Source organism: Symsagittifera roscoffensis, chromosome 2 (assembly GCF_963678635.1).
Source record: "Symsagittifera roscoffensis chromosome 2, txSymRosc1.1, whole genome shotgun sequence".
In the NCBI taxonomy this organism is placed as follows: Eukaryota; Metazoa; Xenacoelomorpha; order Acoela; family Convolutidae; genus Symsagittifera; species Symsagittifera roscoffensis.
In genome coordinates this window covers 41172537-41244625 of record NC_087063.1, presented here as the reverse complement: position 1 = coordinate 41244625, position 72089 = coordinate 41172537, and the positions used below count along the sequence as shown (strand labels likewise).

Genomic DNA, 72089 nt, shown 5'->3' with positions numbered 1-72089 from the left:
ATGTTGACCATTCAGTATATCGTGTGTCAGTTCCGTTAATCATACATCTAAGATATTCTTGTAATGAACGGTTCATGCCTTCGACTAATCCATTAGTCCATGGTGCATGAGATGTACGTGGTTTGTGTTTAATATTATATAGGTGGCATAGTGTAATGATTTCGTTATTTATAAATTCAGTGCCATTATCTGTGACAAGGATTTGGGGTAAACCGAATTTTGCTATCCAGTGTTCATAAAGAGTTGTATATGCTGATAAGCTTTACAATGAGGTACTGGTTTAAGTGCTACGTAGTGTGTGAATGCATCGACTATGACCATTATATATGAGTTTTCTTCTGAAGATGGTGATATTGGTCCTTTTGTATCGAGTGAAATTCTGTGATTGAAGTATAGACTTTGTCCTTTAAAATCTTGTTTTTCTGCGATTTGTTTTTGGTTTGGGTATGGTTTGTTTTATTGACATTGCATATTACTTTTATCCAAATTGGTGCATTTGGGAAATAAAAATTTAGCTTAAAGTTTGAGTATGTTTTCTCTGCTCCTGAGTGTCTTTTAGTGTGTAAAGGGCGATAGGTATGAAAAGCTATAAGCATCATACTTAAAGATAGGCAGGGTACTTTGATATCAGATGTTTGGTATTCTAGAATATGTGTGTTTTCGATGATAGAGGTATTGTTATATTTTATGAAATACCTGAGAAGGGTTTTATTTCCTAGAATGGTGGTATCGGCTTTAATTGGCTTGGTTTTATATTTGTGCCAAGATTTTAATTGTCTAATAATTGGATCAAGTTTTTGATATTTCTGTAATAATTCGAGTGTTTTTTTTTCTGTTGTAGGGAGAAAACTGTTTTCAATTTCAATTTTTGATGGATGTATTGTATCTAGTGGGTCATGAAGGTTAAAAACATAATTTATTGTATATTTTGAATCATTTTCTGGTGGTCCTGATAAATTTATATTATTGGCGAGGTTTTCTTTTCTATTAAAGGGAATAGATCTTTTTTGTATAATTTTAGATAAACATCTCTCCATGTTATTTTATATGGAGAGTTGTTATTTATATGAAAAGAAATCATATCTGAAATTGAGTCTTTCATGTATTTGATAGATGAAATTGTTACTCGGAAAAATTTATGAATTGGTCTGAATTCAAGGTCAGACATAAAGAGATGTTGTTTATTTTGTTCTTTATCATATTGAGGAACTTGTTTGATTGAGAAGTTATACATATTTCCTGATAGTGGTTTCAGGTGTTTCCAATCCTGATTGTATATGAGGTAAAATTTAGAGAAAAATGGTGGTTGTTTGTTTGTTCTTTGGAAAAATGTCAAAGCTGTGTTTTTCATTCTTGTGTATTTATCTTTTATATGAATTCTACTATTTCATATAGTGTAATAATTTTGGGTGTAGAATTTTTATTTCATTCCAAGTGGGAATGTTGATAACAATTGATTCTGCTACGGAATCTATTAAAAAGTCTATTTCAAGGTCTGGTGTTTGTAATTGTTTGGATTTTGGACTTTCTAAAAGAAGTGGAATTGTCCATAAGTTTTTTTTGTAACTGCGGTTTTTAGAAATGTTTTGATAAATGTTATTTGTGCTTGAGCATTCTGTGGGTTTTTCTTCTGTTATTTCTTCTTCTATTTTTTCTATTTTTTCTATTTTTTCCTTTGTTTTGTTACTAGTTGTAGGTCTTTTATAAAAGTTTAAAAGAAATGGATCATGATTTTGATAGATATACGAATATATCGGTTGGTCGTATATAATAGGTTCGTAATCATTTTCAACGTGTATCATGTTAATTGAAATTGTGTTTTCTGTGTCACTTTCACTGTCTGTAGATTCGCAATTAATGTGAGAAATGGCAGTTCTGTGCTTTCCTTATTATCAATACCAGGGGGGTCTGGTTGAGTTTCTTCAGTTGCTTAAACCTGATTTATTTGTCTTTGATGTTTAGGTGTACTACTCCTGAAATTTTGTTGTGAATTTTGATAACGTGTGTTATTCCTATATGGTGACTGAGAGTAGTTTTGTTGTCTGTTGTAATAACTTGTATTTCTATTCATTGAATTATCGCGTGATCTATTTTGATAATTGTTATATTTTGATCTGTGATAGTTTGATCTGTTGTTATAATAATCGCGTGAGCTGTTATTTTGATATCTAGGATTTCGATCATATGAATAGCGTCTATTCCTATCGTTGGAATATTTCTATTTCTATTCTTTGAAGAGTTTCAGGATCGATTTGTTGAAAAAAAAATATATTTCTAGAATTTGAATGGGAACTGACATCAAACAAAAATCAGGTTGGTTTGAGTTTGATCTTGAATAGTTAGTTCAATATTGACTATTTCGATTATTTGATCGACTATATCTGTTTTGTGAGAAATGTCTTTGGTATGGTGATCTTCCTCTATATGAGTATTCAGGATCTGTGCCTGTGAATACCATCAGTGGTTTATTTGATGATATTGATGATCCACCCATTGTGTATGGATTCTTAGTCATTTGTAGTGATTCTGCGGCATGTGGAATTTGAGAAAATACTGTAAGTTGCCTTTTTGTTATTTCATGTTGCTGTAAACAATATGGCAGTGGAGTTTTGTTATGCATTTGAGTTGGTTGGTATGATTGTGTGTTAACTGAGTTTAGTTGTTGAAAATTATTGTTGTAAGTTGTTGAACTATTTCTAGATTGTCGTATTTGTTCATTTCGTGTGTATGGTTCGAAAATATCTGGTTGGTCAATACTGTAAAAACGAGGTCTTTGTCTTGAATAAAGTCGCTGATGATTTTGAATATAGAATTCTCCATTATCTGATGGAAAACAATTTGGCGTATAATAAAGAGGTTGATTCCTGGTATGGTATCTATTTGTATTATTTTTATTTTGTTGAAAAAATTGGTAATTTTCACTGTATTCCTGTAAAAATTTTGGTTGATCATGAAAATTTACTGAAATTGAATTCGTTTGTGGTATATTTTTACTCTGTGAAAAGTAGTTTTGAGTATTTGTCTTAGAAGGTTTTGTTGTTTTTGGTCCATTTACTTAGCTAAAATTATGTTCTGCAAAATTATTTTGGTGTGATGTTTGTTGTTTGTATGATGGTTTTGTTACTGATCGGAACGTTGGAAATTCCGTTTGCGAATATTTTTGTGCAACAGAGGGTTTTTTTGTGGATTGTATAATTGTTTGTTGTAGCGTTGGGTTTTTTCGTTTTGGAGTTTTAAAATTGGGTTGAATAGGTGAAATACTCCGTGCTGCTTCTGTTGTTGTTATTGTTTCAATAATTTCTTCGCTTACAAAATGTGATGGAGTTTGTATATCTTGTTTTGTAAAATTTATTCAGATTTTGTTCCATTCAAGTTGTCATTATTTATAAATGTAGAATTTAAGCTGTTATTTCCTGTTCTTTCAGGGAAGAATGAATTATAGTTTAAAGGTGTTGCGTCAATTGTAAGTGGGTATACTCTAACATAATCTTTTTCAATAGATATTATGCTAATTGCTTGACTTGATATATCTGTTGGTATATTAATAAATGATTCATGAGACCATTCAGGGCCCAAACATAATCTGATTGTTCTGCTAATACGGTTTCGTCGTCTGTATTTTGTGGTCTACAATTTTTTCTTGCTTGTACAATAAGATCAATATTATGACTAAAATATTCGATTATGAACGATGCTAGGATTTTTTGTAAATCGGGTTTAACATATTGTGTTATGTCATTATTTGTTAGGTCTTCTCTGATTGCATTTAAAATTTATGAAAATATGTGTATTTCTTGTAGTACAATTGTATTTCGAGATGTTTGAGTTGGTGAACCGCTTTGAGGTTCTTCAATTCTAATAAATATTTATAGATAAGTGAGAATACATCATTTGTCATTTTTGAATTTGCTCTTATTGAGTTTTGGTGTTGTATGCTTTTGATGTATTGTGTAAAAACTTTTGAGAATTCAATATCTACGTCATCAGTTTGAATGAGATATCTGTCATGAAATGCTTTTGGTGATTTGATTTCTATTGTGTAGATTCCATATTGCGATTTGAGACTACATATACCTTTAAGATAGTGGTCAAGAAGTTTTCTTTTGATTTTTACATCGGGAAATTCTCTTGTGCACAAACTTTTTCCTTTTTCGAATAAATTTGCGATTAATTTTTGGCTAAATTGAACCTGACCTCGAGCTTCAGTTAATGGAGATATTGAGAATGGAAGTACTGAATTTTCTGGGTTAATTTTGAATCATTTTTGTGTTGTATGACTGTTAGAGTGTAATTTTCAATGTGTCTTATTGGTTGATTCCAATTGTACAAACGTATTGGTTTGTTTGTGTAGCAATTTTTTATTCGAGGTTTCCCTTTTTTTTGATGCTGGTGACGTGGTTTCCAAGTCAGTGAAATATATTTGACCGTCGATTTGTTGGTTTTTGTTTATTGAGTCTTTTAATTGTGAAGTTCTTGTATTGCGGTTGTTTTTCATTCTGAGATTGCGTTTCTTCGTTTTTAAAATCGTTTCCTAATAATTTGTTTTTGTTTGTTAATAATTTTCTTTCTTAGTGTTTGTCTTTTGGTTCTTATAAATCCTACTGATTGTTTGTGTGGAGTAATTACGAGGTCGTATCCGTCGTCGTTAATTAAACAATTAGGTATTATGATTGTTTGTTTATTTCCTAAATTGTCTCTTGACATAAGGTTTAGGATGGTGGGTGCAAAATCTGGATTAGTTATTCTAATGTCTTAAACTGTTAAGTCTTACAATTTTTTGTGGTTAACTTAACTTGGCTCGTAATGTTGGGTTGGAGAGAAAAGCGTATATCGATTCCTGAGAATGATTTTTACTTTCTCGTGACTAATTCTAAGCTAAGATAGACCTACCTAATCTTACTTAGGGGTTGTGTTTTGTGATCAAGGGTTGGAGAATAGTACATCGATCCACAACGTTCAGGTATAATAAGAACGCATTAGTTCGTTAGATACTATTTTATGACGTACTAAGTTTAAGTGTTTTAGCCTGGGTCATCAAAGAGGAAGTAGATGAAGTGAAGGATGAGTAACCGAGATTCTTCACTGTCTATCCTAATTAAAATGGTTAGTTTTTGTGAAAAATTTCTGTTAATTCTGGGTCTTTGATAAGGGTTGGGTAGAGAATTGACGTTTGAGGTCGTTAGACAATAATTAAATTGGGAGGGGGAGAACAAAACTGTTCTATTTGATCCAAGGATAGGCCTTGACGATCAGAAATTTAGATTTTGAGAAATTTATAAATTTAGATATAGCTTAACTTAATTTAAAGATACAAGGGAAGCCTTGATGATCTGTTATTTAGAAGGAAATTACTTAAGTGAAAACAAGGATAAGCCTTGATAGTTTATTGATAAAAGGTTAAGGTTGAGTTTTAGTTTTGATGATTGTTAGTTTTTAAGAAATGCTGTTATGTTTTAGGTGATGAAGCTGGGCTGAAGAGATGAATCATATATATTAACGATGTATGATTTATACTAACTAATTTTTGTATTTTATATTCAATAAATATTTTTTCAAGATGTGATTTAATTTACAGCTGATTTACGGAAAACGACAAGTGTTGTTTTTATGTTTTTATCAGTCTCAATAGATCTAGTGCACACAATAGGTCTAAATAGATCTAGTGTACACCGGTTTATGCGAGTTAGTTGTTGGTGGGGACTGATGTGGTGGTTGTTGATTATCAATTTTGGAAAGTTTTGGAAAAATTAGTATTTATGAGGAAATTTTGTGTTTTTTGTGAAATTCTGGAATGAAAATTATTAAAAGTACTGTTGCTAATGCGAAGATTAGAATAACCTTTTTTTATAAATTTGCATTTTGTCATTATGGGGGATGTCAAAAACGTGAGAAATTATATAAAAAGAAGAAAAACATTTGTTCTACTGAATTGATGTTGGAACATTTAGATAGTTATTTGAAGTATCGTACCTGAGAAGGTGGTCAATGATTTTGGAAACATTTTTGTAGGTTTGGGCTAGGGAATAAAAAATGATAAAAAAAGTTGCAAAAAATGATCCGGGAGAGGAGGAATATTTCTAAAATATCGGATATTAAGATTATACCAAGTTTGAAAAAATTTGAACGTATTGAAAAAAGGTTTGAAAGATTATTTTGAAATTTGTTGACTGTTCGAGAAAGAAGCATTTGAAGAAATGATTCGTTTCGTCGAATTGGGGTTTTTTTTCAAGGCTAAAGTCGAGTGTGGTTGGTTTATTTATTAATTTTTTGACAAGTGGGTTGGATTTCGGCAATTTTTGTTGAAGGAAAGTTTGGAGGGATTTCAAGGGTCTTCCTGGTTTTGTTGTTTTTTATTGGATGATTGGGGGTATCTAAGAGATATTCGTACTTTAGGCTAAATGATCATGTCCATTTTGTTCTTTAGGCTAATTTAATTTTTTGCCTGAGGCGTTTTTGAGGTCTAAGTTGGGACAAAATTGTTAATCTTTGTACTGCTTGATAGGGGAGGGTTGTAATATTGAAACCTGCATTTTTCAGAAGTCACTATTTAGCGGTTTGCTTGTTTTTGACCTGGAAGTCCTTTAGTTATAGTTATATATTGGTTTGGAGGTGATTGTTTGTCGGCTAAAGAAGTCGTGTCAAAAGTGAAGTGATGTTCGGAAAGGTTTCTGATTGGCTGAATTCGCACTAATTTGTTCAATTGCTTTTCAGCATGAATTTTGAGAAAATGTTTGGTTTATGAATATAATTTCAAGAGGTGAAACTGTTAATTAATTTTAAAGTGGTTTCTGAAATTCAACATTCTTTAATATTTTAGATTGTTGGATGAATGAATCGTAAGCTTTGCGTGGCTGATTTCGAAGTCGCGATGATTGTCTATGTGGAGATTTTTCTGTTTGATCTTGTGCTAGAATTTTTTCTTCTAATTTTGATTTTTCCTTCCTGTTCGAATTATCTTTTTGTCGTCTACGTTTTTTGATGTTTGTTTGGGAAGTTCTTTTTCATTTTAATTTATTGATTTTTTGGATAGGGTTCATATCAGTGTTTTGATTTTGTTTGTGATCTGAATTTTTTTGAATAACTTTAAGTCCTGTAAAAAGGTATAATTGAGTCAGTTCGCGAAGAGCGTACTCTTTCGGATAATAAGGTAAAAGACTGTTTCGGTGTTGAACGATTTTTTTGTTTAGGTCTGTATGTTACATCAGTGGATTTATCAATTATTTGATATGGTCCTTTTCGGAGTGGTTGTAGTTTTTTAGAAATTCCTTTTTGTGTTGTAAAATTTGGAATTAAAACGTATGTTCCGATTTTAAATTTGTAGCTGGGGTAAATGGAGAATTTATTTGGGAATTGATATTTTGTCTTTGTAACAATTTTTTTTGTTACCTTCTGGTAAAATTCGTTGTGTTTTTTATCTCTGTTTAAATTCCATTCGATGTGTGTACTGGAAGCTAATTTTAAAATTTGTGGATGATGAAAGTGATCTTCATCGTGGGTATGTAGTGGTAGATTATAACATATTGATTCTCTAGTGGGTTAGCAATAACCTTGTGTATTTTTTGAAGAATTGGCTGTGAACATTATCGGTTTTCTTGATTTTTGGTTAAAAACCATTTCATAGGGTGATAGTCCCAAAGTTGTTGTTATTTGTGAGTTATAAGATAATGGCAATACTTTTACATATGTTGACCATTCAGTATATCGTGTGTCAGTTCCGTTAATCATACATCTAAGATATTCTTGTAATGAACGGTTCATGCCTTCGACTAATCCATTAGTCCATGGTGCATGAGATGTACGTGGTTTGTGTTTAATATTATATAGGTGGCATAGTGTAATGATTTCGTTATTTATAAATTCAGTGCCATTATCTGTGACAAGGATTTGGGGTAAACCGAATTTTGCTATCCAGTGTTCATAAAGAGTTGTATATGCTGATAAGCTTTACAATGAGGTACTGGTTTAAGTGCTACGTAGTGTGTGAATGCATCGACTATGACCATTATATATGAGTTTTCTTCTGAAGATGGTGATATTGGTCCTTTTGTATCGAGTGAAATTCTGTGATTGAAGTATAGACTTTGTCGTTTAAAATCTTGTTTTTCTGCGATTTGTTTTTGGTTTGGGTATGGTTTGTTTTATTGACATTGCATATTACTTTTATCCAAATTGGTGCATTTGGGAAATAAAAATTTTGCTTAAAGTTTGAGTATGTTTTCTCTGCTCCTGAGTGTCTTTTAGTGTGTAAAGGGCGATAGGTATGAAAAGCTATAAGCATCATACTTAAAGATAGGCAGGGTACTTTGATATCAGATGTTTGGTATTCTAGAATATGTGTGTTTTCGATGATAGAGGTATTGTTATATTTTATGAAATACCTGAGAAGGGTTTTATTTCCTAGAATGGTGGTATCGGCTTTAATTGGCTTGGTTTTATATTTGTGCCAAGATTTTAATTGTCTAATAATTGGATCAAGTTTTTGATATTTCTGTAATAATTCGAGTGTTTTTTTTTCTGTTGTAGGGAGAAAACTGTTTTCAATTTCAATTTTTGATGGATGTATTGTATCTAGTGGGTCATGAAGGTTAAAAACATAATTTATTGTATATTTTGAATCATTTTCTGGTGGTCCTGATAAATTTATATTATTGGCGAGGTTTTCTTTTCTATTAAAGGGAATAGATCTTTTTTGTATAATTTTAGATAAACATCTCTCCATGTTATTTTATATGGAGAGTTGTTATTTATATGAAAAGAAATCATATCTGAAATTGAGTCTTTCATGTATTTGATAGATGAAATTGTTACTCGGAAAAATTTATGAATTGGTCTGAATTCAAGGTCAGACATAAAGAGATGTTGTTTATTTTGTTCTTTATCATATTGAGGAACTTGTTTGATTGAGAAGTTATACATATTTCCTGATAGTGGTTTCAGGTGTTTCCAATCCTGATTGTATATGAGGTAAAATTTAGAGAAAAATGGTGGTTGTTTGTTTGTTCTTTGGAAAAATGTCAAAGCTGTGTTTTTCATTCTTGTGTATTTATCTTTTATATGAATTCTACTATTTCATATAGTGTAATAATTTTGGGTGTAGAATTTTTATTTCATTCCAAGTGGGAATGTTGATAACAATTGATTCTGCTACGGAATCTATTAAAAAGTCTATTTCAAGGTCTGGTGTTTGTAATTGTTTGGATTTTGGACTTTCTAAAAGAAGTGGAATTGTCCATAAGTTTTTTTTGTAACTGCGGTTTTTAGAAATGTTTTGATAAATGTTATTTGTGCTTGAGCATTCTGTGGGTTTTTCTTCTGTTATTTCTTCTTCTATTTTTTCTATTTTTTCTATTTTTTCCTTTGTTTTGTTACTAGTTGTAGGTCTTTTATAAAAGTTTAAAAGAAATGGATCATGATTTTGATAGATATACGAATATATCGGTTGGTCGTATATAATAGGTTCGTAATCATTTTCAACGTGTATCATGTTAATTGAAATTGTGTTTTCTGTGTCACTTTCACTGTCTGTAGATTCGCAATTAATGTGAGAAATGGCAGTTCTGTGCTTTCCTTATTATCAATACCAGGGGGGTCTGGTTGAGTTTCTTCAGTTGCTTAAACCTGATTTATTTGTCTTTGATGTTTAGGTGTACTACTCCTGAAATTTTGTTGTGAATTTTGATAACGTGTGTTATTCCTATATGGTGACTGAGAGTAGTTTTGTTGTCTGTTGTAATAACTTGTATTTCTATTCATTGAATTATCGCGTGATCTATTTTGATAATTGTTATATTTTGATCTGTGATAGTTTGATCTGTTGTTATAATAATCGCGTGAGCTGTTATTTTGATATCTAGGATTTCGATCATATGAATAGCGTCTATTCCTATCGTTGGAATATTTCTATTTCTATTCTTTGAAGAGTTTCAGGATCGATTTGTTGAAAAAAAAATATATTTCTAGAATTTGAATGGGAACTGACATCAAACAAAAATCAGGTTGGTTTGAGTTTGATCTTGAATAGTTAGTTCAATATTGACTATTTCGATTATTTGATCGACTATATCTGTTTTGTGAGAAATGTCTTTGGTATGGTGATCTTCCTCTATAAGAGTATTCAGGATCTGTGCCTGTGAATACCATCAGTGGTTTATTTGATGATATGATGATCCACCCATTATGTATGGATTCTTAGTCATTTGTAGTGATTCTGCGGCATGTGGAATTTGAGAAAATACTGTAAGTTGCCTTTTTGTTATTTCATGTTGCTGTAAACAATATGGCAGTGGAGTTTTGTTATGCATTTGAGTTGGTTGGTATGATTGTGTGTTAACTGAGTTTAGTTGTTGAAAATTATTGTTGTAAGTTGTTGAACTATTTCTAGATTGTCGTATTTGGTCGTATTTCGTGTGTATGGTTCGAAAATATCTGGTTGGTCAATACTGTAAAAACGAGGTCTTTGTCTTGAATAAAGTCGCTGATGATTTTGAATATAGAATTCTCCATTATCTGATGGAAAACAATTTGGCGTATAATAAAGAGGTTGATTCCTGGTATGGTATCTATTTGTATTATTTTTATTTTGTTGAAAAAATTGGTAATTTTCACTGTATTCCTGTAAAAATTTTGGTTGATCATGAAAATTTACTGAAATTGAATTCGTTTGTGGTATATTTTTACTCTGTGAAAAGTAGTTTTGAGTATTTGTCTTAGAAGGTTTTGTTGTTTTTGGTCCATTTACTTAGCTAAAATTATGTTCTGCAAAATTATTTTGGTGTGATGTTTGTTGTTTGTATGATGGTTTTGTTACTGATCGGAACGTTGGAAATTCCGTTTGCGAATATTTTTGTGCAACAGAGGGTTTTTTTGTGGATTGTATAATTGTTTGTTGTAGCGTTGGGTTTTTTCGTTTTGGAGTTTTAAAATTGGGTTGAATAGGTGAAATACTCCGTGCTGCTTCTGTTGTTGTTATTGTTTCAATAATTTCTTCGCTTACAAAATGTGATGGAGTTTGTATATCTTGTTTTGTAAAATTTATTCAGATTTTGTTCCATTCAAGTTGTCATTATTTATAAATGTAGAATTTAAGCTGTTATTTCCTGTTCTTTCAGGGAAGAATGAATTATAGTTTAAAGGTGTTGCGTCAATTGTAAGTGGGTATACTCTAACATAATCTTTTTCAATAGAGATTATGCTAATTGCTTGACTTGATATATCTGTTGGTATATTAATAAATGATTCATGAGACCATTCAGGGCCCAAACATAATCTGATTGTTCTGCTAATACGGTTTCGTCGTCTGTATTTTGTGGTCTACAATTTTTTCTTGCTTGTACAATAAGATCAATATTATGACTAAAATATTCGATTATGAACGATGCTAGGATTTTTTGTAAATCGGGTTTAACATATTGTGTTATGTCATTATTTGTTAGGTCTTCTCTGATTGCATTTAAAATTTATGAAAATATGTGTATTTCTTGTAGTACAATTGTATTTCGAGATGTTTGAGTTGGTGAACCGCTTTGAGGTTCTTCAATTCTAATAAATATTTATAGATAAGTGAGAATACATCATTTGTCATTTTTGAGTTTGCTCTTATTGAGTTTTGGTGTTGTATGCTTTTGATGTATTGTGTAAAAACTTTTGAGAATTCAATATCTACGTCATCAGTTTGAATGAGATATCTGTCATGAAATGCTTTTGGTGATTTGATTTCTATTGTGTAGATTCCATATTGCGATTTGAGACTACATATACCTTTAAGATAGTGGTCAAGAAGTTTTCTTTTGATTTTTACATCGGGAAATTCTCTTGTGCACAAACTTTTTCCTTTTTCGAATAAATTTGCGATTAATTTTTGGCTAAATTGAACCTGACCTCGAGCTTCAGTTAATGGAGATATTGAGAATGGAAGTACTGAATTTTCTGGGTTAATTTTGAATCATTTTTGTGTTGTATGACTGTTAGAGTGTAATTTTCAATGTGTCTTATTGGTTGATTCCAATTGTACAAACGTATTGGTTTGTTTGTGTAGCAATTTTTTATTCGAGGTTTCCCTTTTTTTTGATGCTGGTGACGTGGTTTCCAAGTCAGTGAAATATATTTGACCGTCGATTTGTTGGTTTTTGTTTATTGAGTCTTTTAATTGTGAAGTTCTTGTATTGCGGTTGTTTTTCATTCTGAGATTGCGTTTCTTCGTTTTTAAAATCGTTTCCTAATAATTTGTTTTTGTTTGTTAATAATTTTCTTTCTTAGTGTTTGTCTTTTGGTTCTTATAAATCCTACTGATTGTTTGTGTGGAGTAATTACGAGGTCGTATCCGTCGTCGTTAATTAAACAATTAGGTATTATGATTGTTTGTTTATTTCCTAAATTGTCTCTTGACATAAGGTTTAGGATGGTGGGTGCAAAATCTGGATTAGTTATTCTAATGTCTTAAACTGTTAAGTCTTACAATTTTTTGTGGTTAACTTAACTTGGCTCGTAATGTTGGGTTGGAGAGAAAAGCGTATATCGATTCCTGAGAATGATTTTTACTTTCTCGTGACTAATTCTAAGCTAAGATAGACCTACCTAATCTTACTTAGGGGTTGTGTTTTGTGATCAAGGGTTGGAGAATAGTACATCGATCCACAACGTTCAGGTATAATAAGAACGCATTAGTTCGTTAGATACTATTTTATGACGTACTAAGTTTAAGTGTTTTAGCCTGGGTCATCAAAGAGGAAGTAGATCAAGTGAAGGATGAGTAACCGAGATTCTTCACTGTCTATCCTAATTAAAATGGTTAGTTTTTGTGAAAAATTTCTGTTAATTCTGGGTCTTTGATAAGGGTTGGGTAGAGAATTGACGTTTGAGGTCGTTAGACAATAATTAAATTGGGAGGGGGAGAACAAAACTGTTCTATTTGATCCAAGGATAGGCCTTGACGATCAGAAATTTAGATTTTGAGAAATTTATAAATTTAGATATAGCTTAACTTAATTTAAAGATACAAGGGAAGCCTTGATGATCTGTTATTTAGAAGGAAATTACTTAAGTGAAAACAAGGATAAGCCTTGATAGTTTATTGATAAAAGGTTAAGGTTGAGTTTTAGTTTTGATGATTGTTAGTTTTTAAGAAATGCTGTTATGTTTTAGGTGATGAAGCTGGGCTGAAGAGATGAATCATATATATTAACGATGTATGATTTATACTAACTAATTTTTGTATTTTATATTCAATAAATATTTTTTCAAGATGTGATTTAATTTACAGCTGATTTACGGAAAACGACAAGTGTTGTTTTTATGTTTTTATCAGTCTCAATAGATCTAGTGCACACAATAGGTCTAAATAGATCTAGTGTACACCGGTTTATGCGAGTTAGTTCCAGAATGAGAACAACTGTATTCTAAGCTTAATTCAAATTGTTCTGGTGTTGAAACTACAAGTAGTTTCAACACTTACAAATAAGTGGGTTGTTAGTTTGATGGAGTAAGATTGGTTAGTATTTAATATTTTATAGAGATAAAATATCATAATATTAACCAATGAAAAATAATAGTTTAGATCTGGTTCCATTTATTACAACTTTCCTCAGAAGTTTTAATTAAAAAATTGTAATTGTCTGGAGAAAAAAACAAACCCGATCATAATATTCCTTCAAATTAGGCCACAAAAGACGTTGAGTAGGTTGCTGCTCGTAAAAGTATCGGTTCTGTAGGTTCAAAAATTTTTTCATTTGTCATGTCAGCAAAATTTTTCAGACCGAGAGAAAAGCCGACAGTCAAAAAAATTTCCTCAGATAAGTTTACGGACAAATTTTAACTATGGCTGACATATTGTAAAGAAGCATTCAGCAATTCTCAAATTCTCAAAACAAAAGTAAATTATAACAGATGATTTGTGGAAGTGAAGGCGCATTTAAACCCGTAGGGCTCATTAGAATTTTGAAGGCTACCAAAAAAAACAGACATTTTGATGTTGACTACTGAGATCAAGACTACCTTAAAAAATTTGATTGTGTGATTACATATTTCAAGTTTTTTTGGCACGAAACAGATAGGAAAACTAAAAAATGGAAAATTAATTGTTTTTAAAAGTTTTCCTACCTTTAGCATTCAATTTGAACCATTTAGTTCACTCACGTCAATTCAAATTAATTGTTTGGCCGGAGCAATTTAGTTCACCAGCACATTAAAACATAATTAGTTACAAAGTCATTGGACGGCTTCTTGATTTTTGAAATACCCCTGCATTTGAGACTATACACCTGCCTTGAAGTTGAAGCCAAGTTTTTGAAATTGTTGTTTGGTGTTCAAAACAGTTTAAATAAGACGATTGCTCTTTTTTGGAGATGTAAAAGTTTTGACTCACTTCAAGGCAGTTTGAGGAAGATTTTTGAGTTTACTAAAATTTGCATTGTGTTAAGGCCAGATCGAAAACTCCTACAAAGAAAGCTATTGCACAAAACATTTAGACGTTTGACCAAAAACGCCTTTATTTATTTTAAATCGAAAATTTATTTTAAACCGAAATTGGTTCTCGTGACAAAAAACAGCGCATATAGCGATTTGAGAATTCTCAATCTTCAGCAGAACAAAATTCCGAAGTTCAAAAGAATTTTTTCGATCACTGAAGATTAAAGTCTTGACAATTCAGTTTTAATTTTTTAAATCATATTATTTCTAACCCGTACTGTCTACATTAGTAGGTTGGTGGCAAATTCTTTTCTCTCTGGCTGTGAAATATGGTTAGAAACTTGATCTAATAAAAAAAACACACTTATTGAACCACATTAAAAATAGGTGCGATGAGTGTGGATGACTGAGTACTTATAAGAGACACTATTAAGTTACGTTAAAAAGAAAAACACAAAAGACATCCCTGTAGCCTAAAAATACACTCACTTTTTTGAATTTCTTCAAAATGAAATCTCGCACTCTCAAAAAGAATCTGTAAAAACAGTTTAAAAAATTTTCTGCTCGTGAAAGAAACTGAAAGATTTTTTTGCTTAGCTTCTATCATGAATTGTTTAGCAGGCATTTGTGTGACCATTATTGAACACCTAATCGATCCAGTCAACTGAAAATGGATGTAGAAATTTGAGTTGGTGTTGAGCCTGAAACATTGGCTGCCTCCCCGTTGAAACGACTTGCAGTTTGTCACAATGAGCGAAAAGGGTGATTCATAAAAACATTCAAGTTTTATGGCCGTTGAAATAGATTTTTTTTGAATGGTCTGTATAAAATCAATAAGGTGATAATTTTCGAAAACATAACTTGCGCATGGATTAGCAAATGATACTTCAACTATTTTCCAGCGAACTACAGTCACAAAACAACCAGAACTTGAAGTTCTCAGGCCAGCTTTTTTTCTTCTGTTTTCATATATCTAAACGCATTTTAACTAAGCTAATCAAAATTAAGTCCGGTAAGTGTTGTTCGCAGATTCAACATTAAAATGGTATGAACACAAAAAACGGTTAAAGTTTTTATATAGAACTTTTTTCGGCGACCAAACATGTTAGAACAAAATTAGCTGCAATAAGCCAGATGAAAACAGAAAACAAATCTGAAAGCGTAGTACACGAGTTAAACTTGATTGAGGCGCAGTTTATAAATTAATATACAATGGTGCGAAGAAACACTCAATTGGCAATATTAGCGTTCATTCTTTTTGTATGGGCTTATATTTTCTTATTTTCCAAAGGCAGTGAAAACAATTTGGATACCAATGAGCGGGAAACTTTTGACCGATTCGGCACACCTCGTGATAATCAAAATGAACTTGATGAAGAAGGCCAACCTCATGATTATCAAAATGAACTTGACGAAGAAGGCGAAGATGAAGACGAAGACGATGAAGAAGACTATTCGTTCCAGTACCCAGCTGACAAGAAGAGAAAGAAACGCTACCCCACCGTTCTAATTATAGGTTCCCAAAAGAGCGGAACTACTTCTCTTCGGCAGTTTCTCAAATTCCACCCTGACATTGTCGGACCCGAACGCGAGTTACACTACTTTGACAAAACAGCCAACGGCAGAAACTACGAAAAGTACTTGAAAAAAATGCCCAAATCATACAGCAACCAGATTACAATTGAAAAAACGCCCAACTATTTCACAGTACAAAAGTCACCAGGGCTAGTTCTGGAATACCAGAAGTTCCTGGTTGTCGAACTGAAACTAATTCTGATAGTGCGAGACCCAATTCGTAGATCGATTTCACACGCTTTTCATTCAAAAGCACACGGTCGGACTGAGCTTAAAAATCTGACCACGGAAATTCTTGCTGAAAAGTCCAAATATATATATAGCTCGCTTTTTGGCCAACATTTCGAAAGATGGCTGAAATACTTCAGACGAGATCAGTTTTTGGTTTTAGACGGAGAAAAGTTTGCAAAGGAAAATCCTACAAGTGCTTTGAAAGAAGTTGAAAATTTTCTGGGAATTAAACACGCGTTTAAAGAAGAAGATTTTGGTTTCAACGATGACAAAGGGTTCTATTGTTACAACCCCACAAAATTCTGCTTTCCCAGCAATAGAGGTCACGCTGCGTACCCTCAACAGTTGACACCCGCCGCTAAAACGATCCTCAAAGGCATATTTGAGAAGGATCTCGAAACATTCTGGAGACTAGCAGGTGTAAATTATAACTGGACTTTGGGAGCCGATGTTTAATGCAAATAAACAGCCCTGTGTTGTCCATAATATTGTAATTTTTGTTTTCAAAAGATCATAGCTTGGAATTTATTTTTAAATGAGCTTTGAATTAAATTTCTGAGTTCTCAAATAATCAGTTTTAACAAGAGTTTATGGCATGTCAACACTAAGATTGACCAAGCACTTTGAAAAATAAATAGCAAAGATTATTATGATTAGAACATACTTTGTTAAACCGAACTTGTATCAAACTTACATTTAATCATCCATTGTATCAAATTTAAGACACGTAAATCTTTTGAAAAAGGGTGGTTTTTTTTCTGAGTGATGTGATAAAAGGATCTGAATATAACGGCCTTTTAGACATTCATAGTAAAGTAGGCAAATTTGACAACAGTTTTTTCAAAAAAAGACTTAAAAATCAGAATTTTTTTTAATGTAAAAAAATATTGTTTGAGTTGAGTTTTTTTGAATATTTTGATTAGGGTCATTATTAACTACCACATGAATCCTCATAAATCCTCATCCGCATAAATCTATGAAGTACAAAAAATTGGTAGTTTTGAAGCCAAAATTTGATCTCAACTGTATCGAAAGATACACTTTTCCTAAAAAATTCTGTTTCTTCTAACCCTCTTAAAAATTTAAAACACCAGATTTCGCCAAAAACTAGAAAATAGCTACAAAAAAGTCGTGGAGTTGAACTTAGCGTAAAAATTATACGGAATCTTTTGTTTTCCATATTTACGTATACCCTAAATGTTTCGACTAACTTTATTAACAATGGAGTAGTAATTTTGCGAGAAAAAAAAACAAAAAAAAGAGATAATTTTGCATCTCCTCGCACACTACCTAAACTAAAAAAAATTGCCTCGTTTCAAACTTGAGTGAATTCGGAGCCTTTTATAAACCTTTTAGTCTTTTAAGCTTCATGTTGAGCAAGAAATCAAACGTTATTTGAACAAAATCAAGGTAACCGGCTGTTCTGAGTGAAACTCAAGCTCTAAAAAACTTGTAAAACATCTGTAGAATCCATTCTTATTTTTATGCAAAAAGACTTTCTAGAAAACAAGACTACTCGTATCAGGGCGAAGTCATGAATGTTCGGACTGCCTTTTGGGGTCTATGGAGCAGTTATAATAACATTTAAAAATTATATGTAATAAGAAAAAGATTTTTTTTCAGAATTTGAGATTTTTTGTGAAAATTATCCGGCACACGCTATATGAAGTACAAAGTGATAAATTTCGTTCCTAGTAACAAACCAATTATGGCAAATAAGCTGCCTTCAACCAATATGGAACGGTTTCTAGAAGATACTAATTCTCTGCTTACGCTTTAATAGCGCGAAATCTATCTCGCGTTAAATATCCCATATTGGCCAAAATGGCAATCTTTGAACCCCCATAACTTAACGAAAAAATGATCAAAGGTGAAAGATTTTTTTTTCAAATTTTAGTTCAAAACAACAAAACTTTATTAATGATATAAACAAAATTCGTTTTGTCAAAATTGGCTAGTCAAAAAACCGAAATTTGTCAGAAGAAAAAAAACAACCAGAGCACAATTAATTTGTCACTTTCGTTACGAAAGTCGGAACAAAAAATCATGGGTTGACTTCGCTATAAAACTGAAAAAAAAACTAACTAGTTCAATGATTAGGCATTAAAAAACTTAGTGTGACTTTATTTTCTATGAATTTGCGAAATCATTCAGTTTCATTTCACAGAACATCGTTTTGAACAAATTGCATTAATAACTTAATTAATTTTTCCATCTTCTACCCGATTGATTTTTAGAACAATGAAAAGCATTTTTCCAGCCGTTCGTGGCGTGATTGTTCGGCTATAAAACTGTGGTGAGCATCTTTAAAACAAGACTGCTTTGAATGTTCTGACTGCCTTTAAAGGTCTATAAAGCTGTAATAACACTCAAAAAAATTAAATGTAATAAAATAAAATGAAAAACTTTTTTTTTTAATTTGAAATTTTTCTCCACACGCCATTTAAATCATTCTCCACACGCCATTCAAAGTACAAAGTGAGGAATTGCGCTCCTAGTAACAAATCAATTATGGCAAACAAGCTTTCTTCAACCAATTTGGAACGATTTATAAGACGAAATAATTCTCCGCTTACCGGTTGCTAGCGCGAAATATATCGCATGTTAATTGTCCCAAATTGGCCAACATGGCTATCTTTGAACCCCCTTACTTTATGAAAAAAGATTACAGGTGATTTATTGTTTCAAATTTAAGCCCACAACAAAAATATCCTTGATTGGTATTAAAAAATGCTCCGTCAAACATGGCTAGTTAAAAGTTCGAACTTTGTCTGAAGAAAAAAACCAACCAAGAACAAATCTTCCATTAATGTCGTTACAAAAATTAGAACAAATACAAGAAGCATAAATAGTTGCATATAACTAACAGCTGCATATGACAAAACATGTTGAAATATATTTTCGTTGCGCACAAAACAAAGACCGCCAAGCTTGAACAAAAAGACCAAACAAGTTTTCAAAATGAAGAAATGAAAAATAAATGTTAAGCATAAAAAATGTTAAATACTAACAATGATAAATGTTAAGAACTGTTTTTTGATCATTTCAAATGAACGTCTACAAAATTTGGGATTTTAAATTCTTAGTTTTGACATGCCTTCAACAAGGTGGCATTTGGCAAATTGCGAACGTTTTCACAGTTTGAACCGTTTTATAAACTAGGTTGTAAATGTTTGTGTCATTGAAAAAAATCAATAGATGTCGCGTCCTCTGATCTTGATAGTTTGATTGACTGAAAAACAAAAACCAACAAAAAACAAACAAAAAATAATGGAAAAATTCAAGTTATAGATGAAAACAAATTCTGGCTGGTTAGATAAAAATATCATGTCAAAATTTTGAATTGAATTAAATATGTACCAAGAAATGGATTGAATTAGACCAGAAGTTTGAGGTAGATCAAAAAAGAAAGCAAACATACGGCTGCATTCCATAATTATCTAGCTGATTTACATTAACAAGTAATATGAACAACAAAACGGACGGCTTTATGGCATTTATGTCTATTTAACCTTAAGGTGACAATTCTTATCAGGCGAAACTTTGTAACAGGCGACAATCCATTTCAGTACATTAAGCGGGAACACTGAATCATCGCAGTATTCCGAATCGAAGTGGAGCAAGCGTATCCTTTTTACCAATGCTTTGCTACGAAGTGTCATCTGTAACCAATTGTCGCCTGTTACGACTTGTGGCCTGTTGCGAATTATCGCCTGCCACCAATCGTCGTCCAAGCTTATTTAATTTTTTTCAGGCAGTTAACACATTTTAATATATTTCAGAAGCCAGCTTTGGCTTCAGTTAGGGGCGGATCTAGGATTTAGAATTTTCTCGGGGGGGGGGGGGGGGTGGGTTTTCAAAAAAAATTTCGAAAATTTTGTCGACCCTTTTGTAGCGCTTGACCAAATTGATTTTCTGAGCTCTCCCAAATCAAGACCCCATTTTGACAAAATTTTCTGCGCCGCAGGAAAATTTTTGAAAAAACAGGCCTAAAAAGGGGTTACTAGGGACTTTTTGAAAATTTTTGACCAAAAATCGCGTTTTTTCGGCGCGCGCTCCCGCCTCAAAATGAGTATATTTTGGCGCCTTTAGAAAAGTTTTAGGGTTCGTCAGCCAAAAATGGATATCGCAAAATAGTGCAAAGGGGGGACTTTTTGTGTAGGCAGCCATGAATTCGCTGGTGGTTTCAGTATTTTTCAGTATTTGATGGTTGATAAATTTTCAACTTGTGACATGAACTTCAAACTTTGGATACCTTTATTCAGTCTTGTATGCATCCTGTAAAAATGTCATTGTACGTTTTTTTTTCTTCAAATTTGAACCTCCTTATCCCGAAAACTTTAATTCCCGAAGTACGGAGTAAGAAAAATTTTTAACTTGAGCATCTTTGGTACAGTTTTGGCTCTTGGGCTCTTTTTAGGGCTTGGAATTCTAGAGAGACGTATTTCCAGACGAGCATCAAGTTTGTATTTTACTTGACCTGCAACTGGTTATATGTTGAACCTTTAGAACGCATGAAAATACAACGTAGTCAATAACATTCATTTGTTTTATATACTACACACACCATATGCTCACAACACAACGCATACAACTACATTTACACCACCACATGCACTGCGTTATACACTGTATTCAATATCTAGTTTCTTGTAAAAACAAATTCTATGGCTCTGCTCGAAATATGCAGCTTCCGTATTTAAATCAATTGCTCGCATTTGCGTTAGTTTTTAGCGAGCTCAAAGCAAAAAATAAGGCCTTTATTTCAAACTGACAGAAATAAGAAAAAACCAACAGAAACTTTGTGAAAAAGTTTGCATGAAACGCAGATTTTTCAGACAGATTACATTTTTATCGCCCGCACCGAGCGCCCATGGATTCTAATCGATTATAATGGATTTCCGAGACAAAAATAATTGATTATAATCCATTACGGATGTAAAAATCAGACCACGAAATTGATTATATAGCCATTATAATCGATTATTTCTGAACAAAAATAATCCATTATAATCCATTATAATCGATTATAATCCATTATTTTTGTCACTGAAATCGATTATTTTTGCCAAGATAATCCATTACAATCGATTATTTTGAAATGAAAATCCATTATAATCCATTATAATTGATTATAATCCATTTCATTTTTAGAACTAAATTCGATTATTTTTGCAAAATTTTGCGAATTTTGCGAGAAGTTTGCAGAATTTATGCCCTGTCTTTTACTAAATGCCATGTCTCAACTTCGTCCCCTCGCCCCCTCAAGCTTTTTATCCCCCCTCCCCAACTAAAGGGGCAGGGTAAACTGGGGGAGGGGTATAAACTGGGGGGATGGGGAAGTAAACCTGGGGGGGTGGGGGGATGGTAAATAATAAATAGTGTAGTTGCTACGTGTTATCTTTCCTGAAATGTAACATTTCATGAAAGATAACACGTAGCAACTTCACTAAACAGGAAATGAAATAATTTCGAACAAAATTGTAAATTTCATGAATAGCAGCTCGAAAAAATTTCATTATAATCGATTATAATCGATTATAATGGATTTTATTGGGATAAAAAATATTAGGATTATAATCCATTTTTAATGGATTATAATCGATTATTTTGTCATTTTATAGATGCTGACAATATTATGACATTATAATCGATTATGATCCATGGGCGCTCGGTGCGGGCGGTCAACCAATCCTATTTTTTTGATATTGCATATGCTACTATAATTTTTCAGAAATTTATCAGACAACGTCTTCAAACTTTAAAACATTTTTTCAGTTTTGAACAAAATTATCGGACAACGTGTTTAGAGAGCTGCAAAAAGTTCGGACAGACAGAATTAATTGAAAAGAGCAACTGTCTAGACATCAACGGAAATTAACACTGAAATAAACATAACGTCGAAAATTCAAAAAGCAGGGTTTTCACGCAAAACCTATAACAACGGCGGGCAATTGCATCCAAAGCGTCGAATAGTAAACCTTGAAACAGGAAAATTACTGCTCAGGGTGGCTAATGTTTTTCTGCGATCACTTTCCAAATTTGGAATGAATTACTCATCTTCACTTCCGTTTGCTTTTTAGGGGTGGCTCAATCTTTTTATTTGTTGTTGTTGAATTTATCTCCTTGATATTCGTCTTTGCTAACTGTTTTATAGTAAAATCTGGATTTTCAACGCAGTATTTAAAAATTAGGCTAGCATAATCATCGGATAATCGACAACCACACATTTTGAATTTGATCTGACAAGGTTGTTTGGCTTCAGACTTTGCATATTAAAAAAACATCATAAAGAACTGATTGCTCATCTTAATTAATTCTGTCTGTCCAAAAGAGAATTATGTCTTAATTAATTCTGTATGTTGCTACTATAATTAGTAGCAAAAAGTTCGGACAGACAGAATTAATTAAAATGTGCAATCAGTGCTTTTCGACGCTTTTTTGCATGCAAAATCTGAAGCCGAACAACCTTGAATTTTTTGTCAGGCCAAACTCAAAATGCAAGACCGTTGGATATCCGAAGATTATGCTAGCCTAATTTTTAAATATTGCAATGAACATCCAGATTTTACTGTAAAACAGTTAGCAAAATTAGTTAGAAACCGAAACACAGAAAAAAAAACAGATTAGGGCGCACCAAAAAAAAAACAAACGGCAGTGAAGATGATCAAATCATTTAAAATTGGGAAACTAATCGCAGAAAAACAATAGCCACCCTGAGCAGAAGTTTTCCTCTTTCAAGGTTTACTATTCGACGCTTTGGATGCAATTGCCCGCCGTGGTTATAATTTTCGAACAAAACTCTGGTTTATGAACTTTCGACGTTATGTTTATTTCAGTTTTAATTTCCGTTGATGTCTAGACAGTTGCTCTTTTTAATCAATTCTGTCTGTCCGAACTTTTTGCAACTCTCTATAATTATAATTTTCTAAAATAAAAATGACCTTTGCTTCTTTTGAGGTTTTGTGCGTACTTACTGCTCTGGCTTGCATAGCATAGAGAGTTGCAAAAGGTTCGGACAGACAGAAATAAATAAAAAGAGCAACCTGCCATTTCTGAACAGTTTTTGCATGCAAATTTGAGTTTTTAGGTGACATTGAAACAGAATTTCTGTCTGAAAAATTAGCGTTTGCATGTAAAAATTGTCTGAAAAAGGTCATTTGCTCTTTTTAATTATTTTTGTCTGTCCGAACTTTTTGCTACTGATTATAGATCGTCGTTGAATGAAAAAGTATTTTATTTTGTGTTCTTGAAATTAGGCAAAAATGGAAATCTCCGAAACAGCGCACGCCTTTTGCATTGCTCTTTTGACAATTCAAATACAGTTTCCACAATTCGATTGCAATTTCAAAGCTTTTTAACTGTCTCAAGGCCAGAAGTAGATCGAACATTTAAGACGTTGTCCCATAAATTTGTTTAAAACTATAAACTCTTGCCAAAAAACGAGATGCCTTTCGGCCAGTTTTTTTTTCTACCGGCTTTTGAAGAAAATGCGGCATATTTATGCTTGGGGCGATTTTTTTTCGGGCAATTTTCGACATTTTAACTAAGCTTTTTGACGGAATTTTCTATACCACCTGAGAGATACTGTTGTCTTCAGCTTCAATTCAAACAGACATTTCAAGTGTGATCAACTTTTGTAAAGATGCGGGGGTTTGAAAATCGCTAATTTGGTCATTTTCATCGCAGTATTTATAAATTAGATCAGCATTATCATCGGATAATCGACAACCTCGCTTTTTGAATTTGACCTGACAAAAAAACTAAATAAAGCACAATATAATGTGTTTGTATAACAAGCGCCAGAGAATAATTAATGCGTTCCAAATAACATGCCGGAGGATAGAATGAGAAAAAAATGAAAATAAAAAAATCTTTTTTTGAAATATTTGTCCTTTATTCAAACAATTATTTGAAAAATTATAGTTTTTTAAGATGATTTAAAAAACGTTAAAGGACGTTAAAGAGCACTCAGGACAATCAGGGCCTAGCCCTGATATACAAGCAATATTATTTTTTTCTAGTGTTCTTTGTTTTAAAATTGATATTGCAAAAGCAAACATCTTACAGAGCCCTCTTATCCTCACCGCACTTATACCAATTTCATTACTCGTTTTTTATCCTCAAGTCGAATTTAATTAATCAGAGGTGTGTGGGTCTGAAATCACGATGACCGTATCAATAATCAGGCAAGTCGCTTAAAAGTTAGTCATAACTTGATATTAATAAAGGCAAGACTGCAACCGCAAAAAAAATTTAGGCGCAAGTAATCGGTTAAAACGAAATATTATGTTGACTTTTTATCAGTTATAACTGATTATTTTTAACAAAATTAAGTATTTACAGGATTTATAATCGATTGCAATTGCGATATTTTCCAGGAGCTTGTAATCTTTTATAGTCGATTATCATTGATCGTAGGTCATCCAAAACACTCTTTGAATCAATTCAATGTGGTGTGAGCTTGTCTTGTCACACTTTGGTTCATGTGAACACAAAGTTTACCAAGAAACTAAAGTTTCATAGATATCCTTTCATATTAGTTGTAAGGTTCCCGCGGTAGGTGGAAAATAAATTTGCCAAATCAATGAAATAATTAAAGCAATGTGCTAGTATTTTAGTGGTTAAAAGTTTTAAAAGTGCATCATGAAACAAATCCAATGGAGAAAAAACGAAAAAAGTATATATACGTTTGAGTTGAATTGAAAACTTTTAAAACAATTTCCATATGCACCAACATTTAAAAAAACATGCAGTATAAGCAATTCAGATGATAGATTCAAGACAAAATGGGCAAACAAAAAGAATTATAATCAAGGATAATCAGTTATATTAGATTTTTTGTGCAATATATACGAAAAAAAATTGGGAGAAAATTAATCGATTATAATTGTATCCAAAAATAGATAAATTAATAACGGATTAAAATGTGTTTCAAATGATAAGAGTTTGATTTTGAAAAGAGAGATTATAATTCACTATTATATGAAGACTGGTACTAATTTTATTAAGACTGGTACTGAAATCACAATTCAAACAATTATTAACGCTTGAAACTGGATGCGGGTGCTAGGTAAATTTATGCTGTTGGTACCACCTATGATTACAAACAATTCTAGGATTGTAAAATTTGAAGAGCTTTAAAATTGTAGGTCAGATAGCAAATTTCTCATTTGATTTTAGCGTTTCAAGAAAACAAGCAGAAAATTTTATTCAGGAGACATATAGAGCTCTATTTTGATTCCGTTTTTTCTATCGTTACATCATGTTGACTTCAGATGAATTCTTGATTGTGTTCAGATTGGCAAAATATCTAAAATCTTCTTTTTGAAAATCCTCCTCCTTGAAAAATTCTCAGAAAAAATGTTAACTCAAAGTCAATTTTCAAATTCGAAAGTAATTACAATTGAAACAAGGATAACCGATTGCTGGGCAAGTAGTGCAAAAAATTGCGACTGCATAAAAAAAATTATACAATTGCTTTTCTTCACTTAGTGTCGTTTCCTGGAAAATTTTTTCAATTATTAATAGCATAAATTTTATTGCCAATGAGTTGTTAAAAAAAGCTTCCAAAATTTTTTTCAAAATTCAAAACAAATTTTTAGTCTAAAATTTTTTATATAAAATGAACATAACTAAATTGCTTAACTTGCTTGCAATAGACTAAAATTTCAGATAGTTTTTTACGGTTTTGGATCAACTTTTATAAATTTGTATGAATCCCGAATGAAATGGCTTCAGTTCGATATTTAACGCAACCCATTACAATGATTGTTTGTGGTACCTAATTTTAAATGGAAAACAAAACAAAGAGAAAATTTAAACAAATACGAATAAATCTTTTCCATTTTCAATAGCCGAAACAACACTTTTTTTATCAAATGGTTGTTATCATTCAGCTCACCGTTTTCACTAATTTTCGTCGGGGGGTGAGGGCGTTCAATTGGAACTCTTTCATGGAAAATTGGGTTGCTGAGTTGTCGTTTCATGCCGTTCAAAAGCAAATTATTCAAAATTAATTTAGAAAGTCTGAAACATTTTCGAGCATCCTACTCGCAACTGAAGGTAATGATTGCTGTTGGTTCACTTGTCTCTTAGTAAACCCTCCTAATAATAATTTTAAAAAAACTGAAGTTGCAATTTAATTTAAAATTGAAGTTCAAGCACAAAAAAAAGACTGCTCGGGAAATTTCTTGAAGGTTCCGACTGCCATTTAACTGGTCCAAAAAAATTCAGCGCAATCGGAAATTTCAAAAAAACGGCGAAAATTTTAACAACGGGGATTGGTGGCATATTTATAACTAGCTGCTTGCGTGTGTTTGAAGCCATTTGAGTCGATTTGTTTTGGATTCGAAGAGCAAACTGAATGGCCATATCACTTGATACTGTGATACTGGCAAATCCGCACTGGCAACTTCGCTGAGTTCTTTTTTCGCCTAGTTCATTTTTACGATTTCAGACTTTTCAAGCATTTGATTCATCTGCTAAAATGTCACGATTGTGGTGTGCTCTCCGCGCTCTCGAGCAATTCTTTAATTTCTGTATTAGAAGATGCTCTACACATACGTGTATAATTTTTTGAGCAAACCTAGTTTTCGGTAAAATTATGTTTTCGCTTGAAATTAAATTCGTGGCCTGACGCTACAAAAATTGCTTTGTATTTAGATGAATCTGTGAATTCGACAAATTTTGTTGTCTGTGTTTGTTTAGGACTGGAATAAAATATAAAATGAGTGTCAAAACTTTGTTTGTCAGAACAATTATGTTAACTTTTTCTCAAAAAAGCAAAAGTTTTTTTTTTATTATTTATTCGTTTTTAGTTACATCATCTACTTGTCAATAATTTACAAATTTAGCAAGAAAAGTCTTAAAAGAATTAGAAAGACTCATTTGAGCAATTATAATTGAGAAAAACTAAGTTTTTCAAGATGATGCATGCGTTAATTGCAGGGTTAATTTTGATGTTATAGAAATTAAAATCAAAAAAAAATTTAAGCAGCTTTAAATTTAGTGTTAAGTTAAAAATTTGAAGTTAATTTGCTTGGGACTAAAATTGTTTAGTATTGAAATGGTAGTAAAGTGGACGGTGTTAAATTGGTTGTTATCAAATAGCAGGACAACAAGTTTTTGACATCCAAATTAAATCCCAAAAATTGAGACAAATATACATGACCAATTAGTCTGCCAACTTTCGATTTCAAATGATTGATAATTCGCCACGCATACAAAGTTCTTGCATAGAAATTAACAGAACTGCTCGTATCAGGGCAAAGCCCTGAATGTTCCGACTGCCTTTTAAGGTCTATGTAGCAGTAATAACATGAAAAAATAAATGTTATTAAAATGAAATACGCCCCTACACCCCCACACGCCATATAAAGTACAAAGTGATAATTTTGGCTCCTGAAAACAAATCAATTATGGCAGATAAGTTTCCTTCAACCAATTTGGAACGATTTTTAAGACGGATTAAATCTCCGTTTACACGTTAATAACCGAAATATATCGCGCGTTAATTGTCCCAAATTGGGCAAAATGGCAATCTTTAAACCCCCATAATTTTACAAAAATGATCACAGGTGAGATATTTTTTTCAAATTTAAGCTCAGGACAACAATACCTTCCGAATGATATTTAAAAATTCCGTCAAAAATTGCTAGAAAAAAAGTCGAAATTTGTCTGAAGAAAAAAAACGCACACCGAGCACAAATAGTCCGTTACTTCCGTTACAAAAGTCGAAACAATAAGTTATAAATGAAAGTTTACAGAACTTAGGCCAGAAACGAGCTTAGCAATTAGGGGTTCCATCCCCGCAGGCTGTCAACTTTTTTTTTCTAAAGTGGTTCGATTTTAAACAGAAAACTACCCCAATAATACATATTCCTCACTTTCTACGAAAACTGGAACAACATAGTTTGAAACGCCTGCAGTTTGAAACTCTTATACTGATTGTTCTTGTCTTTCACTGTTGTTAATGGTTGTACTGTAGTCAACAAGAGCACTGTTGGATTCATTAAATTTCGTTCGACTCAAAAATATAATACTAACATTGCCTGACATTAACTATAATATAGGAAGGGAAAAGGAAGGGGGAAGGGCATAAAAAATAGAAAAATTTATACGAAGTTTTTGTAATTTTGTGTTTCCAAAGGACTATTCGTTTGTGTTCAGAGAAAAATGGCGAAAGCGAAAAATAAAAAACAATTTCTTACGCTTTGAGCGTAGTTTCAAGTCGACACGGAAGGGGGAGTAGTAAAGACCATCGCAAAATTTTAACTTAACTTTCATGAGTTGTTCACAATCGCACCAGATAAGTTACCAATTTATTTAACTGAACTTACGGCTTCCCTCATTGATCTTGCCATTGATTGAACTCCTCCTATACTTATTTATCGATAAAACTCTGGTCACTAATCTCTCAGAGCATATTTGACTTTGTCAAGTTCGATTTGATTTACATAGTTTTGCAAGAAACTGGAGGAGCAATAAACTTCGGAACAAAAGTTACAAGAACTGAAACCAAAAAGTAGAGTCCTGAGATATCTGAACAGAAAACACTTACTAATAACTTTCCAATCTCGAACTATTCCCTTGATCAATCTTTGTTAATCTGAATTTACAAACAGAAGATAATGTCGACCCTAGAAGATATCGAGGACTTCCCGACCGATTCCTGTCGCCAGTACAGTGTGAAGTTGACAGACGATCCGAGACAGAACACCAGCCAGACATTCTTCTACGGCATAGGGCTAAATGAAGGCAAGAGAATTAACCACACGCATATTCAGGGGGTAAATTTTGGCCCCTTGACCACCCCACGCGTGTATTAAATTACATCATCCATTTAGACCACCCATCCTTAATTTTTTTTAGGTGCCGATATCACAACCCGAGGAGATTTTTATGGTGAAAAAATGACCAAAACAATCTTTTTAACTTGCTTTTAGCCTGCGGTGAAAAAAATGTGTCAAAACAGTGTCTCTGTAGTGTTGTGGGAGAACTCAGAAAATAAATTTGGTCAAACTAAAGAAAAATTTCAAAAGGTTTGAATTTTTTTGAAGTCGGCCTCTCGGGAAAACCTGGATCCACTCTTGCGCAAACTCAAGCATGAAAAATGGCTATTCAAGAAATTTCATTAAAATTTTCATTGAATATGGAGAAACTGTCTAAACTCTTTCTCAAAGTTGTTTGCTGATTGAAAATTTGTTAACTGATTCCCTGCTTGAGTTTGACTACTTTGTAGCCGACCAGAAGAAGCCTTTCGTGGGTATCTCCAGCTGCTGGATCGAGGGCAACCCCTGCAACAACCACCTGGACCAGCTGGCTGCATGGGCGAAAAAGAGCATAGAACAGAACGGGATGAATGGGTTGAGGTGAGTGCTTAATTTCACTTTCTCAAGACGTCTGATCTTCAATGATAAAAGTTGGGAAAGTAAATGGGTTGAAGGATTATTGTCATTTTTGATGATGGTCCTATTTTTTTTAAAGCTACCCGCTGAAATAATTATTAGCGTTTCGATTTTTAAAAATAGTATTTTGAAAATCTGATATTTTTCGAAATTTTTTTTGCATTTTTTTCAAAGTTTTTTTTCTTCAAAGTTTGATGTTCCGAAAAGCCCTAAACTCAATGAAGACCTTGTTCTGTGTGTCAAACTTGGCAAACCCAGCTGTTTTTTAGTGCGTGCGCTTTCCGCTCAAAATTAGTGCACATTAGCACCTTGGAAAGTTTTTAGGGTCCGTCGGCTGAAAATGGAATTTGTAGAACTGTACCAAAAATAGAACCCTTTGGGTGGTCAGGCAGTCGAGTCCCTACAGAAGACGAAGAGGCGTCCCCCCTCCCCTTGTATCCACCCCTGCTTCCAATGATTTCTTTTGTAGATTCAATGCAATCAGCATAAGTGACGCCATCTCGATGGGCACAGAGGGCATGCGCTACTCTCTCCTGTCGAGGGAGATCATAGCAGACTCGGTGGAGACGGTGACAGAGTGTCTGCACTATGACGCCAATATCAGCATCCCCAACTGCGACAAGAACATGCCGGGGGTCATTATGGCCCAAGTGCGCATCAACAGGCCCTCCATTGTCATCTACGGAGGATCCATGTACGTCAAAGAGCACAAAGGTTCGAACGACGCAAACAATTTCTCGGTTTTGTAGGTGATGTCAAGCTGTTGGCAATGACTTTTTCGCGGTAAACGAAGTTGTTCGAGTTTAATGAACCCAAAACTGTGCACTCTGGCTCATTTGAAAAACTAAAAACATCTGAAGTAACTAAGCTATAAAGCACATATAAACTGTAGAAAGTAATCAAACTAGAAAGCACTACCTGCGCAGAAATCATTCATAGAGGCTGGTTTTCAGCTCTGCTGAAACACAAGAGTAATGATTTTTGTCAAAATTTTTGCACAGCAGGCAGTATTTGAAACAAAGTGCCAATTTTGACAACTTTTTGGCTTTTCCTTTACAATTATAAAAGTAAGGAGCCAAAGGCACCTTTAGAAAAAGTTCTAGGGTTGAGTCGGAGAATACTTGCCTGTAGTAAAAACCAAAGTAACTTTGGAAAATTTTATCAACACTGATATACAGGGGCGGATCTAGGATTTTCTCGAGGGGGGGGGGCGGATTTTCAAAAAATTTTCCAATTTTCTGCGCCGCAGGATAATTTTTGAAAAAACAGTCAAAAAAGCCGTTTTTGGGCAATTTTTGAAAAACTTTGACAAAAAAATTGCGTTTTTTTGGCGCGCGCTTCCCCTCAAAGTTAGTATATATTGGCGCCCAAGGCGCCTTTAGAAAAATTTTAGGGTCGGTCGGCCAAAAATGGATTTCTGAAAAAGTATCAAAGGGGGGACCCTTTGGGTCGGCAGGGGGTCGAATCCGTGAGGGGGGAGGGGCGTCCGCCCCCCCGCCCCCCCTCCTAAATCCGCCCCTGCTGATATATGCGTCATGTCGAGCAGTCATTGAACTATCGCCCAATAATACTGTAAAAAGAACACAGCACAATTGGTCATCAACATTTGGCTTGTATTACAATCCTCATATACCGACTAGTCAATATTGCCCAATCCATTGTGAATAAAACCCCATCTGACGCGACTAACCGTAGAAAAACCAAAATTCAACCACCAAATTTTTCCAAATAAGATCAAAGATAAAATGATTTTAAAATCGGAAATCAAGATTTCAATCAATAATATTATATCAAAAAAAAAATCTCCAAAAAGTGATTCGTGCAAAACAAAATTTTTCTTGCGATATGTAGCGGATGGATTTGCAAGGCTTATAGAAAAATGAAAGAAGATAAATATTTGGAGCTACAAAGTTTTCAAAAGAAAGGAAACCAGTCTGCTTGTACAAAAGAGCAAAGCGACGAATGTTCTGACAGCCTTTAACTGGTGTCAAACTGTTTTTGATAAACTATAAAATTTATAAAATTGGGACTGGCAACTTTAAAAATTAATTTTAAAAATTTGAGGTTCTCATTGTTAATAATTGCTATCAACTAGCTTACTTCATTTGAAATTGGAACAATTTTGAGTGCGAGATCATTCAGCAAATCGAAATTTTTGATGGTCTTTTTTTTAGATGACCTTTAAAAAAACAGGCCGAACTAGCGTCCCCCCTTACAAAAAAAACCGCCCCTGATTGCAAAAACTATTGAGAATAGTAAGTACCCCATGTTAAAACCTTCCGTTAATTTCCTCAAAAATTAGGAGGGTAATTTGTGCGACCAAAAGTAATCTGCAGTAATGGTTTAAAAGAAGGCTCATATAATAATTGGGTAAATTACCTGAGGAGAGTAGTACACCAATTGTTAGTAAGGGTAGTTTTAAGGGTTGAGTCAAAGGAGTTCCATGCAGTTGGGCATCAGTTGAGTAAGTACATGAAAAATAATACAATAGTAAATCAGGGATAAAACTAAGGTAAATATAATATCATAAATAGGGATATTATATTACATGGTACGGGGAATACTAAAAGGCGAACGTTAGAAAAAGGGGAACTGTTAATAAGGGGGTTATTCAGAAAAGTTGATATTAATCCCGAGTTTTCGTATAAATTGAAACATTATTTTACCTGAAAGTTTGTCATTTCCTTGTAAGTCATGCTGTTTTTGAAAAGTTGAGAGAAACGAGTGAGTCAGCTTGGCTGTAATGTCAAAAGTCAAGTTGAAAGAAAGGTGACCTTAATTGTTTACAATTAACACCCGCCCACATTTGCAGAGCTTGCAAATAAAGTATTGAATAAAATAGTAAGGATACGGTAAAATACAAAGATAAGGGAACCAGTAGATAAGGGAACCAGAAATTGTTCTTTTTCATCTTCATCTTGGTTTGTCTATCGTTGAGCTGATTGTCTTAGTTGAATTGACGAGTCGTAGATTTGTTCATCTTTGTCGAGTTGATATGTTGAAGGCTGAGTTGCGTGATTATTTGGTTGGTTAGCTATTTGGAGCTTGGTTACTGCGAAACTGGGAAAACGCGGCTCAATTTGACCACAGGTCGAACTTTGAATCCAGTTGGCGTTTTCAGCTTCACTGAGCGGACTATTCCATCTTGTCCAGGAAAGGTTTCCACCACTTTAGCAAGAGGCCACAGTCCACGAGGTGTAAAATCCTCCAACATCCAGACCATGTCGTCGGGTTGCAAATTGGAAGTCGCAGAAGTCCACTTTGATCGTTTCTGCTGACCTGGTAAGTACTCTCGAAGAAAGCGATTCCAGAAGTGATCTGCGAGTAGTTGGGATGCTTTCCATGATTTTGACAGAGATAAATCCTTGTCCTTGAAGATACCAGGCGGTAAATTTGGAGTTCCACGACCGAGAAGGAAATGGTTGGGAGTGAGAGGCAGATCATCTTTGATGTCGTCAGACACATTGGTTAAAGGTCGTGAATTCATGGTTGATTCAATTTCGGTCGTGAAAGTAGCCAGTGTTTCATAGGAGAGTGTTCTTGATCCGATGACTTTGTACAGGGAAAGTTTAAATATCTGAACTAGTCGTTCCCAAGAACCACCAAAATGAGGGGCCGCAGGAGGGTTGAATTTCCATTCGAGTGATACGTCCAGCTGATTGATGCTTTCCACAAATTCTTTGTTCTTTTCCAAGTTGTCTAGACATTTCTTCAGCTCAGAATTGGAGCCCACAAAACTTGTCCCACAATCAGAAACCATTTTCGATGGTTTTCCTCGCCGGGCAAAAAAGCGTCTGATACAAAGAAGAGTGCTGTCTGTCGATAGTCCTAATGAGATTTCAAGATGCACAGCTCTGATCACTAAGCATGTGAACAGTAAAATATACGCTTGGTATTGTTTTCCTTGAAGGATGATGGGAAAAGGTCCAACGTAGTCCAATCCAGTCGTTGCAAAAGGAAAATGATTTTTTGATGGCAGTCGATCAATTGGAAGATCTGACATCTGAGGGTAGTCGACTTGTTGTTGCATTCTTCTGCAGGGTATACAACTGTGTATGATACTTTTCAGCATGACGCGGCAGCGAAGAATCCAGTAGTTTTCCTGTGCTATGGCCATTGCTTGTTCCTTTCCGCAGTGGGAATGTAGAACATGGATGTTAGCTAACAGCAGGCGAACATTGGGGTTTTCACCAGCGAGAATGATTGGATATCTAGCTGATAGCATGATAGGGGCACGCGTGAGACGTCCACGAGAACGCAGGATACCGAAGTTGTCCACAAACGGTGCTATTGTTCGAAGTCTACTTTTGCCTTCAATTGGTTTTTCTTTTTTGATGTCTGAAATTTCAGAGACAAAATCTGTCCTTTGGGCAGTTTTAATTATGAGAAAGTGCGATTTCGTTAGATGCAAGAGTTGAAGATCGACCTTCGACTGTTTGTTGATCTTCCGTTTGAGATTTTCTGCGAATAAGAAGCAGTATGCAACTGTCCGTATTAGTCTTTTCCAGTTGCTGAAGCGTTTGATGTCAAATATAGGCTCAAATTTAGCCTCTAATGAAGTAACGAATACAGGAATGTTCTCAAGCCGAATGTTTTCCTGTGAAGGCCATTGAGAAGAATCGTTCAACAGAAATTCCGGTCCTAGTAGCCACCGACAGCTTGAGGTCATTTCTAAAGCAATGTATCCTCTGGTACCGTCGTCAGCAGGATTTAGCAGAGTTGGAACGTGAAACCACTGTTCAGGTTTAGAAACGTCTAAAATTTTCTGAAGCCGATTAGCGACGAAAATTTTGTGTCGTATTTCAGGTGTTCGCAGCCAATACAAAACAGTAGTACTGTCAGACCAGAAATAAGTTTTTTCAACTTTGAGGTCAATTTCCTCTGAAACAAAGAGCGATAGTTGGGCAGCATATACTGCAGCTTGCAACTCGAGATTGGGAATTGTAACACGTTTCATAGGAGCGACTCTTGTCTTTCCTATTATAAACTTCAAAGATGTGGAGCCGTCGCTGTAGACTATTTTTAGGTAGCAAACAGCAGCGAGAGCGAATTCTGATGCATCACAAAACGTGTGAAGCTGGATTGAAGCAGGGTTTTCTTTATCAAAGAAGTTCCTTTGGAATGAAACAGTTTCGAAATTTTCCATTTCGTCTACCCAAAGTTTGAAATCGGGAAGTTTATCCGTGTCTAATGGAGTATCCCACTTAACACCTTGTGACCAAACAGATTGGAGAACTTTTCGAATCCGAATTGTCAATGGAGCCACTATTCCGAGTGGGTCAAATAAAGAAGCGGTATACTTCAGGAGTTTCCGTTGCGTAGCAATGCCAATACGTAGAATTTTTACAAACTTTTTGTTATCGATGAAGTAGCAGACAGTGTTGGTATTCCAGTGAACACCGAGAACTCGTTGATGTTTAGGCGTTGGATCAATAGGGCTGACTAAAATATTTGGATCAATTGAATCCAGGAATGGTTTACTGTTTGAGTTCCACTTATTCAAGTTGAACCCACCTCGAGATAAAGATCCTCGTAGTTGTGTCATTTGTTGGAGGGCTTCTTCTACCGTTGACGAAGTGACATACAAATCATCCATGTAGATATTCCGTTGAATGATTTCAGAAGCCAGAGGAAAGTCGTTTTTACTGTCTGATGCACATCGTCGTACTGCGTAGCAAGCCACGCATGGTGAGTCTGTGGCACCGAAAATGTGTCGTGTATATTCGTGAGTTTCTAATTTACCATTTTCTTTCCAAAGGTATCTTAGAAAAGGTCTATCCTTTGGGCTGACTAGCACTTGCATAAACATAGCATCTATGTCAGCAGATATTGCTATTTTATTTTGTCGAAAGCGAATTATGAGACCTGTTAAGTTGCACAAAAGATCGGGCCCTTTGAGCAAACTCGAGTTGAGGGATTTACCCTGAAAAATGCTGGAAGCATTTGAGACTCGTCTAACTTTGTCTGGTTTGTTGACATTTGTCACTGGATGATGCGGCAAATACCAAGATTTGATTGCAGTGTCATGTTTTGCATCTATTTTGGTGACAAAGCCTTTTTCTAAGTCAGTGATGACTGTTGCGCGGTATTTCTCCCTTAAATCAGGTTTACTTTTAAGGCGAAATTCGAGGCTGTTGAGTTGCTTTTCAGCTAGCCAACGGTTATTTGGAAGATCAGTATCCTCTTTCCAAAGAAGGTCAATTTGATAGTGAACATCTACTAAAGTACAAGAGTTTTCGAGAATATCGATTGCTCTTTTATCTGATTTGGAGTGCGAGCGTTTTGAAGAAGCGATGCCTGTGTTTTCTATTTTCATCCAGTTGAGAACTTTCTGGTATAATTTTTCATCTAAGTTATTGTGTGAATGAACTTGTGTGAAGTTCACCGGAACAGATGGAACGGAATTATATTGCGTTTTGTTCCGACCTGTGCATGTCCATCCCAAAAGGGTTTCGATAGCCCAGGGAACATTCTTGGGGCCATAAACGGTATTTTTGATCTCATGATATTCTGGATTGTTGTTTCCGATGACTAGCGATATGCTATTGTCGTTTAAGTCCGGGTATTTAACATGCTTTAAATGTGGAAAATTGTTGCACATTGCGTTTAGTTGAAAAATATCAACTGGGGCCAAATTATTTTCATCTACCGTGAGTACGTCATCGACCGTCATTGGAGTCGATGTGCTTTTGTATGGTCTAATTTGTACATCCACAGATGTAACTTGAACTGACTTGGTCTCATGATATCCAGATATGGGAAGTGAGTGCTTCTTGTTGACGTCCAAGCCTAGTTGAGTTGCCACTGAGTCCAGTAGTAGAGTTACGCAGCTACCACTATCTAAGAAAGCGTAGGTACAAAGTGTTTTATCACCAATTGATAATTCGATTGGTACAAAAGCTGATTGACCTGATCTCTGACAAGCTATTGCGCGATTCACTGCAGCTTTACTAGGGTTTTTTCCATAAGTATCAGAAGGATCGTGGAGTAGAGTGTGGTGTTTTTTACCACAATTATCGGTTCGACAGAGCGATTTCGAATTGCAGTCAGTAAACCTATGATTCCCTAGACAGTTAAAGCATAAGTGCATTTTTCGGGCATGCTCTTTTCGTTGCTTAGGGTCTAAAGCTTTGAAGTGCTCGCATTTGTAGAGAGGTCCACAGGTGTCTCCACTAGGACAAGCATTCGAGTTTACATTATTCTGAGCACGAGAGTTTTGTTGATCTCCCTGATGGTTAAAGCGCTGATTTTGATTTCCTACACCATTTGTATTAAAACCATTGAAACAGGAACCACTAGGGTGTTTAGCGTTTCCAGAAGAATTGTTAAAATTGTTATTGTTTTGGTTTCGGAAACCTGTCGGAGGCATGTCGCGACACGCCTGTGCGTACCGTTGAAACCATTGTGCTAGATGTCTCAAGGAGGGTTGATCGTAGTCTTTGTCGATGACGAAGCGATTCCATTCTAATCTCACAGGGTCGGGAAGCTTTGCCAGAGCAGTGTTCAAGTTTGTTGTAGAACAAATATCGTGAACAAAACCAAGTTGCTCAAAAGTGTCCACTAAAGTTAGGAGAAAAGCAGAAAACTGCATGTATGATTCTGGTTGAGCCAGATTTGGAGGTTTGAAATTTGCAAGACGTTGCAAAAAAGAGTTGACAATTCTATTGGTATTGCCAAAGTTTTCACGAAGACGTTGTAGTGCTAGTTCGTATGTGTCGCCGTTTGCACCATAACCAGCTATCATTAGTTTAGCTGGGCCAGTTACCAATGATTGAAGATGGATCATCTTTTCAGTTGGAGACATATTAGAATTATGAATCGATGATACGAATACACCATACCAGTGCAACCAATAGTTGGGATTGCCATTGAAAATTGTAGGCTTCAGTTTTGGCACTGATCGACTGAATGTAGTAGAAGTGTCGCTTGAATTAGTTGCCAAAGCTCGATTGTTGTTATTAGGAGGGTTTGCAGCACTAGCTTGTTGTGAGCTGTGGTTAGGAACATCACTAGCAAATGGATTTGAAAATGATTGGTCGCCTTGAAATGGCGCCGAAAGGTTGTCGTCAGAGGCAGCTGTTCTTGCATTGCCTTGAGTATTGTTGCTCATGGTTATAAGGTTGTTGTTTGGTATATCCATTATGTTTGCAGTCGGCATGGAGGTTGCGGTTTCCTGTGGGAAAATTGAAGTAGCATTTTCTCGAGCGCTGTTATTTGGAATTGTAGAAGTAGCAGGATTTGATACTTGTTTTTTCAAATATTTTTTCACTTTCATTGAAAATACTCGGATTTTCTGTTTCAACTGTACTTTCCAGTGAGAATGTTCTTCAAAATCGTGTTCAGAACCAGCCTGTAACATTTGATCGTTCAGGGTATCAAGTTTTTGTTGGAATTGAGACAATTCAGTGAACGTTTCATTGATGAGTTCAAGATCATCTTCTTCCTCGTAGATGTTGTTTTCGAGCATGTCGATCAAAGTATTGATCTCCATTTCGTGATGACGTCGAAGCGAAACCAGTTTTCGAACGCCAGTCTCTTGAACGTTTTGATTGGTATCTTGCGTTTGGGTACCATTTTGTTCCGAAGGATCGCTGTCATTGTTTTGCGTCGTTTTATTTCTACCGGATGGGGCCATACCTTGAACCAGGAGACGTAAACCAATACCTACCAACTTATACCAGTATATGAATTTACCTTTACCAACCTACCAACTTATACCGAATACCACCGATGCTCGTAAGAAGGAGCGAAATAATGGATAAAGTTTAACCAATTACCACTCTACCTTACCACTTGTACCTACCTCCGAGGGAAAATTGAGCGGTCGTTCAAAGTGTCCTCGGTATTAACAATTAACTGCGATTTTAAAGCTAGTCCAAGAACCTACCTGGTCCTACCAGCCTACCGACCCTACCTACCTACCAATTACCAGTTTAAACGGCAAAAAAACCGGGTGCAAAGATTAGCACCAATGAGTGTTGACCTCCCAGAGGACAACTGAGGATGACGTATTTACCTACCTACCTGTCGCTATTTAGCAGACGACCGAATTGTGATTGCTGACCTCCCAGAGGACAACTAAAGTTGATGTACCTGTTTACCTACCTGTCCTAATACCGTAGATTTATCCCTGTGCAATAAAATTTGCACTTATACCAGTTGACCTCCCAGAGGACAACTTGCCTTTATCGCTGTAGCGTAGCAAATGAGACGAACTAGAGTTGTTCGAAGCAGTTGATGAGCTAAACGAAGCTCGAATGTAGCCACGAACCCAGTGAGGCTCGAAGCAGCAGAGGAAATGAGCTCAGGTAAAGCTCGACAGGAAGCAGCCAAGAACCGAGAGGCTCAAAGCAGAAAATAAGGTGAGCTAAGACGAAGCTCGAATGTAGCCACGAACCCAGTGAGGCTCGAAGCAGCAGAGGAATGAGCTCAGGTAAAGCTCGACAGGAAGCAGCCAAGAACCGAGAGGCTCAAAGCAGAAAATAAGGTGAGCTAAGACGAAGCTCGAATGTAGCCACGAACCCAGTGAGGCTCGAAGCAGCAGAGAAAATGAGCTCAGGTAAAGCTCGACAGGAAGCAGCCAAGAACCGAGAGGCTCAAAGCAGAAAATAAGGTGAGCTAAACGAAGCTCGAATGTAGCCACGAACCCAGTGAGGCTCGAAGCAGCAGAGGAAATGAGCTCAGGTAAAGCTCGACAGGAAGCAGCCAAGAACCGAGAGGCTCAAAGCAGAAAATAAGGTGAGCTAAGACGAAGCTCGAATGTAGCCACGAACCCAGTGAGGCTCGAAGCAGCAGAGGAATGAGCTCAGGTAAAGCTCGACAGGAAGCAGCCAAGAACCGAGAGGCTCAAAGCAGAAAATAAGGTGAGCTAAGACGAAGCTCGAATGTAGCCACGAACCCAGTGAGGCTCGAATCAGCAGAGGAAATGAGCTCAGGTAAAGCTCGACAGGAAGCAGCCAAGAACCGAGAGGCTCAAAGCAGAAAATAAGGTGAGCTAAGACGAAGCTGGAATGTAGCCACGAACCCAGTGAGGCTCGAAGCAGCAGAGGAAATGAGCTCAGGTAAAGCTCGACAGGAAGCAGCCAAGAACCGAGAGGCTCAAAGCAGAAAATAAGGTGAGCTAAGACGAAGCTCGAATGTAGCCACGAACCCAGTGAGGCTCGAATCAGCAGAGGAAATGAGCTCAGGTAAAGCTCGACAGGAAGTAGCCAAGAACCGAGAGGCTCAAAGCAGAAAATAAGGTGAGCTAAGACGAAGCTCGAATGTAGCCACGAACCCAGTGAGGCTCGAAGCAAGCGGAATAAGTGAGCTCAGATAAAGCTCAAACAAATGTCATGTCGAAGAACAATGACGAAAATTGAGAGTCCAAAAAGAACTCGAATCAGGTAACCAAGGAGTCGGGCAATAAGAAAGCAAAAGTGTCAGAAAACACTTGAAGGAAGGAAGCAATGAAGGAAGCAAAGGGCCAAGAAAGGCTCGGAAGGAATATACAAGGCGTCAGATAAGACTCGGAAGGAATGAATGAATGAGTAGGGAAAGACTCGGAAACGAACAACAAATGGGTCGAGAAAGACTCGGAAAGGAATGAAACATTGAGTCAGAAAAGACTCGGAAAGGAACGCAAAAGGCAATAAAGACTCTGAACGGAATGAAAAATGAGTCGGAAAACTGAAGTTTTTTCATAAATGAGTCACAAAAGACTCGGAATAGCAAAGCAACAAAAAACGAATTGAAAGGGGAAAATTGATGAAAATAACTTAATACATTATTCAAAGTAAATGAAGCTATGAACAATTGAAACGTTTAAAGTTTACATGGGTTAGAAATCAAGAGCAATAATTGATCTTTTTTTTTTTAAAATGTAAATCAAATAAACTGCGATTAACTGTAAATAAATGAAATAATATTGTAATGGGGAAGTATTATAACAAGATATAATAAACCGCAGACGTAAAAACTGGGGAGGAAAAACAGTAACTAACCATAAATTTTTGGTTGTGGGGGAATAAAAAAAACACAGTGTAACGAGCTAATCAAAACTTTTTCGGGGCGCCAATATAATAATTGGGTAAATTACCTGAGGAGAGTAGTACACCAATTGTTAGTAAGGGTAGTTTTAAGGGTTGAGTCAAAGGAGTTCCATGCAGTTGGGCATCAGTTGAGTAAGTACATGAAAAATAATACAATAGTAAATCAGGGATAAAACTAAGGTAAATATAATATCATAAATAGGGATATTATATTACATGGTACGGGGAATACTAAAAGGCGAACGTTAGAAAAAGGGGAACTGTTAATAAGGGGGTTATTCAGAAAAGTTGATATTAATCCCGAGTTTTCGTATAAATTGAAACATTATTTTACCTGAAAGTTTGTCATTTCCTTGTAAGTCATGCTGTTTTTGAAAAGTTGAGAGAAACGAGTGAGTCAGCTTGGCTGTAATGTCAAAAGTCAAGTTGAAAGAAAGGTGACCTTAATTGTTTACAATTAACAGCTCAATTATTGGCTATTTTTGTAGTTTCTTTGGTTGTACTCTATTGGCTTTATTAGCTGACTGAAGTTTTATATGATGCCATTTTTTTTGTATTGGCATAAAAAAGAAATTGATATTTTCATAAGAACTCGTTCAAAGTACGCCATAAAGTTGAAACTACACTAAGAGTTCCTTGGGTTTTTCAAATTGCGTCTAAATTTGGTCTGCAATTTGAGAGCTTTTTATCGTATACATTTTTTTGCAGACTTTTTTCTCAGCAAGAGGAACTTGATTTTCTCTCTTAAACTTAGTTTTAAACTCACTAAAAACGCCAAAAACACACTTTTTCTGTAATTAGCCAGAGTCAATTTCAGAGTCAAAACACGTTTCAAATACTTTATTCAGTTAGGCACAATCTTAGTTCTGTTTAAAACTTTTGAAAGGGACTAGAATGAATAATTGACCAGTTTGACAAAATCATTGAACTGAATTGCAACTCTCCCTTCAGTTAGTCTGAGAATTATCACTGTAGTGAAAAGTCTAGAAAAAATGAATTACTTTTTAAATAAAAAATGATTGCAGATCCAAAATAATTGTACTACTGCAAAGTGCATGGGCTTGATCAGAAAAAAGCCCTCCTTTTCTGTAAAACAAAAGCTTACAGTGGGAAAACAGCTGCATACATAGTCTAGTTTTTGCAGGTCTTCTTTGGATTTTTAAAATACTTAACGGCAGCACACTTTCAGACCATAATTTGAGAAACGAAGCAGAAGCAGATTAAGTTCCCATAGCCAAACTTGGTTACTGCATGCTCGATTTTCTTCATGGAAGTTAAATTAAATTTCAGCCTACAATTTGTTGGGATAAAACTTTGGTTTTGACTTTGGCTACTTTTTCCAGGTAAGATCTACGACGTCGGGCAAACATCTGAGCTGTACGGCCAGATGATAGCCGGACTGATCACAAACGAGGAGCGAATCGAGATCAACAAGATCTCCTCCGACTGTTCCGGATCATGTCCAGGGCTGTACACTGCGAACACGATGGCAGTGGCCATAGAAGCTATGGGCATGAGTCTCCCCAACAGTTCCTCCACACCTGCTCTGCACGAAGAGAAGGAGAAAGAGTGTTTGAAAATTGGCGCCGTTATGAAGAGACTTCTAGTTAGAAACATTAAGCCCCTCGATATAATAACCAGGTTAACAGTTGATTCAGTTTTCTGGGTAGGTTCACGCGTTGATAACCGTGTGTTTCTAAGAGTTGAGTTAATTTATGGGCAAAAGTCAGAATATGTCTGGTGCAATATTCTCATTTTTGTCATTGTTTTTTTTAAATGGGTTAAACGGGTTTGCTAAATATTAGAAAAAAATACCCAGATATGCAATTAAAAAAGAATAGTTTGATGTTTCCCAAGTTTTCAAGCTATCAAACTAGAGATTTTTTCTCATTAAAGATTAAATTTTAAGCAAAAGAGCCAATGTAATTTTCGATTGAACTCTTGTTTTTTAGACTTAATTCCATAATGAATTAAATTTGGAAGTGGTTTTCAATTGCATATTTAATTAAGTTGCAGTTAAGTGGTAAACTGTGCAATAATTTTTCAATAATAATTATAGCCTGAAACAATTCAATAAGTATTGTATTATTTTCTTTTCAGAAAGTCTCTGGAAAATGCGATTACTGCAGTTTGCGCCATTGGTGGATCCACCAATGCCGTTCTGCACATATTGGCTATAGCTCACACAGCCAATATCCGATTAGACATAAAGGATTTCCAGCCAATCAGTGATCGAGTTCCTTATATTGGCAATCTTAAGCCCAGTGGAAAATATTTCATGCCCGATTTGCATAATGTCGGGGGAACTTCTATCTTTTTGAAGCATTTGCTGGATAACGGCTACCTCAATGGGGATTGCTTGACAGTTACAGGAACTACTTTATCAGAAAACTTGGCAAACACGCCAAGTTTGGAAGATTTGAAACAAGATGTGATTTTCAGCTGCAAAACGCCTAAAAAAGCAACATCCAATTTGAAATTACTGCATGGCAATTTAGCTCCAGAAGGCTCAGTTGCGAAAATTAGCGGAAAAGAAGGACACTTTTTCAAAGGACCGGCAATTGTTTTCGACAGCGAGAAAGAAATGCTTGAAAGTTTCAAGCATCAGCAGATCAAGAAAGGAATGGTTGTTGTCATCCGATTCGAGGGTCCCAAAAACGGGATGCCTGAAATGCTCTACCCGACTGGCGCTTTAGTGGGTGCAAACTTGAGCCAACATTGTGCCCTGGTCACCGACGGAAGGTTCAGTGGAGCTTCACATGGATTCATCATAGGTCACGTGAGCCCAGAAGGCTTCAACGGGGGTCCAATAGCTTTGGTACAAAACCATGATGTCATCACCATTGACATTGACAACCTTTCTCTTCAAGTGCATATTTCAGAAGAAGAGATGGAAAACAGAAGGGAACACTGGATCAAGCCCCCTTTGAAGTGTAAACATGGCTCTTTGAGGAAGTTTGCGAAGGTCGTTCAAAGTGCTTCCAAAGGCTGCGTTACCGATTGTCCAATTTAATGGATGAGAAAAATTAAATGACTTTTACTAAAAAACCTAGATATTCTATAATCTGTGTTTCAGGTTCTAAATATACGCAAGCTACTTAGCTTACCTTTATTTATAAACAAATTTTGACAGTCAAGTTTTTTTCTTCCAAAAAGGACAAGTCTAAACACATTTCAAAACGGAGAGGCGTGAGTTTTAATTAAAAATAAGTTTTAACAGGATTACTCAACTTAGGCTTATATGTTTTCAGTATCAATCGGAGCAGTATAACGGTGCTGAAAAATATAATGCTGTTCAACAGTTCCGAAACTAATTTTAAAACTGTTTTTACTCATCCCAATTCACTGACAAGTAAATCAATTAAAATGGTCGGAAAATGAAAACACACATGGTCCTTTTAAATGATGCCGCTTGTTTAACAAACAAGCTATCCTCCGCGCGACGTCATGAAGTTTTCTGACAAACATTTAACTCTGCCAATTGTCAACTTGACTTCTCGGTTTTGCTGCAAAAACAGCATTCACGCCAAATTGCCAACAAATCACAAAACTCAAAACTTCCAATTATCAGCAGTGTTCGGTACTGTTGAACGCATTTTCAGTTTCGGCTTTGATGTAATTCGGCACTGTTGAACTTTCCCCCGCACCAATCATAAGAATCTCGGCTTAACTAAGAAGCTTTGATGTTATCTTATTTGATTGAAAAAGATTGAAAAATAAACTTTTCAAAAAATTAATCTACTTTTTTAAAACTAGCATAGTTCCGCTTTTTCTAGCAGTTTTTCCAGCAGTGATTATTCCAAGAAGTGCTAAGAAAAATTGATGTTATTTTATTCGATTGAAAAAGATCGAAAATTAAAACATTTCAAACAATTAATCTATTTTTTTTTCGTTAAACAAGCTAAGTTCCGTTTTTTTTTTCTAGCAATTTTTCCAGCAGTGATTATCCTACCTTTAAATTACGCGGGTTGAGCTCACATTGAAAATTAACTATCAGTAATGGTAACAAAAACAACGATCGCCATCGATGAACTATCAACAATCATTGCCATAATGGCAAATTTTATCGATATATTATCGTTAATTTGGCTAAATTTCAGCGATGAAACAGCAAAAAAATTCTATAAAATTGAGCAAAATAGTGAACTACCGCGGTTCAATCCAGCAACCATCAGCTTGGCAGACATGCATGCTACCTCTGCGCCAGCAAGCCTCTTATATTCACAAAGTTAAAGGGCTCATCAACTCACACTCTCATTTGAAAGCTACCAGAATGAGTTAAAACTTCTTTAGTTTTAGCGCTGATTTTCGCCCGAATCATTTCTGAATAAGCTCTGAAATACCACAAGTTAAGCTATGCAAGCAACGAATTATACATGAAACAACGCTGGAAAAATCGATCACTGGGATACTTCAGAAAAAAGCTATAATTATCCGTGGGACTGCAACCCGAGTAGTTTTATAGCATATGAGGAAAATTATGTCATTTGTCGAGTTTTACTTGCTTTTTTAAAAAAAATTTCTTGATCTCAATGACTTTGATGCTATTAGCTTGTCAGTGAACAAATATATATGTCATGAGCAAAATTTCATGTGAATTTTCTGGTTTTTGCAAAATCTCCCATTTTATTTTTATTTTAACACAGTGTTGTCTAGAAAAAAATCAAGCAAACATTTCATTGTATTGAGCAAATAAATCAGATAGAGGCAACAAAAAATTGAAAATGTTTCAATATACTCGAATCAATACAAAAGTCGTGTAAATGGCTACTTTGAAAATTTCGAAACTCGAAGAAAAAATACATCATGTTAAAGCACTCTAAATTTCAAAAATATTTGCGCATGACGCGCACATTCTATGCGTCAAATAGGTTAGTCGACTTGAAAAAAACTTCTGAAAATTTATACGAAAAAAAAAACAATTTCTGATGCAAAAGTAAAAAAAATCAAACTCGGCCCATCCAGCAGGATTTTCTATTTCATTAGCTGATTTATGTATAACATCAATGTTTAGCTTATTTTTCACCAAAATTTCTATATCCATAACTTACCAAGTTTCATCAGATTTTCAAATTTCAAACCCAAAAATAGGACCCTAAAAAGGCAGACAGCACACAACTGGACTAGTTCAACTATCGATAAAATACTTATTGAAAAAACATTTTAGTTTACTGAAAATTTTCTGAAAAAAATAATTAATTTTTAATGGTAAATTAAACAAGGACAGTCATATTGTGGAGAATTTGAGGTCTTATTAGTCTTTATGTTTGTTGATGAAAAGCCTTGAAAAAATGATAAACAACGCCATATCTCGGAAACCATTAAGATTTGAGCTGTAATATCTAGAAGCCAGATACTCCACCTCCAAATGTACACTGACAGCACCCAAAGATAGGGTTGCGAGTTTCAAATTTTACAAAGAGACGAAGCGGAGCTTCGCACCACTTGCGCTACAACACAAAATGAGCAAAAAAGAAAAGTCGAAATGAAAGTCGAAAATGAATATTATTGAAAATCTAGGTGAAGCAAAATGTTCGTATGTCTCGATGGCTAGAGGCCCAGCTAAGCTGGAGGTAGCTGCTTGATAATTTTGAAATTTGTTATACTGATGCGGGATGAAATAGGTTATATCAAAAAATGAACTTTGCCCAAAACCTTAGTTGTGCCTCTTACTAAACTAAATGAGAAGAGTAAAAAAAAATTAGGTGAACCAAAAATTTCGTATGTCTCGATAAAAGAAAAGTATGCGGCCAAACTTAAGCTCGAGATAGAAAACTTATCTTTTTGGAACCTTTTATTTTGTTACGAGATGAAATGGGTACTTTCAAAAGTTGGAGTTGGCCTAAAACCTGTTGTTTCTCTACTAAAATAAGTAAGAGTGAAAGTTTTTGAGAAAAAGCAGTCTTCACAAGTACATAAAACATTTAAGAAAAAGTTGCTACTTTCGATTGAAAATTTCATCTCATATTTGATAGGGTAGTTTCTGAGAAAATTGAAATGTTTCTAAAAAAAGGTTTTTTGATAGTATTACTTCAACTTGCGAAAACTGGATCAATACGTAAAAAATTTTATTCCGAATGAAATCTAAAAGTTAAATTCCACCTTTGAAACTAAAAATCGTTCACGTTTTTTTGCGCCAATTCCACGTGTGTATTAGGAGAGTGCATTTTACGTCACTTCAAGCAGATGAACTTCAATTTAACTCAAAAAGTGCATGTATACCTACCAGCATTCATAACTGCGTTAACAGGTTTGAATGTACATCTGTAGTTATTAGGGACTTTTATGCACAATTTGACTTTTTCCTGAAAAAAAAATCAGGAAGATCTATAGCGTCTTGACTACGTTCATAAATTTTAAAATTTGACTTTTCAGAGGGCCATTTATTTTTGTATTAAAAATTTGGGCGTAACCTCACATGCTTATAAAATTTTCACAAACCGCATTTCGAATTGAACTTAAAATATCAGATTTTCTCGGGTAGATTTCGAGAAGTCAAAAAAGAAAAACTAAAAGTCAAAAAAGAAAAAAAACGTCAAAATAGAGTTTTTTGTTTAAAAAATGGGCAATGCGTTCATGCAGTGGAGCTTTCCATAACTTAATTTTTTCCTTGACCCAAACTCTCAGCCTTAGGGGAAGATTTTATGAGAAAAACTAAAAATAATCTCAAAACTATGGGTCAAATATTCGGCCTACAGACTTTTTCTGAAGGCTGTAGACAGCAGGGTAAAGTAAAAAGGGACCAGAAAATTATGCAGACGTACAGGAGAGTAGGCGGCCTTTCCATTGATACGTTATTTTCAAAATTCAGTAGAGTAGTTTTTTAATAAATTAAGATTTTTGCGAAAATAAAAGTATTTTCGAAAGCTTTCAAAAAAGTAAAAAAAACATAAACCCATACATTTTCATAATATTTGATTCTATCGAACAGGAATTTTTCTGGCCGTCAAAAAAGCACAATAAAGTTTGACAAATCCGGTACAACAGCAGCTAAAACCATGTAGTTGAAAAAAAAATGATTCCAAAACAGACTTGGTAAAATGACAAATTACAAATAATCAGTAGCCACCCTCCCCTCAGGAATTCGACCCACTGCTGACCCAAAGAGTCCCCTTTATACTATTTTAAGATATCCATTTTTGGTTGAATGAACTTCAAATTTTTCTTAAGGCGTCAATCTATACTAATTTAGAGGGGGGAGCGCGCGCCGAAAAAAAAACGTGATTTTTAGGTCGAAATTTTCCAAAAAGTGCCTAAAAACGCCTTCAAAAAAGATCGATCGACAAATTTTTTTTGAAAATTCGCCGACAAAAATAGATCGATCGACAAAATTTTTTTGAAAATCCGCCCCTTCCCTCTCGAGAAATTCCTAGATCCGCGCCTGCAAAAATTTTCACAGGTTGGCAGCAAAACTAGGTATAATCAACAGTTTAATTAGAGAGCGATAAAAGAGTTTTAAATCAACTTCCATAAATATGGAAAGTTAACCGCCTGTTCAAATCTGATCTCGTGATATGACATCGCGCGATATCGCGTGACATTGTGTGATATCCAATCATGTTCTTATTTTGAACCAAAAAGTGGGAAATGACTTCTCTATAAAGTGAGAGGTCATTTCTCCGAAACTTAACACTTCTCCTTTCAAAATAAGTACTAAATCATAGCCTACACTAGTCTGGAGGTTCAGTTTTACCATGTCCCTTACAATGTTTGTTAAGAGCAATATCACTTTTTTCTGTCCTAAGTCAAATATCCGTTTCAATTTGCCTGCTCTGCTTTCAGACTTCTTACGCTCCCTTAGCTTTGAACCTAACTTCATGTCCATACTCTGAAACTTCTCAACCTCGCATAAGTTTCTCGACTCCTCCTTACCTCGTTCATCTAATGACGTTTTAGATTTTGGATGGGCTCTAGGTTCATTTTTCAACTCAACTTCTTTCCTTATATCATCGTCTTTTATCAAGTTCTCAATTTGCTCACTTAAATTCTTCTCTTCTGTTTTTCTGCAAAAATAAGTCTTACTGACTCTGAAGAATTGTTTTCCCTCTTTTTCAACACTTCATTTTTTGTGATTTCCAAATCCTGTAATTTTCCAAATGAAAAGATTACCTCGCTCACTAAGTGGATAAACAGTCCCATTTCCTTGCTCATTACATGACTTTTCTACAAAAACTACTTAAGCTCCTCCTCTAGTAAGTTTTGAGAGGGACACTAAATTTTCTGAGTTTTCTGGTACATAGAAACAATCACTCATTGAAACTTTTTTTCGAATTTCCTTGAGAATCTTTCACGAAAAACTCAAATCTTCCTTTACCAAAAACCTTAGACTCCGTTTTGTTAGCGTTTTCAACAATTTTGCGAAAACTCTGGTCAAGCTCAGGAAATAATTTCTTATCCTTTATCAAACTGCAAGTTGCGCCTGAATCTATAATTAGGTAACCGTCGACTCTCTCAGCCGAGTTGTAAAAGCTAAAATAAGTTTCATTTTTTTCAGCCAACTGCTGGTCTTCTCTCACGCTTTTTCTCTCAAGTTCCTTCTTACAATCCCTAGCTTTGTGTCCTATTTCTAAGCACCTGAAACATTTCACAGGTCTATCACTAGATGACTGGTTAACCTTATTCACTAACTTAGATCTACAATGAGCTGCTATGTTTCCTGTCTTATTGCACCTAAAACATGTTTTTGTTCTAGAAATAAACGAAGGTTCAGTCTCCTCCTTCTCATTCCTATGATCACTTTCAAAGTTTAACAAGTCTTTCTTAATTTCGTTCAAACTCTTATCATCTTTGCTAAACTTAACCAAAGTACAAAACGTATTGAACTCTTTTGGTAGGCCTTTAAGAATGATTGACACAAACATCTTTTCACTTAAGCCCTCGTCTACTTCATCTAAATTATACTGCAACTCTTCAGCTCTAGTGATATAATCGACTACACTCTCATTAGCTTTTATTCTTATCGAAGTTATATCTGAAACTAATTGCTGCAGTCTAGGTCTCTCGGCGCTTTTGAACCTTTTGCATAAAATTTCCTAAGCCTTTCTTCCCTTGCCTTTATAGGGTCTTAAAAACAAAACAGATTTTTTGTCTAAGCATTGCATCAACTCATACCAATTATGCAAATCTTTTTATTCTAAAATTTCTCTCCCTTTTCTTAAAGATGCCTCTCTCTGTTCTACAGTAGCATTATTCCTAACAATGGGTGCAAAATCTTTCTCACCTACTTCTCTATTGATAACTTTATTCAGTTTAATATGAAAAATTCTAGCCTCAAATTGCTCTGCAAAATACAAAAAAACTTCTTTTCCTGAAAACACTATTCTCTCTGACTTAGACATTTTTCACCTTAACCGTATTGCTCTGAACAAATACCTTATGTTCCACGTACTTTTCAACGACAAAAATTCAGTCTATATTATATCACCAAACATATCGCAGCGCATAATATAAGTAATCATGTATCTCATTACCTAAGTCTGATCCAAAAACTAATGGTAAGCGTACTGAATAACACATCAGCGATTTAGCAAAGCTGAGGTTACTTCACAGACTTCATACATAGCAATATATATTAGCAAAATAGAAATTTTCGAGTGTTTTTTTGTGGAACTGCTATTCTTTAAATCAGGTTCGAGTGCAGATCTCGCAGCGACAGATTACGATCCCCCCAAGCAACAATAATTATCTACAAATTTATATAAAATACCACATCAATTGAGTTATCAAATTGATTAGTTTGTCAGTTTCTATCTATCACTGTTTCTCTCTCTCTCTCTCTCTCTCTCTCTCTCGAGTGCTTATTTCAGCTTTCGTTGTGACTCCAGACTTCACTGATCACTGAATTGTCTCAATGCCCTGTCTCAATGACTCTTTATATTGCTCTGTTTTCTATCTGCCAGTTCACTATCTTCTTTGTGACTTTTCCCTCGGTTGTGTTTTTTGTGAATTTAACTGTGTCAACTATTTACAGCTTACTCTCTCAAATTTTTTTTAAAGTCAGTCAATCTTGACTTGTGACACGTATTTTAGCAGCTGGGCCCATAACCTTTCACAGGTTGGCAGCAAAACTAGGTATAATCAACAGTTTAATTAGAGAGCGATAAAAGAGTAGTAAATCAACTTCTATATATACGGAAAGTTAACCGCCTATTGAGATCTGATCTCGTGATATGACATCTCGTGATATGACATCGCGCGATATCGCGTGACATTGTGCGATATCCAATCATGTTCTTATTTTGAACCAAAAAGTGGGAAATGACTTCTCTATAAAGTGAGAGGTCATTTCTCCGAAACTTAATAAAAATAAAATCCACGCTTAAAAAGTAGGCCAAAAAATGCGAGTCGAAAAAAAGTTACTTCTCAAACGTATTTGAAAAAAAAAATTACAGCCCGAAACGTACTCTACCTTTTGATTACCTAAATTAGGGTAGTTTTATCTGAATTTTCAAGAAATTGAAAATGTTTTGAAATTACCATTCCTACAAAAATGACCATTCTGTGAACAAAAATGTTTACAGAAAAACGTCTTGTACCCGATTGCAATGTCCTTGCGTATCGCAAGGTAATCAAGTAAACACTGAAACAAAAAGCTTTAAAAATTTGCGTTGCGAAAAAAAGGAAAATCTGTTAGAGGTTTCACGCTCAACAGATGTATGGTTAAAATCGTAATTGACCTTCTTTTCAATAATAATTTTCAAACTTCAAAAACTAGTTTTACTTGAGTGAAACTAAGCTTTCAGGGCTTGGATAAAAATTTCACGTCTTTTCCCTCGAATAATTTCGAAAAAAAAGTGAATAAACGAAATGAACTTCGAAAAGAAATGAAAATTCAAAACACGAAAAAATCAAATTTGAGTGTGAACCAATTTTGGACTTTTTCCTGAAAACCAAAGTCAACAAAAAATCATCAAGACCTATATAAGTAAAAATCACTTGGTTGTTTCACACTTGGAGATAACGCAAATAAACGTCTCTTTCTTTTTTCAGTTGCACTGAATAAGTTTCCTCACTGAGACAAGTAATACTTGGACAGGTAAGCGTTTTAATCTCGCATTTCGAAAAGCTCGGCGACGACTGGCATAATAAAGACAATTAAATTACGTTTGAACAGAAAATTAACATCAATTCAAAATAACATTCAACAAAAGTTTTACAAATAGAAGATTGATTTAATTTAAGTTTCATTATGTTCTATTGCATCAAATCCTGTATTCTATTTCTCTGTCTTGATCGTTTTGTAAGTTCAAACTCTGGATGTGTTACTTTCTTTGTACACAATTGACAAAACCAGTCATTCTTAGGTACATCTTTCAAAGGCGGATCGGCACATTTCAGATGAAACATTTTGTCACAAGTTTCGCAACACAGAACAAAACCACCTAATCCGCAGAGCGCACAGAAAACTCCGTCGTCTAAAACTGGCAACACTGCGAAAATATCTTCTTTTTCCGGTCTAGAATCTTCGTTAGGTGCTGTTGACTCACTACCTGTTTTTCCTATTGATCGTCCGTTTCGAGACATTGTGTTGTTGTTGTGAGGCTCGTGTTTTAAATTTCTACATGAGAGCTTGGACTTGTATCTGTGACAGTTGCCGCAAATAGTGCCATGCTTCAGGCCGAAACAGTACTCGTTTTTGTGATAGGCAACATTGCAAACCTTGCACATTTGCAGGTGGTCATTCATTCCTGTTGAATTGACAAAACAAGAACTGCATATTTTCTTAATACCAAAATTGGCCGAAACATTACCGGCCGACTTTGACCATTTTATTGACATATTCAACACTTGAAGATACAGAAATAATTGAGCAAACCCCGAGCTGGATTGCAACGCTGTCATCCATCGTTCGATGAAGGGCCGTATTTCTATGACTACATTCGAATCCATACCTTCGCCATCTGATTGAGAATTATCGTCGGCAATGCTTGCTTCCACCACCAAAAATTGGTCGTCGTTGTACTTAGATACAAGAGGTGCGCTAAGGTAGTCTTTTCTTATAGCTGAAGTCAATTTGCACAAAATTTCGGCGTATGACTGCACTGAAGTTGCGCCGCTCACAGAAGCATTTGAATCTCTTATAAACCCGCGGTTTATTTGCGAAAAGATTTGCTGTCTGTCTTGGTTTGTTAAGGATTGGTTGAGGAAAGGACCATTGGCTAACCGTTCGAAAAATATTTTGCATGTTTTGCAGAAAATTTCGACCAAGTCTAAATTTGCGCACTGGTTGTTCATTTCATTGGGATCGTATTCAGTCAGCATCTCAAACACTTCCTGTGATTCCAACTTTTGCAATTCTTGGAACAAATATTTCTTTATAGAGATAAGATTCTCTTTCAGTGACAATTCTCTCATGCCCCTGGCATTCAAGCTGGCAATAAGATTGTCTATTGCAGATTGAGTGGAATAAAACGACCATGTAGATTTGAGATCCTTCCCCGAGGGAATCGAATTCAGTTGAGGCCATTTGGGAAACATAGGTTCCCCGTTGAAGCCTTGTTCTGCCATTTCCTCAATTTCCCAGTTCGGTTTTTCTTCCAAACACGGAGGCTTGTAATGACCTTTGAACCCGTTCAGCTCTGCCCATTTTCGAAACTCTGGATCTTCTTCCACAAATATTCCAGGAATGCTTCTAAACTTCCAGTACCTCCTGTGTACCCTGTCTTGTCCAACGGGAGTAATTCCCCAAGTCGTTTGATACTCGAACATCAGTCTGATCCATTTATTTTCTTCAGCATCCGAACGCGCATTAATCTGCTCAACAATGAAGTCAACTGTTCTGTAGAAATCACGTCTCTCGTCTTCTGATGCAAAAATCTCATCCCCATGTGTTGAGTCTTTACTGAAAATAGCTTCGATTTCTAGAATCTGGTGTGCCTCCAGGTGTTCCAAAATAGCAGGACCATTGTCAAGAAAATCATCAACATCTAGACTGATAATGAGATCGATGAGTGACCTTTTGTGCTGTTCCAAGGAGTCCGCGTCCATCTTCATGAGGTGTTGCAGTACAGACATGACGTCGTTTGGATCCGATTTGTCACTGGATTTAACTGCTTCACTGTTCATCATTTGTTGCCTCCAAACCCTAAAAAATCAAACAGACCGTTGCCAAAGATTCCCTGCTGAACTCGAAAGATTTTTTCAAATTCTTATTCGAAAAAGTAAATATTGAAGCATTTAAATTTCAGAAACCATAAACAATTGTACCATTATTACAAACGCAATCTTGATTAGAAAAATAAGCCTGTGTATGAAAGCAAAATTTCACCTAAGCCTATAAGAACAATCGGTATTTCTTGCGATGTTAGTCGAAAAAAATTTTGCATGGTGAACAAACTAAATGTTGCGAACAGGTTTGTTCTTAATATTTTACATCGCGCATGTGGTCGTAAAAACACATAAAACTATGAAATTTTGGGGGAACGTGTAAAAGGGCCAAATTGAGATAAATGTTGAAATTGAATTAACAGCACTTCTTACCCAACGCATTATCATTTTTGACTGTGCAACATCTTACCCTAACCATCTTCTAGTCCTAAAATCGGTACAGGTATTTCTTTTATTTTTGCTTAACCCAGTTTGTCAACGCTTAGTTGAAAATCAGTCACAGTGCTGCACGACATATTCCGTTTTTTAAAAATTCACGTGCCAATCATAAAGTCAATACTAAGCAACAGTAGCTTCTTTTTATTTTGCTCTCAAAAAAAAAATAAAAAATGGAAAGAAAAGATGTGTAATTTGACGTAAGAGTTTAGGTAACGGTCCACAAATGGCTATACAGCTAATTTAATCAAGAGGTCACGGTATCCGAAAAATCGCTGGCACTGATAAAAATGAATGCCTGGCACTGAACATTTCTGGAGAAAGATGTTTTTCTATTTTTCACACAACTTTTAGCACAATTCGAAATAACTTATATTTAATTTTTTTTATGTTTGGCTTTAAAAATTTTTGAGCTGCTCATATTACCAGAAAATTATAACGTGTGCGCCTATTTCAAATTTAAAGATTTAGTGAACAAATGCGGTGAAAATTTTTTTGCACTGATTTTGATTTGCTTGTACTGATATGGCACTGACAAATCACGCTTTGCACTTATCGCACTGATATCGTGGCCATCCAGTTAATATATCAGACTCCATTCATTGTATTCTTGTCGCCACTACGGAAATTAAGACGATAGATTTTTGAGCACCATTAGTCCAAGCGTAAACAAAACAACGATAACCCGTTGCTGTGCAGGCAACACAGAATATTCCGACCACATTCAATACAAACTACACACACATGCGTAGAAAGTGAGTGAATTCGCCACAATCGACAGCTGACTTCAAAACAAGAAAAACAAACTAATTTTCTTCTATTTTTTGCACAAAAATTTTTTAAAAAAAAAACATTTTTCTCAAAGAGGTGCTATATGAAGACTCTTAAACTAGTTTTCGTTTAGTTTAATCAAGTTTTTTTTTAGCTTAGATGACCAATTCGAATCACGACTGAAAAAACCTTAATATGATATATCACTCAAACCATTCCGATGATTATTTATGGCGCCTGATTTTGCGCGGAAAACAAGATCATCGCCAACAGACAGTGGGAAAAAGTCAATGAAGGCAAGTGAACAGAAAAAAACATTTTGAATGGTGAAATATCTCAATTTTCGCATTTCAGAAAAAAAAGACGGCGTTAAAGCTCTTTGAATTTCAAGAACAAGCTATGATTGGCACTTTTTTTGATAAAAAATAACTCAATTTTATGGATTTATTGGATCACATTTTTCTTGACCTTTTCACTTTCGTAACATGAGAGCGCTATTTGTCAACCTTCCAGCAAACGAAATTGAATTGAACTCAAAAAATGCATATATAACACAGAGGCGAAGCTTCGCTTCGCAAACTCTAGCGAGAACACGACAAAAAGCAGCTCTATAGAGTGGAAATAAGCCTCGAATTAGTAAAAACTCGGCTACATCTCGGATTCGAACCTATCTAAGATTCGAACCTACCTACTTCGACCTAGAAATTTTGAGTCTGACGCACTAACCACTCAGCCACAGACGCTTAATTAATAGCGAACACTAGGCACAGATAAAGCAGAGAACATATGCTATGCAATTTCCACATCTGTACAAATCAGTCCCATATAAAACAGCCCGATACACAACAGTCCCAGGTAATATTTGTTTTATGCTTAAACTGCAAACAACAAAATAGTGACTGACGCAATCGCGCCAACAAGTTGCGAGCTTGCCAACAGAGGGTAGGACAAAACTTAGAACCGGATATCACCGCAATGTGGCGACGCGCGCCCAACAGCGACCTTAAGCCGGAATGTTTTGTAGCAAAATGTTTTTTTTTGCTCATGTCATGATTTTTCGGACTGTTTTGTATATGCAAAAATTTCCAATGCTTCAGTGAAATTTCCGTATAATTGAACACTTTCAATGAACACTATTTGCGAGTTGGGTTAGAAAAAAGAAGGTTCCTACTAACACACTAGATGTTTGCTAGTGTAAATATGAATTTATAAATGCGTTTATTTTTATGAATGTACTTCTGTAGTATTAGAGCATTTAAAAACTTTTCCTTTAAAACAAAAACCATCGCGACCTAGATAAGAGTCTTCACTACGTTCAAACAAAATTAAACAAAATAAAAACAAAATTAAAACATCCGAATACAAAGCTCCTCTTAGGTTACAATGGTCAGAACAATAATCGGATCATTAAAATCATGTACTGGGTGGAGGCACATGCATGTTTGAAAATAAATATTGAATCGCTAGTTCCATGGCTGCATTGTTATTAAAGCCCCTGTTTTTTACGTTTTCATTTAACGTTGTTAAACCAGACCTGTGGTCTAAATCTAGGTCGCAGGTACTTCCAGACTTGAGCTTGTAAAAGTATAACTGATTTCAAAATTATCCACAGAAGGATTCGAAGAGCAGCCTTGACTAGGAGAAAATTGAATTTTTGGTTTCGAGTGATTAAATCAGTCACTTAGTTTCAATCTCAATCAATAAAAATTTCTTTAATTCATTTTTGCTTCTGAGATAACCAACACATTTTGAAGCAGCAAACTTTTGGCATTAAAAACCAAAAATACATAAAAATCATTGACCAAAAAATGACACTGCCACGAAGTAGACGTGATTTTTTCTAGGATTACACCAGACTAACCGCGCAGTCATCAGATCTCGTTTCCACTTCGCTTCATTTTTCTGGAACTTCTTAATTTCATTTCTCGTCTCGGCTATCAGTTCCGCACTATTGCTCACTCGTTCCTTCAGTTCGGGCTTTATGGACAGCAGTTCGTCACACAGACAGTTGAGAATCTTCACTTTCTCTTCTATGTTTAGTCTGTAGACAGACTTGTACTCCAGTCTGTTCAGGATTCTGCTGTGGCAGCTCTTGAAGTCAACCATTGGATCCTCTCTCACATCAAACGTATTCCATCTACTCGCCCTCAAAATCACAAATTAATTCACAGTTCCTCAGGAAAATTTCAAAGAGTAGAATGGTGTTTCGAAATTTTTACTATCATACACATAAAAAAGGATTTTCCAGCAGCATGAGCCACGGCCTCAAAATTAGGGAAAATTTTCTAAGAAATCGGAAAGCCACAAAAAAACTTACATGAAAAAAATTATACTTATATTTCCAGTGAGTTCAAGGAAAAGCTGACCGTTTGGTTAGCGAACAGAATTTAACAAATATGTAAAGCTGAAACAAAATTCTAATTGAACTAACTTCAGTTTCATTATCTCGGTTATAGATTTGAATCCAGACGCAGAAAAGAGAAGTCTTAACACTTCTGACATTGTGTAAGGGTTCACTGGTAACCTCGTCAAGGGCAGTCCTAGGTGGGAAAGACAGAAAAATACAGTCTCACTGGCCTTCAGCAGCGCATTCTGGTTTTCGTGACTAACACAGTCCCAGTTAGATATCTCCGATACTATTTCCGATTGCTCTTCTACCGTTAGATCAAAAGATATCAATTCGTCAAGACAAGTCAACACATTCGTCACAAGACACGATAAAATTAGGAACAACTTTCCCGACACATTTGAATCGTGCAAAGCCTCCATGATATCGGCAAATGTCAATTTGTTCTGCGCTAGATACTTGTCAACTTTCAGCATTTCTCCGAATGTGTTGATGAAATCAAGAACGGATACGATTCCCGGGAAAATGGCATCCCCCGTGAAAGTGGTTAGACCCAGGTGTTGTGACATGGCAGTGGGCATAGGAGTTATCTCTTTGTGATCCTCTAGCTCTAAATCGTCTCTTATTTTGCTCCATTTCTTCATCCATTCCATCTTCAGTCGTTTTTCTTCGCGCTCCTTCTGTTTTCGCAGCTGAAAAGCACAATCAAAGTTAACTAAAAAAATCTGAACAGCCAACAGACAGTTGGAAAAGAGTCAATGAATGCAAAGAACAGAAAAAAAAACTTGTATTTTGTAATATCTCAACTTTCGAACTAGAAAAAAAAATAATAGACGTGAATTTTTTAAAGTTTTTGAATTTATGATCGAAAATTTATGATTTATAATTTGATTAAATTAACGGAATCAAATTAGTTCACGTTTTTGTGACCTTTTCACTTTTGCTGTTCGATAGTGGAGTTTGCCTTCCTTTTAAGAATGCTTCTTCTTTAAAATAAAAATGCATTCACATCATTCAATGCTAGGTTATGGTTATTTGAAGGTTGATTTCATATACGACAGGAATACTTCAAGAAGACATAATTAAATTACCTCTTCTAATTTCTCATCCAATTCACTCTTTCGGGGCTTAGTGTCCATAATCTCCATGTCTTCCTTATTTTCTACTTTAACAGTTACCGATCCATTAATAGCTGCGCAAGTTTTCGCTTTCTTTTGCTTCGGCTGACCCTCACTCTCTATAACAAAAATTGCTCTGGCCTCATCGAGAGCACATTTACTGTTCATCATAAGAAAAAAAAACAGCTTGATAATTGGTCCTTCCGCCATGATTAAATGGTCTGCCTTAATAATTTGCAACAAATATATAATGTAAGCCAAAATCCACAGCAACTCAGGATTCATTTCTGAGTGCGATTTTAATACCCGTTAAATAAACAATTAACCCGTTTAGCCTAGCTGTTAAATTTTACCTGTATGCATCAAGCGTTTGCGTTCAGCTCCTTTAGAGTCGTATGCTTGAGGTGTTTTTGAACTACCAGCTAGAAAAAGATTTGCTCTCATCAGCACTTGATTTCGCTCAGCTATTTCTTCAGTGTTTAGAGTGAAATCTGGAAGAGGAATCGGCCCAAAGAAGTTTTGATAGCCCAATCTATCTAGCGACAGTCGCTGGATGAATTCATCCTGTGAAAAAAAAACAAATCTTTTAAGTTCAGACCTCTTTTATTCCGCCATTTTTTTTCAATTTGCATAGCAGATTTTCTGAGTTCACATGATTATTTTCATTTGACTGCCACACAACCTTTGTTCATAAAGGAAAGTCAAAAATCAATGGTTAAAAAAAGAAACTCATTTCTTTCAGAAACACTTTCCAAAATTTCTTATAGTTTTAGCTAAGTTTAATTACAGACAGGGCTGTCATATTGTTAACATAAACGTTTTTAACAAGTTAACATGTTAACTACATAAAAAACACGCTAAAAACCAGGGGCGGATTTAGGGGGGGGGGCGGACGACCAGGGGCGGATTCGACCCCCTGCCGACCCAAAGGGTCCCCCCTTTGACACTTTTTCAGAAATCTATTTTTGGCCGACCGACCCTAAAATTTTTCTAAAGGCGCCTTTGGCGCCAATATATACTAACTTTGAGGGGAAGCGCGCGCCAAAAAAAAACGCGATTTTTGTCAAAATTTTTCAAAAAGTGCCCAAAAACGGCTATTTTGACTGTTTTTCAAAAAATTGCCTGCGGCGCACAAAATTTAGCCGAAATAGGGGCAAAACAGTGCTTTGGGAGAGCTCGAAAAATCAATTTGGTCGACCTAAAAAAAAAAGGTCAAAATTTTCGAATTTTTTTTGAAAATCCGCCCCCCCCCTCGAGAAAATCCTAGATCCGCCCCTGCTAAAAACAAAATTGAATTTTAAAATCACTCATCGAGTTGTTTAAAGAGAGCCCAAAGAACTTCGGAGTTTTCCATAGGTTCCATTGAGGATATAGGCTAGGCATAGTCGAGTAATTTTTTCGATGAAATATGAAAAAAGGACTGCATTCCAATTGGAAGCTCAAAAACAATGTATTACTAACATGTACTAAATTGGAAAGCATCAAGACAAATTATGTATAAAGAATGCATTTCAAAAAGCAGAGAGATATATTTAGTTGAAAAATTTTTTAAATGCTATTTTTATTATTTTCTACTGTTGTTTAAAACAATTTTTTTCCGGTTCAATTGATGAATCAAATTGGGTCGGAAAAAACATTTGTACTGTTACACGGTGTTCGCTAAATCTTGATGTGTAAGAAGTAGATATAAAGTTTCAAAATATTTCACGAGAGGGCACGAGTTCTCTAACATGCTCAGAGACGAAAATTCGAACCAATCAGGGCAAAATTTGTGAAAAACAGAACAAGGATTCATTCATTGCTTTCATCCTAAAACTGAAAAAAAGGAACTCATTTACTTGCATCATTATGGTATTTTCTCAAGACAAATGATAGGCCGACAATTTTTTCAATTTGCAAGTTTCAAGTTAAAGAAAGTACAGCTAGCTCCGGGCCAAATTTGAAAATGTGGAACTTGGCACTGCCAAACAGGGACTTTAGTTCCAGCTCATATGTACAGAAGAAGTTGATTTTAACTTATTATACACAAAGAGGCGAAGCAAAGCTTCGCATCACTTGCGATGCCACAAAAATATAGCATTACAAAATAACCGACACAAAATGAGACTGCAGTCGCACAAAATGGAACAAAAAAAATTACCTACCAAAAATTTCATATCTTTGTCTTGATTTTGTCTTAAAAAAAGTTTCTTCTAGAAAAAAAAACCCAAGTCAAACAATTGAATGCTAATTCTGCATCGAAAAACAACCTAATAAGCGGTAAAAAAACTGACAAAACCTGAGCAGAAACAGGTTGAGCTGAATAAAATTCGGCTCAAAAGCAAAAAATAGTTCCTGGGAAAAACATTCCAAGTCAAACAATTGAATGCTTATTGAGCATAGAAAAAAACATAATCAGAGGTTTAAAAAATGACAAAACCTGGGTAGAAACATGTTGAGCCGAATGAAAATGTTTTCATAAAAAAACTTCGGAAACTCAAAAAACAAACTTCTCTTACCAATAAAATGACTAAAAATAACAAGAGAAAACAATCAATGAGAACGTTTTCGATCAATTAAAAATCATCACTCGCCTGAAATAAAACAAACAATTAAATTGTACAAACGTATCTACCTCGCAGCTCTATAAATTGCAATAAGAAAAAGTAGAAATAAGCCTCGAATTAGTAAAAAAAAAATTGGCTACGTCTCGGATTCGTTGTGGAATCTACATTGACTCAGAGAATATGAGTCTCACGCGCTAAGCACTCAGCCAATGAAAGCTTAATAATAATAATAATATTAATACTAATAACAAAGGATTTAGGAATAAAATCCAAGGGTTCATATAAAACCCAGTCATAGCAGTGTTCAAAGTTTAGTTTTCAGTTATAACTGTAAGTTTCTTTAGGTCACTACAATTGTTGCATTCGCATAAAATGCGCCAAGTGCATGTAACTGATTCGTTGTGGCGAGTTTTGAAAAACTTCGCGTACATTCCTAGAAGCCTGTTGTTGCATTCTGGGTCAAAAAATATGTCAAACTTGAAGTATTCGTTGTACAGATTAGCAAGACGACATGCCCGAAACCGGAGATCCGACTTGCACTTCGTCAGACGCTTTTGTTTGCAGAAGAAATTTCGTGTCATTTGAGCTTTTCGGTTTCCAACGTCAGTAATGCTTACATGATTTCTCCAGTCGATGTCAACTTTTCCAGCTAGTATTTTTGCAAACAGCAGTCCAACATGAAGCTCTTGGTATAGAGACAAAGGAAGTGTGTTAAGTTTTACAAGTTTGTCTTTATAGGCATGGCTATTGCTTGTCATGAAAATCCACGAGATCGTTTTCCCCGGCACACTTTCATGATTCCTAAGTCACCTTTTGATGGTTTCCAGATAGCTGAACCGTAGCTCAGAATTGGTGCAACGTAACAGACATATGCGTTTTTTCTGGTCGCGAAATTTGCCTTTGAGAGATTCTTTTTGAGTACAGAAAGAGCGTTTAAGTCTTTTTGAGCCCTCTTTTCTGCGTGTTGCGTCCAAGAGAGCGTCATTTATGAAGACTAGGAAGAAAAGCGGCGCTAGTATAGAGCCCTGGGGAACGCCTCTGAAGACTTCCAGCTCTCCGCTGTCGCATTCAGCCTCACTGTTTGCTTCCGGTTCGAGAGGTAGCTGTGTATCAGAGATAAACAATTTCCTCCAATTCCAGAAGTCGATAATTTCTCCATGAGGATTCCGTGCGAGATTTTGTCAAATGCTTTTTTGAAAGTCCAAGTAGAACGTGTTCAGGTAGTTGCAGTTTGGCAAATCTAGGCAGCTAAATATCTCGTGTAGATACTCTAATCGGTTTGTTATCGTCGCTCGTTTAGGTCTAAAATCGTGTTGGTCTGGTTTTAGGGCTGGGTAGACAATTAGGGCCAGTTTCTCAAATATTAGTTTCTCAAGCAGTTTTGACACTGCTGAGAGCAGGCTGATCGGCCTATAATTTGATACGTCTTGTTTATCCCCGTCTTTGAAAATTAGTGCGATTTCGATGATCTTCCATTTTGTTGGAAACATCGCTTTAATTGCAATCAAGTTGAACAGTAAGTGAAGTGATTTTGGTAGTGACTTTGAGAGGTTTTTCAGAAAAGCATTACCAATCTTGTCTGGTCCATTGGGCTCATTCACGTCCAGCTCGTTTAGGGCATCTTCTATTTCATCGATAGTGAAAATGATTAAAAAACTAGATTACAAAGGGGCCCTTCCGTTTAGTTACGGTAAGTGCACAAGCTGGATAGGGCCATACCAGCGATATAAAAATGCATATATATCAGCAATGAAGTCATAAATCAGCATTAAATGCATCGTCGTAATGTTAATTTACCTTAGCCGTCCTTCCTGTACAATAGCGCTTATGGAGTTGTCGATAAATTGAGCTTTGCGTAGCGATCTGCACCCCCTTATACAAAGTATAGAGCTCCTCAGGAGCGCGAAGCTTATTTTAGTTCTTATGTAGTTTATAGATTCTGGATAGCTTTCTTGTCTTTTTTCACTTGGTTTTTCGGCCAATCGCTGCATCGTCCGCGTGGCTGTTGGAGCAGCGCCACCGGTGCATCCATAAATAAGCGGGCAGAAGCTACTCTGCTCTACGTTTAAAATTCTTTGCTGATATTTGGAGTTCACTAGCGTTTCGTGGTATTTGTAAGCATCCTTATGTAGTTTTCGCGATGTTTTGGCACGGGGGTTGAAAATTTTCACATCAAAGAAAGCGCGGCTGAATCATGAACCCCAGAGTCCGTTTGACTTAATGTCAAGTCGTGCATCTTCAGTTGTAGTTGAATTGTTGACAAAGCTTTCGCCTTGCAACGTCTGAAGTTTCGGCTCAATCTCGACGTCATGGCAAACCTCATTCATGAGGTTGGCGAATGTGTCTCTTATTTCATTGTGTCTTATGTGTGTGTAACCACCCTTTGCACAGTGAAGCGCATGTGTCAAGTTAAAATCACCACCACATGCACATGTGAGTGGGGTTTTGGTTGGTTCCCATCCGTATCTTAAGTAAATACCATCTCTGAACTCTGATTTATTCAGGTTGAAGTTGTATCTGCTCAGTGGTAGAGCATTGAGCCAGTTAGAGGCTCCCTTTTCAGAGGCCAGGTCGATTGCGTATTTATCTGTTTCATTTAAGGAGTTAATGAGGTTTGTTGTTTTTCGATTTGTTCTATCAGTTTTTAACTTTTTGATTTTCGTACATATTTTTTCTTGCTGTGTTACTGCTGTAATAGGATCTTGAGATTCCAGTACCAGTGATTTTTCCTTAGACCATTCTAGGTAGCTTTCATGATCGGATGGCAGCTTGATGTTAAAAGTCCGCCCATTTTAAGGGGTAAGGAAGATATCTCACGGAACTGGGGGTTTAAAGTGTCTTTACCGACTAGGTTAGGTAATAATTGTTCTTTGATAATATTTTCATATATTTCTAAGTTTTCCATAATGCTAGGCGTTGTCCTGGCAAGAAACGAAAGCTTTTCTTGAACTCCTTTAGTATAGCAGGCATAAACGTTTTAGGGGAGGTTTTAGCAATTTTCGTTAGTTTTTTCAAAATTTTGATTTGCTCATTCTGTTGAAATTCGAGGAACTTTTTACATTCAGATTCTGTTCCTCTAACTGAACCAAGCACTCGGGCACCTGCCTTTTTAGTGATTCCTGTATTTGCGAAGATTTTCTGAGCTTCACCGAGTTTTTCATCTTTGACAATGAGTTGGCATTTGGATGCTTTCACGTGGTAGCCGAAAAATTTACCCAGTGATACAATTTTATCGAGGACGGTTCGTAGATTGCTTAATTTACCGACTGCGTTTCCATCGTCTGCGTACCATTTCTGGGTTACATCGTCTACTGATAAAAATTTTATGAGGGGTATTATGGCTAGACCGTACATGGCCATTGCTAGTGGATCCCCCTGGGTTGCCCCTTCTTGAGAGTAGATTGTTTTTTTTTGTTAACGAATAGTTAAGATGGATTGGAGTAGGAGTTCTAATCGCTGTTAAAAGGGAAGGGCAGGTATTTTCGATGTTTTTTAATGCCAGCTTTCGGTTCAGCGAGTTGAAAGCGTTTTCGGGATCTATCAGTAAAACAGCATCGGCGGAAGTTTTGCTGTATTGATCTCTTAGCGTGTGGATCGCATATTCAATGCCACATTTTTGTCCTAGGCAGAGTTGGTAGTTTGAACCGAGCGACATGAGTTCGTTTTTTAGGCATTTAGTTATTGTTCGCCCTATTATCCTACGCATAACTTCTCCTATGCCTATAAGTCTCACCCCTGGATTCTTATCTAAGGGTATTAATCTGCATGCGTTATATGGTTCCATTAGTTCTAGATTTAGTTCTTCTGTTGCCAATTTTTTGGCAAATTTAGCAATTGTTTTTGAAATTTCAACTGATTGTTGCCCGAAGTGTGTTAGAATACGTCTCCATTCATTCGCATCGAGGCCAGATGGTCCATGCGATCCGTGCGTTCTCATGGCTGCCTTCTTGATATGTTGACCGTTTATCTGATCAAATATCGATGGATGGAAAGGAATTGTTTCGTTTGAGATTAGTGTAATATAGTTCTCATTAATTGGTTTAGATGGTGGGTGTTTCTCTATGAGAGTCTGTTCTACTGTCTTACCTTTGACAATCTCGTCGAGCGAAAGAACGCCTTTAGATGTGTCTGTTAGTTTTGCAATTGCGCTTGATATTTTTCCAGTATTCATTAGTTTGTTGAACTGTTGTGCTTCAGTTTCAGTTTTTCTTCTACTTTCTTTCAACAAGCGCATTTGCAGTGCCTTTCCTTCGTTATATAGTCCATCCAGGTCTCCGTCTTGCCATTGCTTATGTCGCCTTGCTATTGTTTTGGATAAAGATCCGTCAATTTCGGAGTTTGTTTTGCACAATAATAAGTGTGGAAAAATCATTGCTGCGTGCATTGCGAAGGTATTTTCGTTGTTTTTTATTAGGCTGTTCAAAGTTCTATTGAGGGTTCCAATACAGTTATAACCAACTTTATTTTTTGACAAGATCATAAAGACCGGTTTCCAGTGGACCACTTCGGTGTATATTTTCCTGGTGGTTTCTATGAGTTCTGGACAGGGGTTTGACCATGGGTCTTGTATTGTTCTGGGTTCTATAGTGGAAGACTCTCCTGAGTTTTGTGAGTGTCGGGCAGTGGAAGGGTGAGGGTGCATTTGGGGGAGCGTGGTTGTAGCTAGGGTTGGGGGATTGCATTCATGCTTGTCGTTAGCTGAATGAAATTGGGAGGTGCAGCGATGCCAACTGAAATCGTCATAGTGATCACTGCTGCGGGCTAGGCCGCTGCATTTTACATGCATGTAGCCTGGGCATGTGAAGCACCAAACACCTCCGCCTCGCAGGCTGCTTTTACAAATAAGGCAGTGTGTTTGAGTAGCCATTTTAGGAAGGACGGCGGTGTCAAGTTAGCGAGAGAATTTATAGATTAAATTTGCAAGAAAATTTGTAAAGAAATCATTACCGTAGAACGAGAAATGGATGCCATCACGGCAGAACATTTGAGGGGTTAGATTTAGGTTGAGGTTAGGCGAAACAATAAGTGTATGGGGGTTTACAAATCTATTTATCAAATTAAACAGCACATGATTATGAATATAAATTTTGCGGTTTATTTCGGAACTATTACAGTTCTGAATTGTTTTGGGGATGATCAGTGTCTTGGGCTGAAACTTGTTGGTGACGAGGTTAATCAGGTTTTTCCACTGCTGTTCTAATTCTTGTGGATGCAGCCTGTTGTCATTGTATCCAGCAACTATTGTTACTGTATTTAGGCGCTTTGGTCTGTATTGTAAAACTGTTTCAAACAGATCATGAAGCGTTGCGCCGCGGTAGGAGTGAATTGTTGATTTTACTAGAGCTGGTTTGATATATTTGGTCGATGAAGTCCCAATAACTAGTTTCTGTGAGAACTCAGGGATGCGTCTTGCCTGGAATCGCGGCATCAACCTGAAACACAGACAACTGGGGCGAGAAAGGAAGCTCTGTGGAGTGATTTATGAATACTTTCACTTAGGGTTTAAAATTGCTGAGGCAAGAAAAAAAAAAGAAAGGAGTGGTACAACCTGACGTCGATTTGGAGGTCGATTCACCAGCTCACTCCTTCTTGCGTCTAGTTACGCCAGGGAAACTTCACTCGCCTACGGCTGGGACGGCGAGATTTGGTAAGATAACCAGAAGAGGAAAGCCCAGCGCGCATATGATATGAAAACACACAAGCGGTAAATTTGAACAAAGAAATCTATTTAATAAGTTTATCACAACAATTAGGCTAACGATAAGATACTGTTCAGAAGAACGTTATCTTATCGTTCTGTTTTCCCAACGTTGGCGTTTTGTGTGAAAACCGATTGAAAATATATGTTAAACAACTCAACTTTTTGAGTGTCTGTATTGGCTATTTTTTTATCTAGGAAGATCTCTGAAGGCATCGTGCTAGACTTAGTTTTGAAGGGACAGTGTTAGCTCAGTTTTAAGGTTTTCAATTTTGCCTTCGTTCGATGAGGTAGGTTTTCGCTGATTTTTTAGTTGAAGTGTATTTAATTTCTTGATGTGGCTACAGGAATCGCTTCCCACCCAAGGAGCTAGCTCAGACCTGAGTTTTGTCGTGATTGGTAATAGGTCATGTAGTATTTCGTGTAACCACTCGTACCAATGATCGAGCATCAGTTCAACGTTGCTCAAGCAATATGGTTGGATGGGGTGTTGGCAAATGAATTCATTCATTACTTCCCAGTTATCTATGTCTTCTAAATAAATTACAAATACTAGCCACAAATAAAGCAGAGAATAAATACTATGAAGTTTCCCATGATACAGATCGTGATTATAGCAAAAAAAGGTCACCAAATAAAAGAACTCTGTTAATGAACACTTTTTTTTAATTGCGAGTTCGGCTAGAAAAAAAAGAACGTTCGTACTAATACACTAACGCTGGCAAAAATTTATTGCACCTTTGCATGAAACAAATAACTTTTTTTGGTTCAATTGATTAACTAAACATGCATCAACTATGTAAACTCATTACTTGTCGAATGCAAAAGCTCAGGCTATTATCCTACCAAGGCTGCCTGCAGCAAAAGTGCACCCAAATGAAAGTAGCACTGATATTTGCGACTTGCTTGGAAAAGGTAGTCTTCTAATCACACGCTATGCTGCACTTGTGTAAACAGTATTTAACGCGCCTTGATTAAGCGGACATTACGAGCGAGTGCCTTAAGACACTCGCAAACTTTCGAGATTCCTCATATAGAAGCCACCTTTATTGCGCTATTATTAAGTGGACAGTACTCATCCTATTTATTTAAATTGCGCAATAGTGACTAAATGTTTCAATCGGATCATTACTCTGCTCGAAATTCGCCATATTATGTTCGTTTTACTTCTCGGAGAGTGTAAAGCAATAAACGAGAAAAACGAGCTTTGAAGGTCATAAGACTTGAAAAGTCTATATGTATGACGAAAAATCATTCCTGCAATTTGCTTGGATTAATTACCTTTATAGCCCCACCCAGCAACAAAAATAAAGGCTTCCCACACATCCAGCTACAGTGGCTACATTTTACTCGGGGGGTCTATAATGGGAGAAACCCTTTGTTTGTCTATGCATGAGTGAAAAGAATTTCTACTAAGTTATGCAATTCAAGAATTGAATGGAAAAAACTTACCGTTACAACAACACGCTTGTTCACAGCTTTACAGCAAACTCGAAGAAAAGAAGCCAGCTTCACTTTATTGATAATTTCCTGGCTTCCGTTTTTCTGTCCATAACGAGCTAGAGCGTACGCATTGAACACGCCTGATGAAGAAACTTTAATTGGGGATATGCCGTTCTTCTTTTTTCCGGCTTTCTCAAACTTTAAGGAAGTCGCACACTTTATAACATATCTCATCTCTTCTGGCGGTGGCATTGGTACAGCTGCTGTGCAATCTAACCTGTGGAATGTGGAACCAAAATACAAAGACTATGAAACCAAATTTTGGGATAGTAGTTTGGATTATATGGTAATATGCAAGCAACCTAATTAACGAACAGACCAGAAATCAGACAAAATTTTCAACTGAAACAAATTTCACTGAACTATTTCTTTCCTGGTAACTTTGCTACCTATTCAAATATTTCGTTATTCATAAATAATAATGGATAAAAAAACGAAATTCAAAACTAGCTTTAGCTATATTTTACCGGATTGTATGACGAGCTTGTAGACCACAAACGAGTGGCTCATTTTATATTGAAAGTGCCGAATTTACTTAAAGAAGCTAAAAATATCTGCAACAAAATAAAATCTACAAAAAACATCATTTAAATTAGGCGCGGTGCTAACAGCTTTACAGCTCCGAGTACACACATTATTTTCGATCTGATAGATCTAAGGGTAACTGACCTCTGATAAGCTTCAACTGCGGGGCACTTTATATCAACAACAACTCCGGTTGTTTTCACTCCTTCACAAGAGATTTGGACTTTTTCACCCATCACATATCGATTTTTGAAGAACAGTGAAATTAGGCCAGCGAGTTCGGCAATTCGACTACAGTTTGCAAGCTTCGTTAAGATCAGAATCGGGGCGTGCAAATAACTAAAAACAAACATACGATAACTCAATGGAATTAAAATCGACATGGAGAACATAAGTAAACATTCACTGATTCTACTTACGACGGCAACACTTCTATGTTTTTCAGAGCGCCTTGCTCAGATTTAACAGCATCATAGTACGTTAGTCCCGTTTTTCCTGTCACAGAACATCCCCAGACCAAAGAATTGCATAAAATACTCCTTTCGAAAAACTCACTAAAATGTAACCAAATTATCATCTCAACAAATTGCTTCTACTACGAAAAGAATAGAAAGATTAAACTTACTCGTAATCAAGAAAAATTTCTTTCGTCAAGCTAATGTAGAATACTTTCTGACCAGCAGATATCCCGTTGACTTTTTTCGGTTGAAACAAGGCGTTGTTCAACAGCGGCATTATTTGGATGAATGCTTTCCCATAAACTATGGCGGATGAAAAATGAGAATCAAGCAGCAATGGCTAACTAAAGTCAACTTGCCTAAGCTGTAATTCAGATACAAGCGCATATATTGAGCTCTGTGCATATTACGACAAACCGCCATCGTTCAAGTCGAACCAATCACCTTGATAAATAGAATGAAATTTAAATCAAATAACTTAATCGAATATTCCGAATTTTCTCAGTTGAGCATGATAAATTAGAGAAAAAAATTTTGTTGATGTTTTTGCCTTCTGATTTCTGCATTTTGAAGGAGAAAAAATCTAGTTGATGTTTTTGCCTTCTGATTTCTGCATTTTGAAAGAGAAAAAATCCGGTTGATGTTTTTGCCTTCTGATTTCTGCATTTTGAAAGAGAAAAATTCTATTTTTGTTCTCAAGTATATCCGGGTGAAGGCTTTTTTTGCCCTCCACGAGTAAAACTAAATTATGAGTCAACAACAACTGACGGAATCTCTGCTACCAATTAATCATGAAGTGCTGATTGAAATGGAGACAAAATTCAGAAATAAGCTTACAGCAAAAACTTCGATGGAAGAATCAAAACAAAACTAAGCAAGAAAAATTATCCCCCCATTCTCTAAAGGAATTGTCATTTCAGCCGAAAATCTGGCGCAGGCACATCGAAGTTCTGCTTCCGATATACTGAAACATTTTCCCACAACAATGCAACAGAAGATGACAATCTCAAAAACAATAACAGTGAAAAAAGTAGACCGCAAACTGCATACACTGACTGTTATTGCTCCCCCCGAAGCAGAGCATATTATAACCAGCAACAAAAGCGAAGAAATCATTCTACTTAATAGGAATGTAATTCCCATGGTATGCTTTCCAAGGTCTCTTAGACCCAAGAACATTTACACTAAACTAACCAAAATCAAATTGTCGAATTTGCCTCATGTATGCGACAATATCGAGACAAAATTAATTCTCCAATTACCTGAAGACATAATTCATAGCCCTATAATCCAACATGAGACCTGTATCGTAACTGAACCGGGTCAGTATGTCAGTTTATACTATGACAGTTTATACAAAGGCAGCGAAAAGGTCAGTTTATACAGGAAGAGCAATTTCAAAAATTAAAACACAAAACGAAGAACAAGATAAAAAGCTGACGGACTGGTCTTATAAAACGAAAATGGATGGCTTTAAAATGTGGGAAGGTGTAGAAATCTCGTTTCACCAACTTTCAGTACATGAATGTCAAAATGCAAGATCTCTGGACGCCAAGAAAAAGTCATCACGATGATTGGTGCAACATAGGAAACCAATAAACCAATAATCAGTCCCCACAAAAACCAAGCTCTAATAATGCCAGCGATGAGAAAAATGATGACGAAACAACAAGCGATAGGTTTTGTAAAGGCAGCGAAAATGTCGAAGGAATGAATGTCGAATTAATACCTTCTTAATTTTTAGTTATTGAATCAAAAATAAACAGAGCAGCAACGCCAGGCGAAAAAAAAACAAAATGAGGAGGTTTTTAACAATCACGTCGTAGATTTTCAATCTTACACTGCCAAAGAAGAAAAAGACATTTTTAAAATCGAAAATAAAAAAAAAGAAATGTTTCATGACGGAAGAATGCTTACAAAAGGAGAGCGTGAAGTTTTAGCAACCTCTTGATCAGTTTTAACACGGAAGAAAGGGCCTAAAATGAAACCTAAAAATTCCGGAGAACAATTGGTTGGAGGGAAGTTTTATTAGCAAATTTTCTATGAGCAAAAAAGGAGTTATTTTTCCCGTTATTACTTTTAGCATAGAAAATCCAGCTAAATTACACTCACGTATCAAAAAATGTCAGGCACTAAAAAAAATTGTCCAATTTCATTTTGTGCATTCAGTAAGAAAATTATCAAATCTTACAAATATAAATCTGAGTTTACTGGATAAATACAATCCTTCACTTGATATTATAAAGGGCTCAAAGATTTCTGGTGGTTTCTTAACGTTATGGTCATGAAACTTGAGTCCTCAAAAAGAATTGCTTCAAGAATTGGTTTGTTATCAACCTTTATTCGAACCCGAACTACTTCCTAGCGACTTTGAGTTCCCTGAAAATAAGCATCAGATTTTCACAATCAATCAAAAATTATCATGGCGGGTGATTTTAACGCACTCAGTTATGACAATATTAACATTTCATCAATAATCAAAATTTCAACATTTCATCTCAAAGAACAAATTCTTGATTGTTTTGGCTTTGTTGATTTCGCACTCAAGAATGATTTTGTAACTATACACATTATGACAAACAACATAAATTTTTTGAGAGCTTAGGTTGTGTCTTTTTGAATTTCAAAACAGAGTATGATTTTATGCAAAGCATTCAATTATCAATCTCTGATCATTTGCTCTGACACTTTTTTTGTTAAGTCATCAAACTTGCTTTAACGAGGCCCTAGTTACAGGAGATAAAATGACGAAAACTTAAAAACTAATGCCAGCCTAATTCGTAAAAAACTAAATCTTTTTATTGAAAATGAATAACCAAGTACTTACGAAAAATTTAAGCATGAGTTTCGTGACCTTCTGAAGTTTATTCAAGAGAACAAAAAACGTGTAGATCAGAAAGAGCTCAATAATTTGGAGGGTCATGAAATTTTTC

General features: G+C 35.6%; 3 protein-coding genes across 7 annotated transcripts; 2 read left to right on the top strand and 1 right to left on the bottom strand.

Annotated features, from left to right (window-relative positions):
• Positions 1-15463: 15463 nt before the first annotated feature.
• LOC134839618 (heparan sulfate glucosamine 3-O-sulfotransferase 5-like) lies at positions 15464-16743 on the top strand. The gene has a single exon (XM_063855228.1). The coding sequence runs from the start codon at positions 15616-15618 to the stop codon at positions 16663-16665; it is 1050 nt and encodes a 349-aa protein (XP_063711298.1). The 5' UTR covers positions 15464-15615; the 3' UTR covers positions 16666-16743.
• A 4040-nt stretch (positions 16744-20783) lies between these two features.
• LOC134838922 (dihydroxy-acid dehydratase-like) lies at positions 20784-43785 on the top strand. 5 transcript variants are annotated; one of them, XM_063854240.1, is made up of 7 exons: positions 20784-20931; positions 24280-24413; positions 28836-28968; positions 29453-29582; positions 30088-30332; positions 41992-42289; positions 42749-43785. In XM_063854240.1, the coding sequence occupies exons 3-7, from the start codon at positions 28842-28844 to the stop codon at positions 43659-43661; spliced, it is 1713 nt and encodes a 570-aa protein (XP_063710310.1). In that variant the 5' UTR covers positions 20784-20931; positions 24280-24413; positions 28836-28841; the 3' UTR covers positions 43662-43785. The 5 variants fall into 5 exon arrangements, with proteins under 5 accessions (XP_063710310.1, XP_063710311.1, XP_063710309.1 ...); XM_063854241.1 differs by having other exon boundaries at positions 24266-24413; XM_063854239.1 differs by having other exon boundaries at positions 24234-24398.
• Positions 43786-51780: 7995 nt separating this feature from the next.
• On the bottom strand, positions 51781-69586 carry LOC134839446 (bromodomain adjacent to zinc finger domain protein 1A-like). Its single transcript, XM_063854993.1, has 9 exons — positions 69324-69586; positions 69118-69252; positions 68843-69037; positions 68123-68390; positions 58780-58990; positions 58400-58545; positions 57393-58000; positions 56823-57107; positions 51781-53732 (listed from the first exon to the last, which is right to left on the bottom strand). The coding sequence occupies exons 1-9, from the start codon at positions 69431-69433 to the stop codon at positions 51842-51844; spliced, it is 3849 nt and encodes a 1282-aa protein (XP_063711063.1). The 5' UTR covers positions 69434-69586; the 3' UTR covers positions 51781-51841.
• Between the last annotated feature and the right edge of the window lie 2503 nt (positions 69587-72089).

Coding starts and splice junctions, on each gene's coding strand:
- LOC134839618 (XM_063855228.1), top strand. CDS start 15,616: ATGGTGCGAAGAAACACTCAATTGGCAATATTAGCGTTCATTCTTTTT.
- LOC134839446 (XM_063854993.1), bottom strand. CDS start 69,433: ATGCCGCTGTTGAACAACGCCTTGTTTCAACCGAAAAAAGTCAACGGG. Junction 69,253..69,323: donor GAAATTTTTCTTGATTACGA/GTAAGTTTAATC, acceptor GTTACATTTTAG/TGAGTTTTTCGAAAGGAGTA. Junction 58,546..58,779: donor CAAACGCTTGATGCATACAG/GTAAAATTTAAC, acceptor TTTTTGTTATAG/AGAGTGAGGGTCAGCCGAAG.
- LOC134838922 (XM_063854240.1), top strand. CDS start 28,842: ATGTCGACCCTAGAAGATATCGAGGACTTCCCGACCGATTCCTGTCGC. Junction 30,333..41,991: donor GTACGTCAAAGAGCACAAAG/GTTCGAACGACG, acceptor TACTTTTTCCAG/GTAAGATCTACGACGTCGGG. Junction 42,290..42,748: donor CCCCTCGATATAATAACCAG/GTTAACAGTTGA, acceptor TTTTCTTTTCAG/AAAGTCTCTGGAAAATGCGA.